This window comes from Drosophila sulfurigaster, chromosome X (assembly GCF_023558435.1).
Source record: "Drosophila sulfurigaster albostrigata strain 15112-1811.04 chromosome X, ASM2355843v2, whole genome shotgun sequence".
Classification (NCBI taxonomy): domain Eukaryota; kingdom Metazoa; phylum Arthropoda; class Insecta; order Diptera; family Drosophilidae; genus Drosophila; species Drosophila sulfurigaster.
Window position 1 is genome coordinate 31,373,881 of NC_084885.1, and position 60,948 is coordinate 31,434,828.

The following is a 60,948-nucleotide window of genomic DNA, read 5'->3' on the forward strand; positions in this document are numbered from 1 at the left end:
CGCAGGAGAGTTGCCCGAGTCGCCGGGACAAAAAACAGGACAACGAGACAACAGGATACACAGAGAGGGAGGTGGGGGGTAAGGTGGGCGATGTAGACGCGCTTGGAGTCAAAGTCAAGTTGTTGGTTTTGTTGCAGCGACCAATTGCAGGACCAACGAGAACGACAAAGAAGCCAACGGCAAATGCTGGCACAACACATGCGACGCGTCGCAGCATCGCCTCCCCCACCTCCTCCTTTGTCCCCCTTCCCCTGTCCCCTGTCCCCTTCCACTCATTATTCCCGACTACAACAGCTGGACACAGCGGTAGCTGTATTTGTGCCCCCAGCACGAGCTCTTCATTTGAACGAAATGAAATCATAATGAGATTTTTGCGTTCGTTTTTTGTCGCACACTCACAGAGAGAGAAAGGAGAGGGGAGAGGGAACAGAAGAGGAGGCGTGGGAGGTCTTTGGCTATTGCCATGGCCTCGGCATAATGACAAAAATTCATAATTGGATAAAGATGCGAACGTGTTTGTTGGGGTTTTCTGTTTGGCGCGGCTTTAAAGCCAGTTGCATACTTTCAGGCGCCACAAATGGAGCAATGAAGCGAAAGACAGACAGAAAGACTGAGAGACAGACAGACAGACAGACAGACAGAAAGACAGACAGACAGACAGAAAGACAAACCCGATATGAAGAGAGACATGTGTGCGTCGGCTCATTTGTCAGTTCGTTCGCTTGGATAATTGTCCTGCGATAAACAAAATTAGCAGCAATTTACGCGCATTCGACAGGGCAAAACACTCCCCTTCATTGTCTCTCCCTTTCTCCCCCTTCCTTCTCAAAGCTAACTGCCATCATTTATAGTGTCAGGATATTCATGCGTCACATGCTGTCGCTTGGTCTCCTTTTGCCTTACATTAGTTATAGTTTTGATGAGTGGCATTAATGAGTCGTCTCTGTGTCTGCAACTGTCTGACGACACAACCAACCAACACACACACACACTCGCACACACACACACACACATTTATGGAATGCCATTTCGCTGTGCGTCGCCTTTTGTCTGTCTGTCGACATTAATGACACCCACACATGGCAGGCAATTTGACAGGCAACATTCGCCAAATTAGTGCAAATCACAACTCGCTCTCACTTTCATCCCCTTCCCCCTTTTCCCATCCCCCATTCCCTTCTCTCTCACTCTCTCTCTTTGCTATTGTCTATTGCCTTTTCCCCATTAAAGTCATGCGGCATTTTTTACTCACTTTTGTGTCGAATGCCAACACAAAACACAAAACTTTCGCTGTGACTTCTGGCAGCTGCTGACCAAGCATTGAGTCAGGGGCATGCCTCTTAGCAGCGGAGGGGGGGGCGAGGGGGAGGGTAACTGGCTTTCGATAACTATCGACAGCAGCCGAAATAGGCAACAAGCCATGAGTTATTTATGGCTTTTAAGCGACAGGCTACAGCTACAGCCAAAATCTTGCAATTCGACTCAAAAAAAAAAAACACCAACCAACGAAAATCACAACTGTTGTCAGTGCTGCGAGAGTTAGCCTTTTTTTAGCTAGTGGTTTAGCAGTGTTAAAATTATATGAAAAGCTTGCGACTTACATTTCAAATTATTTTAATGCCTTCACGATTTAACTTTCCATTTAACAAAGTTTTCAGTTTTAAGAAATTGTACACATATTATAAAAAGCAAAAGTTAAAAAATTATCGAAATATTAAAATGGGCTCTTATCGAGTTTCGAATAATATAAATTAAAAACTATTCATTAAAATTGTACACATTTTATAATAATCATTTAGATCAGTAAAAGTATAGTTTAAGAGCATTAATGAAATGAATAGAAAATCATCGAAATATCAATAAAAAATCGAACCGACTTTTAAATAATAAAAAACTATGTATTCGTTAAATTTGTACACATATTATATTATAATAACTAATTAGAACTGAAAAGAATATTTTGAAAACTTTCGAACAAGTAAATTTAACAATCATCGAAAAATTGGAAATGTTATGAAATCTCATTTCGCAAAGTTAAAATGTAAATGTAAAAAATTTTAGAAGCTTCTCACATTTTTAAGCTGTTTTCCTCTTTTTTTGTTAATTTAACATGTTTGAAATATATCCTAAATTTGAACACATTTAAAAGCTAAGCAACTAACCTGTTTATCTAATCACAATTATTCATTTAACTCTAAAGGTTAATTTCAGCACTATAAAATCACTTTTAAATTTCTCCATATACTTAGCCGTTTTTTAGCTAAGACAGCACCGCTGTCAGCGCCTTGAGTGCAGGTTGGCAGGCCCACAGGGTGTTGCGGCAGCGCTAGAGATTGGGAGACTGGGACTGTCAACTCACATATGGAGATTTATTTGCAATACATATGCGAATGTACGAGAGAATGTTAAGCGCATTTCTAAGCATTTTTAATAGAGTCCGCGCCTCGGTGGGTTAAGTGGATTTCCCAGTGTGTGTGAGAAGAGAGATGGGGAGATGAAGAGAAGGGTGAGGGTAGTTTTGGGTCCAGTCTTGGCATGTCTCAAGCTGCCAATTGCCCTCGTTTGCCCTTCAACAAATTTGGCTTAAGGCAGCGATTGTAACTGACATAATCGAAGTGCCAGAGATCAGCAATCAAATGGCAGTCGAAGAAGGAGATGACGATAGTAAGTGGCAGACGCCAGCCAGCTTAAGTAGAGTGAGTTGCTTGAAATTTCAGAGACCTTCCATATTAACTTCTTGCTGACAAGTTTATTTGCACTTGATTTATTTCGCAAGAAATTGAACATGTCCAACTGATTGTCAGACAAAATAGTTTTGGTCGAGGAAGTCGCCTTTAAATGGAATTTATTTTGAATTTTGTTACCTATTTAAATTTGAGTTGCATATGTGAATATTTTTCGCTGTATATTACGGCAGAATGGCAGCGCTTAATTAACAAGTTGACAGCGCTAAATGGAAAGCAACTAACCATAGAAAAATTTATATTTTTTGCTACATATTATGACAAATTGGCAGCGCTTAATTTACAAGTGGACAGCGCTAAATTTTAAAGCTTATCTAGTAATCTATATCACACTTTAATCAAAACAAAAGATTAAAATTTTTACCTGAATTATAAAAAGAAAAAGTATTCTAAAGTTTGTATTTGAATCTGTTTAATTTCCATTTGATTGTTAACCTAATATTCCGCATTTAAACTTTAGTTATTCACACATTTAAATTTCCAATGTATATTGTAGCAAGAATTATTTCGCTATAATGCTATAAATTTCATGCTAAACTCTGTATCAATTGTCAATTGTTGTCATTTTTTATTTCAATTTGGAAATTGTTTCCTTTCAACTGCCAATTGCCAATTGCAGTTGCACTGCACGTTGCAATAATTTCATTTCCAACTTTAAGCAACTCTTTACTTATGTCACAGTGGAATAAAGAGTGAACAGAACAGACAAAAGGAGGATGAGGTAAAGCTCATTTGCACATACTCGATGGCAGCCCCAAAAACATCTGGCAACTCTCAAGCAGACAACAACACCGCAGAGTGCCAACTACATGCGTGCAATAAAAATGAAGCCAAAAATAAAGAAGAACGACAAGCAGCAGCTAGACAAAGCTGTGTGTGAGAGTCTCTGTCTGTCTGTCTGTCTGTCTGTGTGTATTTTAGCTTAATTTTATTATAAAACACAGCGAGTGCTACCCAAGTGGCAACGCTGCGCTCCCGACGCTGATAAGCCGGCAACGTCTTGTGACTTTGACTTTAATGACTGGATTTATAGGTCCTTGGAGATAATCTTGGCCACACACACACACACACACACTCACAGAGAGTCAACGCTGCCGGCTGCTGTTTTGTTTACCAAAGCGTTGACTGCTTTTTGGGTAGTTTCTTTTTATACCCATTGCTCCCTCTGATAATTAACAAAAATTGAGTATGCTAACGCATCCGTCTGGCTGTCTGTCCGCTTGCATTTGCGGGTGCAACTCGAAAAATATTTAAGCTACAAACTTGAAATTTGCTACGCAGGTTTCTGTGAGTTAGAAGCACAACTTGCAGTGCTTAAAAAATAAATCTAAAGTCGATTAAGAGCAATAAAAAAGTGATAAAATGTTGCGTGAGATAGTTGCAAAAATATGAATTTCACACAATTACAAATTTTAGTTTTAGTTTTTACTTTCTTTACTATTGTGCTCCCTCTGATAATTAACTAAAATTGAGTATGCTAACGCATCCGTCTGGCTGTCTGTCCGCTTGCATTTGTGGCTGCAACTCAGAGAATATTTAAACTAGAAATATAAAATTTGCTACATAGATTTCTGTGAGTTAGAAGCACAACTTGCAGTGCCTAATAAATAAATTTAATGTTGATGAAGCGCCATAATTAAGATTAAGATTTGACTTTTAGTTTTTCTTTTCTTAGGAATGCTTTACTAAAGAGTAAACATTAGAGGATAACTGGAAGTCGAGTTCTTTTCGCCATCATGACACGCAACTTCTTTGACTATCTTTGCCATTGCTTTTCGGTTGTGAGCAGCGTAGCCAGCGGGGGCTGCAGCTTGACGCCAAGTGGGTGGTTGGGTGTTGAATTTTGGTGGCAAGAACAGGAGGAAGGTACAACAACGTCGTTGTTACAGGGTAATTAACATCAAAGCCCGACAAAGCTCATAAAAAGACGCAGCGAGCGCTGGCGAGATAAACACACACACAGAGAGAGAAGAGAGTAGAGCTGAGAGATGGAGATGGAGAAAGTGAGCTGGAGACACACATGGGACATGGTACGTGTTGTAGTTGGACAGCGGCAGTGAAACACAAAGAGGAGGGTCATCAAGTTGTCTGCCAAGTGGCAAGCACAAAACGTGAAATAATGTTGACAGCGCCAAAAAAGGATGCGGCACACACACACACAGAGTGAAAGCTAAGAGTGAGACAGAGAATCCGAGAGTGAAAGAGAGAGAGAGAGAAAAGAGGAGAATCAGACAATGATGTGCAATGTGCACGCACATGTTTGAAGCAATTAAAATCAGATAAGTTATAGAAAATGGGCTGTCGTCGACATTTAGACATGCCGCTGTCAACCGACTCCGACTCCAACTGCCACGCCCCCCTCCCTCGCCTCTAGTTGCTATTCGACTTCATCCTTTTGTCTGTCGGCGCTGTCTGCGTCGTCTTCCGTTACGTTTACGTTTGTCACGGCCTGCCATTGTCTCGCTCATGTCTGCTCCATGTTGCATGTGCCACTTGCCACTTGCCACTGCCTCAGTGCGTTGCTGCTGCTTCCTGGCAGCCGCTTTGCGTAATGAATTTCAACGAGCTACGGACGAGCTTGCGTCGTGACAGGCAAACGAGCAGCAGCAACTGCCACTTGCCACTTGCCACTTTCCACTTGCCACACACTCGCACACTCAAATCGCATACCCGCGCATAGGTGTGAAATATTTTTGGGTTCAAATGACAACAACAATCGCGGCAGTCCGCAAAACAGCCAAAACAGGCATTCAACTGTTTACCTCTCTCTCTCTCACTCCTTCTCCTCCGCCTCCTTTAGCCACGCCCCAGCGCACAGTTAGTAGCATTCTCCCCCCAGCATTCTCAGCATCCATCCCATCCTCATTGCCCATTGGCATCCGCGACATCTTCTGGCTGATGTATTCATGGCCTTGACGTTAACGGAGTGACAAAATTCGCACCCTTCGCTCAAGTGTAAATGGCAAAAACAACGCAGCGAGAAAAAAAAAATTAAAAAAATACAAAAGCTACAAAGGAAGCGTTGCCACAACGCACCTTAAATACACTTTAAAGCAAACTTGTTTCAGAAACGAATTAACAGCCTATTTTAAACCATAAAGTATGCCTGAATTTAATATTAAAACATAATGAATTATAAAAATAGAGTTGAAGGTCACACTATTAGCTATTACGTAATATAATCAGTATTGTTCTCTTCATATTTCATTATGTCTGTAGACAAACTATGAATACCCCTCTATAACAATCAAAAATACCATTTAATTTGATATGTCAGTATTATTAGTAGCAATATTAGTATTTTCAACTTTGCGCAAATTGGTCACACTGAAGGGATGGCTCTCTTTTTCTCTCTCTCTCTCTTTTGCATTTGATAATATCTCCCTTTTCTATAAAGTACTTTTTACATATTCTTCAATATAATCTGTATCGTTCCTTTCGTATTTCATATGATATCTATAAAATAAAAATAAATTGTTTAAATTCACTTATTCAACAATCAAAAATACCATATAATTTGATATATTAGTATTTTTGTCTTTAAGCAAATTGATCACACTGAATTGATGTCTCTTTTTCTCTCTCTTTCTATTGCTTTTCTCTCTTTTCTATAAAGTAATACTATGTAACATATATCAGTATAAAAACCAGGTTCACAAACATATAGTAAACAAAAATAAAAGCAAATCCTCCGCTCTATGTGCCTTTCTCACCGCCAAAGCTGTAATGCCTCTCCAGTTATAGAGTATTTAAAATCACGCAGCGTCACGTTGAAATATTCGCACGCCTCGTCCTTGTTGCCCCGACATTGTTTCAGTATGCGCGTGTCCACGGCAGAGGGGGGGAAAGAGAATGTTGTCGGTTGTACACTCAAGACATTTGGACAACTTCAAGTGAGAATACTTTGAATGCCAGTTCATAAGTCTAAGAGACCTCCCTCAGCAGATGACTAGTTAGGGTTTACTTTGCGGAATAAGTGTGGATAACTAGGCAGCCTTTAAAGGAGGTGTCAACGTATGAAATGTTTCTAATCTTTAATTTATTAATAGGAAAATGAACCACAATACTTCATTAAATTAGTACTCATCGTTTAAAGCATTAAACATTTAAGGTATTTAATATGCCTGCAATTCAACACTAAAATGCCTTTAAATTCCTTTGATTATTTATATTATGACATTATCATTGTACATTGTACATTGTATTCTATTTTCGCATCAAAGGTAGGCCACCATTGGTCGATCAAACACTTTTGAAGCGTCTTTGGCCACCAATGTCGTCTTGATAGTTTGCATTCACTTCAGGCACAACTTGAAGTTGGACTCGCGGTTCTTGCGACTCTTCAATTCTCTTCAGCACATCTATCTTGTTGCCGCTGCTATTGGCAAATCCATGATTATTCAATTGCAAATTCGCTAGATCTTCAGTCAAGTAACACTGCAGGAAATGCAATTAGAATAAACAGCTGGAGGAAGAAACAATTCAAAGCTTTTACCATTGTCAAAACTGGGAGCACTTCAGTGCAATGCAAATTAAAATTTTCTTCCATTGCAAAGCGAAATGAAAACCAATTGACGAATTAAACAAATTGAGAAATGCTCACAAACGAAAGTAACAATTTCTATCTTTAGTATTGATACTTATCGAGTAGCCTACTTGAATTGACTTTTTAGGGACAGAAAACTAACAGGGCTGCAACATTCAACTTATTAGATCAAATGAAATTAAAACCAGTTGACGAATGAAACAAATTGACAAACGAAATGCAGAAGTAACAATTTCTATCGAGTGACAAATCTTTGGCATTATTACTTGATTTTTTCAGGGACGGAAATCTAACAGGGCTGCAACATTCAACTTATTAGATCAAATGAAATTAAAACCAATTGACGAATGAAACAAATTGACAAACGAAATGCAGAAGTAACAATTTCTATCGATTGACAAATCTTTGGCATTATTACTTGACTTTTTCAGGGACGGAAAACTAACAGGGCTGCAACTTCAACTTATTCAACCTATTAGATCAATTGTTCCACATACAGCTGAAAATCTAAAGAAGTTCACTTTTAGTTCCAGATTTCTTCTTCCTCCTTCCTCGATCGTGTTTCCTGCAGCCACCAATTCGACTTGCAACTTGTGGCAGGGGCAGGCCAATTGCGGCACTTGATTGTTAGCGCCTTGTTGGGCAATCAACAGGGCGCGGCCAACCAGCCATATGGCTGTTGGCTGCTGACTGCTCCCTGCTGTTGTTGCTTATTGTTGTAGCAGGCAAATGCCAGGCATTCGAATGCATTGGCCCATGAGCTCAACTGAGCTCTGTGCTCTGAGCTGGGGCTGCACTTGACTTGAAAATGGCAAAAAGAGAGCGCACACAAAAACGAGCCAAAGAAAAGGGCATTCACAATGCACACAACAGCTGCGCCCGCTGCGACGCAACCACTTCACCCAATACTTTCCATGGAAGCCAACTTTAGACTGTTTATACCCGGTATGCTTAGCATTGAAGGCTGTTATAGTCTAGTACGAGTAAGCAACAAAAATTATATATAAAAGAATTACAAAAGCAACTTATTAATGAAACTTAACATAGAAGTCAACTTAGCCTGTCCGTCTGTCTATCTGAAATTATAAGATCACCAAATCTATTGACAATAATCTTAAAAGTTGCTACGCTTTAGAAACTTAATTTTCACTTCTTTTGTAATACTTAAAACAAGATAGTTACAAGCGAAATAAGGAGTCAAAGATTTCTCAAGAAGCAGTAAAACATAAAAGGTACAACTTATTCAAGATACATTTAAATTTAATAGATTGCAAACGATCAAGAATCCATCCGTCTGTCTGTCTGTCCATCGCTTTTATCAACAATATCTCCGCAAATGTAAGATATAGAACCATCAAATCTACTGACAATATTCTTTAGAGATGCTACGAAAGAAAATGAAAACTTTTTGATGAAACATTTTAACATAATAGCTATAAGGTATCAAGAATCCATCCGTCTGTCTGTCCATCACTTTTATCAACTATATCTCTGCAACTGTAAGATATAGAACCATCAAATCTACTAACAATATTCTTTGGAGATGCTACGAAATAAACTTTAAACTTTTTCACAAAACATTTTAACTTAATAGCCAGAAAATATCAAGAATTCATTCGTCTGTCTGTCTGTCGGACACTTTTAGCAGCTATAGCTCTACAACTATAAGATCTAAAATCAAAAAACTTAATTGAAAACCTTTTCCACAAAGATCTGTAATACTTTGATAAAGTTAAAAGTAGCACCCAAAGTCAAAGACTATTTACGAAATATTTGAACATAAAGGTAAACCTTATTCAGCAACCATCAAGAATCCATCCGTCTGTCTGTCTGTCCGTTACTTTTACCAGCTATAGCTTTACAATTATAAAATCTAATTTTAACAAATTTGTTGAAAATTAACTTAAAATTGTTACGAAACTAAAGCTGAATTTAAAATTGTACCAGAAGGCGCTTCATCACTTAAATTTGAAAAAGTTATTTAGCGGGTATGACGCAGTCGAGCAGACTTAATACTAGCTGTTGTATTTGATGGTTTTGGGCCGAAATGCGTTCAAATTGCTGCGACTTTAATGTGCGTAAGCAGTGAAAGAATGAATGGGTCTATGCAAGGACATCGAGAAGGAGATTCTGAGTGTGTGTGTGTGTGCAACGAGTGTGTGTTGATTGTGTGTGTTTATGCATACATCTGCTCATTGGCTGTGCATTCGATTTTATACTAAATCGTGCCGAATAACTAAGTTTGACAGCAGCTCTTAACTAAATAAAAGCACCAAAGGAGTGTGCGTGTGTGTGTGTGTGTGAGGGTGTGTGTGTGTGTGTTAGCAGCTGCCACAACTAATTAGCTATAGCGCACATGCATTGCCGACTTCGACTCCAATGCTATTAATGGTCTGCGTAATGGGTTAATTTCTGCCAGCGCAAATTCGTTGCCTTTTCCTCCGCTCCCTTCCCCCAAATTTATCTCACCCCTGTTCCTTGGCTGTCAGAACGTGTCGCGACGTGCTCGCATCAACGTGATAGACAAACGACAGACAGACAGACAGACGGACGGACAGACAGACAGACGGAAGCAAGGAAGGCTGGCTTGACGACAACTTAATCACATCGTGTCCAATCAGCCGAGCTAATCTTCTTGGATAGATAGATGTTGGAATATTTTTATTATTATTACTACAATATTATGTTATGGGGCCTAAAGTGCAGTGGGCTCTCGGTCTTTGCTCCAGCTGCTGGACTTAAACACGCAACAGCTGCTGCATATCAATTTGTGACATTTCCCGTATCCGTATCCGTAGCCACGTTCAATCCACCACCAAAAGCAAAAGATGGAAGCAAAACCAAAAAAAACACAGCACCCAAGTAAAGCAAACTTTTGGCCAAGGCTTAGAATCTAAGCCAGGCCCGGACATTGGCAATTTACATTTGGCATTCAGCATCCGCAGCAGCAGTAGCAGATACTACTTCCCTCCTCCTCCTTCTTCTTTTCCTCCTCCACAATCTTCGTGTCCCTTCAATATCCTGACATGCTCATCGACATTTTCTAGTGGCCAATTATCGCTTAAGCCGCTGCGGCCTTTTAAAGTTCGACTGCTTTTTGGATTTTAGGCTCGCTTACAAAAATTTCTTTCGTTTAAATTCCATTGACATTGCCATTGCCCGACTCTCCTTCCCCTTCCCCTTCCCGTTCCCCATCCCTTTGCTTTTCCATCTATCCGTATCGCCCACACGCCTCCTCTCTATCAGCCCTTAAAGCGCTAAAGCCAAACAAGTAATAAGCCAATCGATTGCGTAAACCCAACGACAAAATACCCTGTAAATCGCAGTGAAATTCAATAATACAGAAAATATAATTGTTGAAATAAGTTGACAAATAGTAAAATGGGTTAAATAGTTTTGTGAGAAACAAAGCGAGAAGTTGAGTTACAATTTAAATATAGCAAGCAAATGAATCAATAAAATATAGCAAGAAAAACAGTGAAAAGGTGAAAAGCAAGGCTTGAAGTAACGATAATAGAAAATAGTAAGCAAAACAAACAAGAAAGAAGAAAATAGAAGTGCAGTGAGGCTTTTTAATCGACTAAGGCGAGAAAAACAATAAGAAGTTCAAATATTCGAGATGCTAAAGCTTCAGAAAGGAGAAAAAGAAAAGAACATACGGGCGATATTATCGGTTGCTATCGATGATACTATCGACACTATAAATCTCTCAAAATTGACTATCGTTGCATATCGTTATCGCCGCCCACTATCGATAGCTCATCAACTCTATTGAGAAGTACAATGAAAAGTAAAAGCAATTCTGCCAAGGTAAGAGAGAGAAGAAGAAGAGAAGTACAGTGAGGTTTTAAGCTAGAGGCAAATCAAAAATCTTCTATAAGTTCATTTAAGATATAGCAAATCAACTATTTATAAATCAGAGAAATGAACAACGAGAAAAAAAGGACAGTTACTGTTTAAGCTAGTTACAATTCAAAAATATTGATAAATGAGTTCAAAAAAGATATAGCAATTAAACTATCGATAAACCAGAAAAAAGTGTACAACATGAAAAAAATAAATAATAAAAAAGTAAGATTTTAAGCTAGTGAAAATTCAAGCAGCATTGCATGTGGCCACAAATCTAATATAACTATTAATAAATAAGCCAAATCAACAATCGATATACCAGAGAAATGTACAATGAAAAATAAGTACAGTTAGAGTTTAAGCTAGTTACAATTAAAAAATCTTGATTAAGATATAGCAAACAATCGATAAACCATAAAAAAGTGTACAACATGAAAAAAAGAAATAATAATAAAGTGAGATCTAATATAACTATTAATAAGTAAGCCAAAGAAACGTAGAGCATGAAAAAAGATAAGTACATTGAGATAGTGACAATGGAAGCAGCATGCCGTATGGCCAAAAATCTTGTACAGGGTATTGCGCAGAGGCATAAAGTCTGGGAAAATATGCAGTAACCGCGAAATTGAAATTTGGCTTCGGCTGCGGCGGCAGCAAGCGGCTTCTTTGCATTGTTTGCGCCGCTTGTGTTGTGTTGTGTTTTGGTTTATTTTTTTTCTTTTTTGTTGTTGTTGTTGTTGTTGTTGTGACTTTGCAATGGTTGTTGTAAACGGTCGGCTCACCACCTGATCCTAAGTAAATACACCCAGTGAGCCAACAAGCCAAAGGGACAGACAGACGGACAGAGAGAGAGAGGACGGAGACATGCATGTGGATATTTTTTATTATGCGACGCGAGCCGCGTTTTTCTTTTTAATTAAATGAAACCAGTGGAATTGACCCAAAACGCAGAATAAATAAATGCCAAATGGAAGGAGGCGAGTCGAGTCGAGTCGACTGAAATCGAGTCGCAAGTCAAAAAATGCGGGGGAATCCCGCATATTTTCTAAGCAGCTGCTGCCTTTAGCTTCTGCTTTGTTTTTGTTAATAATTATTTCACTTTTTTCCCCCTTTTTGGGTGTTGGGTTCGGTTCGGCAAGAAACAAAAATTCAAAAGATGCCGCGCGGCGTCCTTTTGTTTATTTCCAAAAATACAACAGCGAAAAATAAAATCACAGTAAAACAATACAAAAAATTGCTCAACAGCGAGAATTTGTGTAAAAAACAATAAATATTTCACCTTCAATAAATCATTTTCATTCTCATTTAGCTGATGGGGGGGGGGAAGTTGCTTGTCCAAAGGGTTTGTCAATTGCCAGAGTGGAGAGAGAGAAAAGAGAAGGAGAAGGAGAAGGGCGGGTTTGTTGGTTTGGGTTCGTTTCCCTTTTTTAAAGTGCAAAAGCCTGCATAATCTAAGCAAAATATATGTAAATAAATAAGACAACAGAAATGTATCTTTAAGGCATCCTTTAACTTGACCTTTTCCTTACCAGTTTGCATTTAATTTGAAAAGCAATTGCCCGACTTTATTTCCTTACTTTCAATTCAATTTTTTTTAATGAAATTGTGTAATTTTTCAAATTAATTACTAACAAGTGAGAAACCCGCTGCTAATTTTGAATAAAAGCCAAACACTGCGGTATTATTCATTAAATATACCGAATTATTATACCGCAAAAAAAACTAAAATATACTTTAAGCTGTGTTTTTGGTATATTGATGTAATAACATTCCCATTTTGAATAAATGCAAAGCAGGCCAAGGCTATATTTGGTATATTGATGTTCAAAATATACCATAGAGTGTAAAATATACCATATTGTTGGCCAGAGCAACTAAGACCCGCAGTAAGTAGGCGTTTTTGCTAATACAAAAGAATTTCTGAAATAACTTTTACGATTTTTGTCTGGAATCATAAAGATTATAGTTGTTCTTGGGACTCTAGCCTATTTTACACTTTTTATTTGATTTTTATCTTCATTTTATAAAAAGTACTCATCATGATATTTTTCATGCAATTTTAGCATGTTTCAGCCTTAATTTTGTAAAGATTCAAGATTCAAGTAAAACAGAAAGTTCTCTGGCAATTTCTCAATAACAATCTTTTAATTGTAAACAAAAAATATTGTTCGCTCATTAATCAACAAAATCCCCATCCAATCAGCTCTTCTCCCACACTTTATCCATATCAATACGAATGCCTATAAACTATTAGAAGTTGCTGACTAATAAACTATGCCCATCAATTGCGCTCACTTTCTCAGAGATGACCAATGTCATGTTGTTGCGCATTGTTTCGCCTTTTGACAAATGGCCACTCAAGTGGATTAAAAGTAGCCGTAACTAAATAAATCTGCGGCCTAGACATACACATTTGTCATAAGTCGCCACACAGCAGATGAAACTGGTTTGCGGGGTGAGACAAAAAGTGTTTTTTGTCGCATATTAGTTCAACTTGCCAAAGGTGAATATGCCGGGAAGGTGAGTTACATATATAAGTAAGAAAGCAAAAAAAAAAAAGTCTAAATGAAAGTAATCACTTGCTCATTCTCTCGCAATCTGGCTTTTTCTCTCTCTGAAGTGAAGTCAACTTCAAAGGCCGCAGACGCTGCGCTTATTAGCTCGTCGGCATTTTTTGGCATGCAAAGGCATTTTTTAAGAGCGCTTCAGCCTTTGGATACTGTGTAGCCTTCTACTGCACAAAGGGCATATAAGCTACAAAAGCTATTTGTACAGATTTGAGTCATTTTAGTATTAAAAAATACTACAGCCAATAAAAAATACTATATACCATACTACAGCACAAATGGTATATATAAAACTTCAAATATTAAGAAGTAGGTGACAAAAGGCATTTAAGCAAATGTAATTCATAATTTTAGTATTAAAAAATACTACAACTAATAAAAATTCTAAAATTTTGCAGCAATCAAAAGTAAATATTAACTCAAAATAATTGTAAGTCTATTCGTCATATATGTAGGTTACAATAGCTGTTTGTACAGATTTAAATCGTATTAGTATTTAGTATTTTAGTATTTTCTACTTATATAAAATACTAAATTTTGGCAGCAATTAAAAGTAAATGGAAACTCTAAATGCTAAATTAGAAGTCTGTTCTTACAGGGTATTTATTCAGTCGAGCTTACCTAAGCTGAACAAGCAACTTACAGTTTTTTTTCTGTGCAGTCTCAGTGCATAATTTTGTGTAATATTTTTTTGTACCTCCCAGTTGTGATAACTTTCAAGTTTGGAAGCCAAACAAAGTGAATTTGTTATTTTCATTTAATTTTTTCTCGGTTCTTCGACGCTGCTTCAATAGAATATTTGTTGCATGCAACATTCAAGCGCGCATATTTGGCGTGCTAATGAAATAAATTCATATTAAAAACGATCTGAGTTCAAATGAAATTGAAATGAGACAAATATAATTTGCGAAAAAAAAATAAAAATTAAAACTGGACCAACAGAACCGGCCAAAAATTCAAGCTAAAAAACGAAACTCAAAACTCAAACCAAATCGAACTGAAGTGAAGGCCAAAACAAGCTGACGATGTTGATGATTATGTGTTCAAATGTTTTAACCACTTTGACAGTAAACATGTTAAGTGCAAAACATTCTGGCCAAAACATCTGAAGTGCGTTTGCGTTTTGCGTTTGCTCGCAACCCAGAAAAAAAACGCCACATCAGGCTTCGGGGCATTTAGCGCTAATTAAGCAAAATTCGCGATACATTGATAAAGGCGACTAATCGCCAAAATAATTCGCTAGTCATTCGGCACAGATTCAGCACAACTTGCTGTCAAGACGCACAGTGGAATCAAACAGCATGCTAACACGATAAATAAATATAAAATCGAATTAATCAATAAAAACGCCTCGAAATATAATGACAATTTAAAATATTGGAAATTACATTAAACGCGAGTTGAAATCAAACCTAATACAAAGGAAATAAAAAGAAACAATAATGTTATTTGAAAGAAATAACAAAAATAAAAAGTAAGAAAGTTACAATCGAGTGTGCTCGACCCACTGACTATTTTCCATAAAACCATATTTTTAAAATATACTGAATCTATCTACCGCAAAAATACTGAAATATACCGAAGACTTTATTTAGTATATAGATAAAGTTATACCAATATACCATTTGAATATATTTTGAATATATATGTACCTATATCAATATACCAAATAAGCTCTTCAGTATCTTTCAGTATTTTATAGTCAACCAAAACAGACTCATAGCGTATAAAAACATTACTTAAACAATGCTTTCGAAAACTTCCTTCTAAAATGTGCCAAAATGTATGCAGATTAGATCTGATAGAAAAAATATCCTCATAAAATGTTCTAAAACCTATTCAGATCAGATCTGATCAAAAACGTAAGCGTAATCTATTAAAAGATATCCCCAGAATGGCCCTTGGTTGAAATATAAAAACAAGTTGTTCCCAAACAAAATTTTGCAAACTATAAACTCCCATATCTTAAAAGAAACAATAAAAATCTACAACTCCTTAGAAACAATCGGCCTAAAATCGTCATTTTATGAGCAGAACTTAATTGTTTATACAAATAAAACCTGTTTTTATCGAATCAGCTTGAAAAAATTCAAAATGTACAACGAGTTTCAATAAATTCGAACTCTCAGCTCAAAAATTGCGTTAAAAATACGAGAATTTCGACCTTTCTCCAACTTGAAGTTTCAGTTCACAAATTTGCGCTTACGCATATATTATTAAAATGTACACAAAGCCTTATAATTGCAGCATTTTATCATTTAAATAAATAAGAGCAAACAATCGAAAACTTTTGCTTTTACATATGAATATTACGGAAATTAAAGTAATAAAACCGGATTGCTGCATTAATTTGCCATTATTCAATTCAAGAATCTCAGGAATGAGCTTTCAGCCCGAAATTTCAATTCTTACATTCTTATCTTGAACAAATCCCATAATCATGTTATAGCAAATTGAATTTTATCATCGCATTTTGCATAACAACAATAACGATTCACAAATCGCCGCTAAACATTTCATTTCTTCGTTCTCATCAATTATCGTTAGTTTTTAAGCCATTGTGCCAAATGCGAACGCTACAACAACAACAACAACTAAAAACATACTTAAATAGATACCGATGTTAATGGTGTAGAACCAAAAAGCAAAAAAAAGATACATTATTAAAATGAAAACAAAAACGAATTTTAAATTAATGGACAAGTGATATAAATATCTTTAAGCGGCAATATGTATGTAAACAAGTTCGCTGCTGAGCACAGTGACACAAACTCTGACGAAAACGCTTCAAGCAAAGGATTAAATCAGAATTTAAAAAATCTTTGAATAATTAAATTTCAAATCTCTTCAATGTTTAAATAATGTTAAACCTTTCACCAGATCTTAAATATAACTTCTATGTTAGTAGAATATCATATTAAGATCGTAGCTTACCAATAACTTGAAAATATTTCCATTTTTTGGAATCCTTTTCATCCTTTTTTACAATTTTCACTTAAAAGGGTTGGGACTCCGTAAGTACATTAATGCTTATGCTTTTAGCAAATTCCAAGCACAGATTTTCAGTTGAAATTGTTAAAAGCTCATTAAAGCTTTAAATTTCGCTTTCGGTTTTAAAAGCACATCGAAGTTTACGGCCAAGTCGAATTTAAAAAGCACGTTAAAGCTGTCGATCAAGTCGATTTTAAAAAGCGCATTTAAGCTTTACATCAAGTCGATTTTAAAAGCACATTAAAGCTTTAGATCAAGTCGATTTTAAAAAGCACATTGAAATCTTTGTTTCATTGGGCATTGGCAAGCCGAAATATTTGCTTACAATTGTCAATCATCAATCAAAACCAGTTAACATATGTTAAATGTCGAATTAGTTGCGCAGCTCGTTCTTCGCTCTCCAAAAGAATAAGAATTAACTGCCCGCTTGCGCGAGTCGAAACCAGTGTGCTTGATGACAGTGTTGCAGAGATGTTGTAATCTTAAAACCTGCATCGCGCCGCGTTAGCCAAATCAGTATCATTTCAAGACCTGACACAATATGACAATAATCATTCCGCGCTTGCTGTTGCTCCTCGCGATCTTCGCCAGCCAAACGGAGGCACGCGCCTCACAGGGCCTCCAAGTGCAGCTGCCGCATGGCGGCTGGCTGCTTGGACGCCATCGGACCACGCACAGTGGACGCCACATGCGCGCCTTTATGGGCATTCCGTATGCGCTTCCGCCGCTTGGAGAGTTGCGCTTTCGTCCACCGATTCCACAGCCCGGCTGGGAGGGCGAACGTTTGGCGCTGAAGGATGCGCCGATCTGCATGCAACGCGATCCCTTCAGACGCGACATGCTCATCGAGGGCTCCGAGGATTGCCTCTATCTCAATGTGTATACGCCGGATCCCGTCGAGATCGCTGGAGACAAACTGTTGCCCGTCATGGTTTGGTTCCATGGCGGTGGCTGGCAATGCGGCTCCGGGATTAGCAGCTTCTATGGTCCCGACTTTCTGCTCGATCACAACATTGTGCTTGTCTCGGCCAACTTCCGGCTGGGTCCTTTGGGCTTCCTCAGCACCGAGACGCTCGATTGTCCCGGCAACAATGGGCTCAAGGATCAGCTGCAAGTTCTGCGCTGGATACGCGAGAATGTGGCCGCCTTCGGTGGCGATCCGCAGCAGGTGACGGTGTTTGGTGAAAGCGCCGGCGGTGCCAGTGTCACATATCACATGTTGTCGCCCCAATCGCGTGGTCTCCTACATCGTGGCATTGCCCAATCGGGCACGTACTACAATCCGTGGGCGCAGCCAGCGCACAAGGGCGTGGCAGCTAAACGTGCTGCGAAACTGACGCAGCTGGTGGATTGTGATGCGGCTGGCGAGGATTGGGCAGCCAAATTAAAGTGTTTGCGTGGCAAACCAGCTGAGCAAATTGTGGCCACGCTCTACGACATGTTTGTAAGTGTGTTGAAGGAGCAACAGTTGAATTAATGTGTTTAAATGTGTTGTGTTTGATTTGTAGCTTTGGGACTTTGATCCCATGATCCCGTTTCCGCCTGTCATTGAGCCGCAACACGATGGCGCCTTCTTGACCGAGTTGCCACGTGAGACATCAGCGCCACCGCATGGCCAACAGCTGCCACTGATGCTGGGTGTCACCTCGGAGGAGGGACTCCTCAAGACTGCAGCGTTGCTCAATATGCCGCAGTTGCTGTCGGAGTTTAAGACGCGTTTCGAGCAACTGCTTCCCGTCGTGTTGAACTATGATCATCATGCGAACGAAACTCAACAGCAGATCACTCAGCACATTGAGACATTCTATTTCAAGGCCGGACACAATTACAACAAGTCCAATCATCAGAATTTAACCGATGTAAGTGACACATCGATTGCATTTGCAGAATACAGAATTTGTTTGGTTTGCAGCTCATTTCGGATGGCTGGTTTGTGGCCGGTGTCGATGAGTATCTGCAGATGCGACTCCAGGATAAGCAGCAATCTGTGGCACCCACTTATGTGTATCTCTTCGATCACAAAGGTGCCGCCAGTTTTTCCGAGCTCTTCAAGGGTGGCCACAATGAATTCTATGGCGCCTGTCATGCCGAGGAGCTGCAGTATCTCTTTCCCATTGGCCAAGAGCTTTTTGTTAGCGCTGTGCCAACGCGTCAGGATCTCCAGTTGCGTGAATTGATGTTGCGACTTTGGGTGAATTTTGCCAGCAGCGGGTAAACATTGAAATGTCGCCATAGTAACTGTAAAATAATACATTTTTCACTTTAGCGATCCGAATCCTGTGATAGGCACTAGCAACTTACCCAGCTGGCTGCCTGCCTCCTCATATCCCGTTACCTATGCCCGACTTGGCACCAAACTCGATCTCGATGCAGATAATGATGAATTGGTGCCGCCTTTATTGCGCATGGAGGCGGCGCTGCTGCAGCAGCGAGTGGATTTCTGGCGACAGCTCAAGGCCCATTTACCTGCCCATCGACGATCGTCGCACCAGCACAACGAGCTATAATTGCTGCATACAAATATTCATGTACAAATAATTTTTAAATACACCTTTTTTTTACAAATTACCGAGCTTTAAATTGCGGATAACTTTGTTTTGGTCCCGGCATTATTTCTGCAGCTTTTATGTGCAAATCGCCTTCACATAGGTACAACATTTAACCGTGTTTGTTTTTAACGCATTACACTACACTTCACTACGACGATTTTCAAGCGCGAACCCGAACCGAATTACACTACACTTCACTACGACGTTTTTAAACGCGCGAACACGAACCGAAAGTAAAAAAGTTTGCTTCGGATAGCGGAGCCGCAATTATTTCTGCCGCGTTTGAACTTTTAGCTTTAGATAAAGTTCAATTTATGTGAACCTTAGCATAGGTACAACAAGCCTTTATTACAGCATCTTGACTCTTTTTTTAACGAATTACGAAACACTTCACTACGTTTTTAAATCGCGAACCCGAACCGAGAATTGGCACCGTTATTATTTTTGCAGCGGCGTATGGACTTTCGATGCTAGAAAAAGGTCCACTAATTTGCACATCAGCTTCGCATAGATACAGGAAGCTATAATTACAGGATCTATACCGCAACTTGATTTTTCAGTACATTGAAACATATTTTTTAACGAACTACGAAACACTTCACTACGTTTTAAAAGCGCGTACCCAAACCGAATGTATGAAAAAAGGGAGCTGCGGATAACGGTGAATTGGCGGCGCCATTATTTTTGCACAAGGATTTTTTTGCAGTAAAAAAAGGCACATCAGTTTTGCATAGATGCGATAAGCTCTATTTAATTGAAATTTACTCTTATTTTTTAATTACGAAACACTTCACAACGTTTTGAAAGCGCGAGTCCGAACCGAATATAAACAAAAACTGTAGCTGCGGATAACGGTGAATAGGTGCCGCCATATTTCTGCAGCAGCGTCTGGACTTTTCGGCAAAGAAAAAATGCAATTTAGGCGCAAATGAGCTTCGCATCGACACAAAGTGCTTTAACTACAGCATCTAGACATGTAATTTGATTTTTGACACATTTTTCGTCACATTTAAACTTATTTTTTTAAACAAATTACGAATTTGCACTCCTACGTTTTAAAAGCGCGAACACAAACTGAATGTGCTGCCAGATATCGCAAAACAGTTGATCTGCAGTGTGACCGCACAGGCTGCATGTGCTGAAGCACTTACGATCACGCGTGAATTCCCCACGCATCGAAATCAATAAGAGCAAATTAAAATAAAATAATTTATTTTTCACCAAATATAAAATAAAATAAAGAAATAAATATAAAATATATTTAAATTTTCGCAACAACAAAAAGTTGCCACATCTTGAAAAAAATTTGAACAACCGTGTGTGACCGCAACTTGAACGTATTCAGTATATACTAAACCATAAACGGTCATGCAGCTGGCAGTGCTGCCATATGCGGCGAATACAAAGTTCGCTCAGCTGGTTAGAAAGTGACAACAACAATGCCGGATAGCTAAATGATCTACTACACACCAGCATACATATGCCACATACATATGTGTACATATGTACATACATATATTGTAAACAGCAGGCAGACTGTCTGGCAACTCTAACAACACACACAAATCGTAGTTTCATTTTTTTTTTTCAAGCTGGCATCGACATCGGCATACGCATCAACATATATTTCTGGCAAAATAAAAACACAGCGTAGTAATATCGTATATTAATAGTTGCAACGGCTTTTTCTGTATTTTCGATCCGTATATCCAATATATCCAAAGGCGGCTCTCGCATACGCTCCTTCGCCCCGTAGTACCAACGTGGTGTATTTTTTTTTTGTGTTTGTGTGTGCGTGTGTGTTTTTTTTTGTGTTTTTTGACCTCCCCAGCTGCAATTGTGTTGCGTTGCGCGTCGCTTCGCAAATCCAAAATTTGACTCCCAACAACGACGAGCACAAACAAAAACAACAGAATACAGCAAAGACAGCAACAATAACAATGGCTGGCTCGGCGCTGCGTCGCCTGATGGCGGAATACAAACGTAAGTGCAAAGGGTATGCGCGAGAGCGAGATACCCGCTAAAAAAGTACAAAGGAGTAAACGCAACCGGTGCAGCTGCACTTGGCAAGTTATCGATAGCATGCCGCTTGTGCTTAAGATCGTAATGCAAGTTATCGATATTATGCAAATTGTGTTTATCAAGGATTTTTATTTAATTATTGATTTAAAATGATTTGTTTTGAAATTTTTAAGTATGTTTTATTTGGATAATAGTTGCTCAATTATTCTGCCCAAATTTCGTGGCATTTGCTTTCATGGTCATTGCGTTATAACGCTTTAAACAGACAGTCAACCGCATTTGAGATACTTTCTAAATTATTTACGTTATGCTGTCTCTTTCTGTTTGTTGTACCCTTTGAACAGCGTGTGTTTTTAATAATATATATGTATGTCTAGTACTTGGTATAATGAGGCGTGAGAATGTTGAAATGCACGCCAGGTGATAAAGTCCATAGTATTTGGAATTGTAATATGTAAAAATGATTCATTTATTGATATTTATCGATTTACAGAGCTCACCATGGATCCACCCGAGGGCATTGCAGCTGGACCCATTAGTGAGGACAACTTCTTTGAATGGGAAGCGTTAATTGCGTGAGTTTTGAACCCGATCGAATGCCTAATCATCATTACACTCTAGATTATATATAGAGTGTGATAAGATGATAAAGCAAAAACTTGTTGAAACTTTAAACCTTTTACAAATTTCGATTTCCTTAGTGGACCGGAGGGAACTTGCTTTGAGGGAGGCGTGTTTCCGGCTCGTTTGGTTTTTCCACCCGATTATCCACTGAGTCCACCAAAAATGAAATTCACTTGTGATATGTTTCATCCCAACATCTTTGCCGATGGCCGCGTCTGCATATCAATATTACACGCACCAGGCGATGATCCCATGGGCTACGAACTCTCCGCCGAACGCTGGAGTCCCGTGCAGAGTGTCGAGAAGATCCTATTGAGTGTGGTCAGCATGTTGGCGGGTGAGTCTTGACTCGACTTATGTAAAGTATATCGGCTATATACAGTTTGGATTAATCAGAAATCTGTTATTTACAAATTTGTTAATCCTCAAGAATTCAATTTAACTTTTTGTTAATTCAAATTAATGTTCGAATCTTTAGTTAAATCTATATCTCTTTAGATATATTCGATAAACTTGACATTCATCTTCAAATCTTAATTTAATCCTAAAATGATTGGCAATTTCATATTAAGATTGAATAAGAAATCTATTATTTCAACGTTAGTCAATCTTCAACAATATAATTTCATTTGTTTTAAATTCTAATTAATGTTCGAATCTTAATTAAAATCTAAAATGTTTTAGCTGAAAATCTATTATTTAATTCATTTTTCGGCTTATTATATTCAATAATAAAATCTTAATTTAAATCTTAACTGTATGATTAATGATTTGATTAATCTGGAATCTCTTATTTAAAAATTAGTCAATAATTTAATTTCATTTGTTCCTAATTCTAATTACTGTTCAAATCTTAAATTAAATCTCAAATGTTTGACATTTCTATGTAAAGATTCAATTAACTTGAAATCTATTATTTAAAAATTAGTCAATCCTCAACAATTCATGTTCCAATCTTTATTTTAATCTAAAATGTTTAGCAATTACAAAATAATTGCCTTCAAAAATGACTCAACGAATTCTAAGCAATTTAATTGCACTTTTGCTTAGTTGCTAATTCTATTATTAATCTATATTCAGAACGAAATTGTTCAGCGTTATATGAAGAGCATTTTGTAATGCTTTTGTAATATAATGTAGAATAATTAATAGACAGAAAACAAAACGCTGTTTTCAAAATTACCAAATTTAGCAAAACGTTGCCAAATTTTGTATTTCATTTCCTTAATAGTTAAATTAAAAATAAATTTATTTAAAACAAAGAGAATTATTTAATTATCAGAGCATAAATTTTGATTAAGCAAAATTTTCATATTAAAAATTTTTCATTTTTAGTATTTTAAAGAAGAATTTGAAGTAACTCTTAATAATAAAAAAAATTTATAAAAATAATTAGAGCATAAAATTTGATATTCAAAATTATTTATCGATTTTTAGAATTTTTGCGTGGGATTAAAAGTAGCTTAAAGATTTTAATCATCAAGAGAATTAAGACAATAAGCAGAGCATGAAAATAAGAAAAGTTTTCTTTTTAATGTTTATTGATTTTTAGCAAATTTAATAATCTTTTATATAGTATTCAGAGTATATAACAGTATACTACAAATTTTTTTAAATTTCGCCGATTTTTGGCACTTTCAAAAAGAATTTAAAGAGGCTTAAATCTTTTAATGATCAAGCGAATTAGACAATAACCTGAGCAATAAAATTGAATGTTACTAATTTCATTTTTAATGTTTAGCACATTCAAAAAACTTTCTTGCATCAACTTGTCAAGAGAATTTTAAAGTAGTCACCTTATTATTATGTAATTATCACAGTTTAATCATTTTAAAATACCTTAATGTGTTAAGCGATGAATAACCCTGAAATATATTTCAAATTTGAGAAGTTTTTGTCACCATGACAAATAGAAAACAATCACTTAATTATTGTCGCTAAACAATTTGACAAATCAACTAAAAAAAAAATAATTTTTTGCGTTCTTTTTTAAATCAGCAAATCTTAAAAAACTTAAAATCGATCAAAGATAAAGTTTACTTAAATCTCAATTTTAACAAAGTTTAGATATTTTATAAGTTAATAGTCCATTGCAATTATATTGGAATGCTGTATCGATATTTGAGGCAATCATCGATATATCAATTAAAATCGATCATATTTAAAGTTCACTTAAATAGAACTCAATTTTAACCATGTTGAAATGTTACAATAAATTATAATATTAAAAATGAATAATCCATTGAAATTATATTGGAATGCTATATCGATATTTGAGGCAAGCATTTAGAATCATCGATATATCGATAGGGCTGATGTCTTTCCATCAATCGATCAATTAAAATCGATTAAAGATAAAATTTACTTAAATAGAACTCAATTTTAACAAATTTTAAGTAATACGACAATAAATTATAATATTATAAATTAATGATGCATTGTAATTATTGAGGCAAGCATCTACAATAATCGATATATCGATATGACTGTCCATCGATGACTCACCATCAAACGATCAATTACTATCGATCATAGATAGAGTTGACTTAAATAGAACTCAATTTTAATTAAGTTTCAATAATCAAAGACTTATTTTCGTTAACAAAAAGTGATTTAATTTGTATATAGCCGATATATTTTGTTGATATACATGTAGAACCCAATCTAATATCTGAATTCTTTTAGAGCCGAACGATGAGAGCGGTGCTAATGTCGATGCGGCGATCATGTGGCGGGAGCGAAGGGAAGAGTTCAATCGGATCGCACAGCGTTTGGTGCGCAAAACTCTCGGATTGCCAACATAAACACGACTGAAGCGACCTCCAACCGATGACCCCCTCCCCCTCCACCCCTGCATTCCCGTCCCGTCCCTCCCTCGTAAATACAAAATAGCAAACAACTGACAACAACAAACAAACAAACAAACAAGAAAAATCAGGAAAAACAAAACGATCAGCAGCAGCAGAAGAGAAGATATCAAAATCAAAATGGAAACGGAAACGGATCGGAAATTGGAACGGAAACGGAAGTGGACCGTGTGTGTGCGTGTGCTAGTGTGGATGCGTATGTGTGTGTGTATGTGCATTCAAAATTTAGGAGAATTTCGAAACGATCAAATTTGGATTCCCACAGCTTTCTTTTTGTTGACACATTTCTAATTGTAATTGTTCCATATCCTAGTTTATTGTTCTTTCTTTCGCTTTAATTTGTTGCTTTATTTTTTGTTTTTCATTACCGCAACAAAGATTATGAAATTTCATTTAGTTTATTTTCGTTTCTGGCGTATGTGAATGTCGATCTATTATTTTTAAGCTATACAAAAAAAAACCAACACAAATAAGATGAAAAATGCAAAAATTTATTATGAAAACAAAGTCCCCCGAGTTGCTGCTTGTGCCTAGCAAAACAAAAATAAACTATAAGTTGAAATACAGCTAAGCGCGTCATCAGTGCAATACTCAAATTTGAGAATTTTTAATTGGATCGTTTTAAAAGAGGAAATTTCATTATGTCAGAACGGATTTATAAGCAAAGAATTAGACACAAACCAAAGCATTTACATCAACCAGTGCTTAGCGAAGACACAAACCAGTTCAACTTTTACAATTTCATATTGCTGGATTTCTATATATATGTATATGTTTATAATCTCAAATTCCCCTTCTGACAATGATAAAGTTGCGTGTTCTCTTATTTAAATCTGTTAAGGTCATTTTGAGATTAGCTAATTTACATGTTTGAATAATAGATACACAGATAAAGCGACCTTGAGCCCCCCACAAAGAGGCTTATTATGCTTAATGCCTCAATGTGTTGTGATTGATAATGACCTACATCTACAATTCAAGCGTTGGCGCTAATGCGTAGCGTTGCCAGACTGTCAGCGGGCTAGCTGTACTGCCAGTAACTGGCCCCACCTCAACACAACTATTGCTAATAATAATAATAATAACAGTTAACAATAATAATAATAACTGTTAACAATACTAATAATAACAGTTTAAAAAAATAGCAAGCATAAATAAAAAAAAGCAGCTCAAACAATTTACAAAAAATCCACTGCAATCATATTGGAATGCCGTATCGATATTTGTGGCAACCATCTACAATCGATATATCGATAGAGCTCGCCATCGATGTCTCACCACCTCTATGGGCTATAGCTCAGTCGTTGTTTTTGCTTTTGCTTGAACACGCAGCGTGCTGCGTTTCGATCGTGAATAACATCTAAATTCGGATTGTTGTTGTTTTGTTCATATAAATTTTTTTGTTGTTGTTTTGTATTGTTACATCGTACGCCGAAAAACAAATACGTTTAAGGTATGTTAAATCCAAAGCGTCAAGAACGCCAAAGTTAGTTAAGTGTTAATTCCAATTGTGGGACGACGACATTGAAAGCAAGAAAAAAAAACGCGACTGATAAAATTAAGCGCAAAGTGAAAATGGTACTAAATAAATAGCAAACAGTATTTTACTGGGGAAACATGACGCATGTTGCGCTACCGCATTGACACGCCAGGTGTCGCTGTGTGTGTGTGTGTGTACGTGAGTATGCGGGTGTGAGTGATGTCGGTGTACGTGCGTTTGTGTGTGTGCGAGTGTGCTTATGGGCAAGTAAGTGTTAATGAGAGAGTGCGTGCAATGACATTTAAAGAATTTACCATATGCGACGATTTGATGTCTTCAAAACGAATGTAATTTAAATAAATAAATAACACAACACACGAATTTCATCAGCGGATAAACACACATCGAACATACACACACACACACACACACAGACAGCGGCTAAAGTGGGCATGCCAACGCAGCTCAATGTCCAGTTTAGAGTTGCCAGGCTGCAAAAGTGCATTGCTTGATGAGCTTTTTTTCTCTCTCGCTCTTTTTTAAACATTGTGTAATGTTTGTTTTTGTATTTTTCTCAACTAATTAGTGCAATGATTTCTCATTGTTACTAACTGTACACAAAGCGAGTCGCATGCCAAAAACCAGCTGACCATAAGGCTCACTTTTCGTATTTTTTTTTTGCAAACTCACAAACACACACCCACCTCACACACATACACAAGCAGGCAAACACAGCAAAGCTTCGTTCGGCTTGCATAAAATTTCATAAACAAAACGGAAATCTCTGTAAGCCAATTTACATACTCTCGATATACGAAATACAAACCAGGCTGCATTTAGGACATTTAGAAGATAATTTATGCCATTGTAAATCACATTTGCACTACAATATATTCAGTTATTTAAAAGTTCGTTGGTTACGTTGTGGCCTCTCTTTATCTCTCTTGCCTCCTTTTAGCAGCGTGTCTCCTTCCACTCATTGCGGTGATCGCAGTGTGAAGTTTTGCTTGTTTTTTTTGTTGTTGCGCCCACACTAAATAATAAAAACAACAAAAGCCGCGTGAATTGTTAAAGTGTTGTATGAATTATTAAACATGCCGCACGTGACGTCATTGTGACCATTGAACAGCAACAACAAAAAATTCCCCCGTCTAGAGACAAATAGTACATTTTTTTTTATACATATGTATGTATTTATTTATGCTAAGCTGGGCAATTAGATCGCGCGATCTGGCAACGCCGCTGGCGACAAGTTTAGCCGTGTTTTGTTTTATGCTCTAAGCTCAGATTTGCAAGATCCGGCAATGCGGATAGTCACGAAATTAATTCAAAGCTTATCGTATATCGTTTGCTGTTGTTGTTTCTCTTGCAGATTAAGAGAGAGAAAAACAATGCTTTCGCTGCAGAACCAACGGCAACCCAAGACGACGCCCCTCGTCGATGACTATGAAATATCGGACACCGTGTTGGGACTGGGCATCAATGGCAAAGTGGTGCAGTGCACCAATCGACGCACCAAACAGAATTACGCCCTCAAAGTGCTGCTCGATAACGAGAAGGCGCGACGTGAAGTCGATTTGCATTGGCGGGTCAGCGCCTGTCGGCACATTGTCAACATTATCGATGTCTACGAGAACACCTACAGTGGTCGCAAGTGTCTTCTGGTTGTCATGGAATGGTACGTTAAATATATATCGATAACTTTCAGAAGGTAGCTGACTGAGTTGCGCAATCGAATTCTTATTATTAAAGTTCAACACTTCGATTTGTTGTAATAGTTAGCTTTGCACTAGAAAAACTACCATTGATATTTAATCAAATGGAATGGTACGTTAAATATATATCGATAACTTTCAGAAGGTAGCTGACTGAGTTGCGCAATCGAATTCTTATTATTAAAGTTCAACACTTCGATTTGTTGTAATAGTTGATTAGAAGAGCTTTGCACTAGAAACTACCATTGATATTCAATCAAATGGTACGTTAAATATATATCGATAACTTTTAGAAAGTAGCTGACTGAGTTGCGCAATCGAATTCTTATTATTAAAGTTTAACACTTCAATTTGTTGTAATAGTTGATTAGAAGAGCTTTGCACTAGAAACTACTATTGATATTTAATCAAATGGAATATTTAATCAAATATATCGATAACTTTAGAAGGTAGATGACAGAGTTTTGCAATCGAATTCGCATTAGAATCCATTTGTAATAATTGGCTCGATTAGAAGAAACTAGTATTGATAGTGGAACAAATGAAATAGTACGTTAAATTTATCGATAACTGTAGCACCTATCGAACTGAGTTGCGCAATCGAATTCTTATTATTGAAGTTCACCACTTCGAATAGTTAGCTTGATCAGAAGAGCTTTGCATTAGAAACTACCATTGATATTCAATCAAATGGAATGGTACGTTAAATATATCGATAACTTTAGAAGCTAGCTAACAGAGTTGTAATAATTAGTTTCTCTAGAAGAACTTTGTCCAATCAATTTATTTCAAACTAGTATTGATAGTGGAAAAAATAGAATTGTACGTTAAATTTATCGATAACTTTAGAAGCTAACTGACAGAGTCGCCCAATAAAAGTATTATTAAAATCAAATTTAAATTCAAGTTAAGGTTAAACACATAGATTTGTTGTAAAGTTTAATAAATTTCTTATTATAAACTAGTATTGAATGATCTGTTAAATTTATCGATAACTTTAGAATCTGTTGGACAGAGTAACCCGAAATTCTTATTAGAAGCAAATTTACATTGAAGTTTAAAGTTAAACACTTCGATTTTTTGTAAAAATTAGTTATAATTTCATTAATTAGCTCGATTAGCAGAACTTTAGACTATCTAATCAATATATTATTGATAATGTAACAAATTAAAACACATTCACAGAGCTTGTCGCCTATTCCAACTCCAATTTAAAAGTAGTCTATAAAATAGAACACTTAAACTAATTAAGAAAAGTCAACGATCAATTAATTAACTCAATTAAAATGAAGCTAAAAGCCACTCGGCAAAGTCGTCATTAGAAACTAGTCTTTATAGTAGAACGTTAACATTAAAACTTCCATTTAAAAATAGCCTTTTTAGTAGAACACATAAATCAAAGGTTAATATAAGCATAGACATAGTTATAGTAGATCATTTTCTAATGGAAACTCATCCGAATATGTTGACAATGACTGAATAAGTTATACTCTCTTTATTCTCATTTTAATTAAAAGCAAAAACTTTTGCTAATAATAAATTAATTGAATTTAGTATAGTATCAATAATTCAGCTTTTTCTATTTAGTTTCCCATCTGCAATTAGTCTAAAACAGAAGTTCTCATTGAGAGATCTTTCGGTATTGGAATATCATTAGAATATGTTGCTAATTTTCGATAATTGTTTACTTCGAACTTAGTGTAAACAATCATCTTCAGTACAATTGTATTTGAAGATTTTGTTTTATGTTTTTTAAATCTCAACCGAAAAAGTATAATCAATAATAGAAAATTGTATACACTAAAGATCTTAAGTAGGGGAATCTTCAATTGAATTATATTTACATTTTAACGTCTCAGTATTTGTTACTAATTATAGAAAATGTTAAACAAAAGATATCATTAGGCTTTTTAACATCATTACTGATACGTTTTCAAATGTAAATTCCTATTCGAAATTGTTTTTAAGATTCGAATTTCAAAGATTTACTTTTAAGCTCTGTGGTAACAAAATAGCAATATCTAAACACGCAAATGCTGTCCACTTTACGTTAGAGTGCTGCCAACTTATCGTTCTGTGGCTTTGCTTTCCTTATCTTGCGACTAAAAATACGGGCAACCTTTGAAGTGCATGCAATGCAGAAACTCAAACAATAATTAAAGACTGTAACGATTATAAATTACAAATTAGAAATGAAGGCAAAGATACCGCCGGGTGTGCTCGACTATGAGATACCCGCTATACATTTTCAATAAATTCATATTGTACAAATATAGCAAATTAATATACCGAGAATAATACTACAAATAAAAATGAGTGGTATATTCTAGTATTATTTTTATAATGTGGTGTTAACGAAAACGGGCAGTATTAAATAACACCACATTATAAAAATATACCGAATGAATATACCAAAAATAATACCACAAGTAAAATAATACTACTACCAGCAATTTTCAATAAAACTACAATCGATATATATACTAAACTAATATACCAAACATTCTTAAGAATATACCGAAGGCTATATTTGTTACAACATTAATATACCGAAAAAATATACCGACGGCTACATTTGGTGCCAAATTAATATACCAAAAAATACTAAAACTATATTTGGTAGCAAATTAACATATTAATCAAACACGTACTAAAATGTATCGAATGCTATATTTGGTACATCAAAATATACCATAAAGTAGACACAGACAGATAATTAATGTAGAGATTTTAATATATATTCAGTACCAAATTAGATGGGCCAAACAAATACTTAAAATATACCGAATGCTATAATTGGTTCATCGATAATTAGTAGAAATAAATATAGAGTAAAGAGAGACCAATAGTTAATGTATAGATTATTAACCGAATCGAAATAATACCAAGTGGTTATATTTGGTAGCAAATTATTATACCGACAAACTGGTTAAAAATATACCTGAGGCTATGTTTGGTACCAAATTAGATGGACCAAACAATTACTAAAAATATACCGAATGCTACATACATTCAAAATATACCATAGGGTGCAAATATACAGACAATGTGAATATTATAATGAAATACTAAAATATACCGAATGCTATATTTGTTAAATCGATGTAGTAGCAGAGATATATATATATATTATAGTGACAAACAGACTATTAATGTTTAGATTATTAACCGAATCGGAAAAATATACCAAATGTTATATTTGATATCTAATATATACACCAATAAACTACTTAAAAATATACCTGAGGCTATATTTGGTAGCAAATTATTAACCAAACCCATACTAAAATACATCGATAATAAGGAGAGTTATATATATAGAGTAGAGATAGACCAATAATTAATGTATTGATTATCAACCGAAACGAAAAAATATACCAAGTGTTATATTTGGTAGCAAATTATTATACCGACAAACTACTTGAAAATATACCTGAGGTAGCAAATTATTAACCAAATACATACTAAAATACTAAAATACATCGATAATAAGTAGAGTTATATATAGAGTAGAGATAGACCAATAATTAATGTATAGATTATTAACCGAATCGAAAAATATAAGTGGTTATATTTGGTAGCAAATTATTATACCGACAAACTACTTGAAAATATATCTGAGGTACCAAATTAGATGGACCAAACAAATACTTAAAATATATCGAATTCTCTAATTAGTACATCGATAAAAAGTAGAGTCATATATAGAGTAGAGATAATTAATGTGTAGATTATTAACCGAAAACTTCTTTTCGATCTCCATCCGACAGCATGGAGGGCGGCGAGCTGTTCCAGCGCATACAGGACAAGGCAGACGGAGCATTTACGGAACGGGAGGCGGCACAGATCATGCACGAGATATGCGCGGCCGTACATTATCTGCACACTCGGGATATAGCGCATCGGGATCTGAAGCCAGAGAACTTGCTCTATACGACAAAGCAGCCAAATGCGATACTGAAACTGACCGATTTCGGTTTCGCCAAGGAGACATTCAGCAACGATACGCTACAGACGCCCTGCTATACGCCCTACTATGTCGGTTAGTCACCCAAGCTTTGACTTTTTGTTTTCTCCCCTTTTTTTTCCTATGTGCATGACTAATTAATTCTCGATCGTTCTCGATTCCGTGTTCGTTGTTTTTTGCGGTTTAGCCCCCGAGGTGCTCGGTCCAGTGAAGTATGACAAAAGCTGTGACATTTGGTCACTGGGCGTGGTCATGTACATAATAATGTGCGGCTTTCCGCCGTTCTATAGCAACCACGGTCTGGCCATATCGCCGGGCATGAAGAAACGCATTCGCACCGGACAATACGATTTCCCCGATCCGGAGTGGACGAACGTCAGTCAAGGTGCTAAAGATCTGATCAAGGGCATGCTCAATGTGGATCCCAGCAAGCGGTTGCAAATCGGCGATGTTTTGCGCAACAAATGGATCGCACAGTTCCATGAGGTGCCTCAGACGCCGCTCTGCACCAATCGCATGCTCAAGGAGGGCGAGGAAATCTGGCCCGAAGTCCAGGAGGAGATGACACGCTCCCTGGCCACCATGCGTGTGGACTACGATCAGGTAAGAGATGAGTTCATTAATGCATCTTTAATTCTCTGGCGAAAAAATGGATAGTGAAAAAACCTAAACTGAAACAATTTTAACAAGCTAATGTGATCAACTGTGAGAGGTACGGTATCTCTACTCTATTATTATTACTTTATATTGTAAAAATACTCTATTAATTTGGTATATTTTACACCTTATTTTCACTATAATCATATATTGTGAGAATATGCCAAATTATAGTATATTTTTACATTATACGGCACATTTTTACATTAAACGGTATATTTGTACAATATACGACATAGTTTTAGTATAACCATATATTATGGAAATATACCAAATTAATGATAGGTATTGTAAAAATATACCAAATGAATAGTATTTTTATTTACCCCCTACTCATTTTCAATAAAGGCATATATTGTGAGAATATACCAAATTAATAGCAATATACCAAATATTGTAAAAATATACCAAAAATTAATGATATCATTTTTAATATAACCATGTAGTATAAAAATATTTGAATATAATAGTATATATACAATATATTGTACAGCGCACGCATGTTTAAATATACCAAAGGTTATATTTGGTTTATTAATATACTACTACATTCAAAATATACCGTAAATATTATCAGTCAAAGCCATACAAAAGTGTTTCTTTAATAATTCCAAATTATAATCACAAATAGTGTAAAAATATACCAAATTAATAAACCGCAAACATACTAAGGCTGTATTTGGTATATCTATGGTATATTCCATTCAAAATATACTATAAAGTAGGCGTTCTTTGACATACAAAATTATTTCTTTAAAAACCAAATTACAAAATCTTTCTTAGCTCCAATTAAAGTGCTAATTAAGATTCATCTTTATTAAAAATTAAAATATGTTTTGTGGACATTTTCGAATATTTTCGCCAACGAATTTCCCTCATAAACTATATTATCTGAATTGTGAAATGAAATTTCCTTTTTTCTTTCAGATGCAAATCAAGGCGCTGGACAAGTCAAACAATCCGCTGTTGACGAAGCGCAGGAAAAAGATTGAGGAGCTTGCAGCTTGCTATGCGGCGCAAAATAAGTGAGGAGGAGAGCAAAGCAGCAAAAGGAAAAGCAACGACAAGAATTCAAGGAATTAAAAAGGACAAAACCAACAACGCCAAACCCCTCTTTCTCCCCTCTCTCCCAGCACCTACAACAAAAAAAAAAAGAAAAGAAAAAGAAACCGCAAAATGCGTTGAATTTACTTATATCAAACAAGAAAAAAGATTACGACGCTTTAAATGAGAAAACGATGATAAAATATTGTTCTACAACTTATACCAGACGACTTCCCTTCTACCTTCTGCACCACCGCCTCCCCCTTGATCTATGTTACATAATGTTTTCAATTGTGTTTGTTTTCGTTTCACCATATATATATATTATATTTTTTTTTGTAATGTCTTTCCACATAATTTGAGTTAGAAGGTATTAAGGGTATTTCTTTTAGTCTGATAAAGTGCTCTTTCATAATGAAACTAAACCTACGCAACTATATATATCTAATGTATAATGTATGTGTATATTGTAACGACGATAAACAAAAACAAACGACAACAAATTAACTAGACAAGATCCGGCTAAAGCCAGTCCTCCAAAATAAGCAAAAAAAAAAAAAAACAACTATTCAGAATTTTAATTTGTGTGCAGCATTTTAGCAAAAATTGTTTTTGTGACGTGCATAAAAAATGATATAAGTGTATTTACAATGCTGATAAAAAAAAAACAAAAAACAAAACCAGATTGAGAAATATGTTTATAATTTAAAAAAGAAGATGATGATGATGATGGATGCCAGTTAACATTAAATTTAATCTTTAGCCTTGCTGCAGTTTCACAAAGTGTGTGTGTTGATTACAATTTCTGTTTGCCTTTGCAGACTCTATACGCAAGCTATACAATTTATCATATAAATAAAGTATTTGTAGTTTATAAAATCTATTCAAATCGTGCGTTTTTATCTTAATCGATCAATGAGTTCAATCGATCGCTTTGCAAAGTGTTTTTCTCTCTTTCTCATTCTCGTATCTCACAGTCAAATAATACTTTTCATGATCTCATCGGAATTGTCGTCGACCCAATTTGCAGCGTACTTACTTACTATATCGATTGGCTGTGCCAAGTTTCTATTTAAAAATAGTTTCTCGCTCAATTGAACATATCCATTATCATCATAACGAATACCAAATAGTATCTTTGACCCCTCGCGAAATGCGAAATGCGTTGCATAAGCTGAAAAGGAAATACGATTTGAGTGCAATCAGCTGGCTGTGTGTTGATAAAGAGTTGATAAACCTTTCCCCCGTGGATGGTAAAGATAATGACAGAACCGTTAAACGTCATCAATTTAAACCATTCAAAGCGACTGAAAAGGTAAGCTTGAATGAATATAGAATTCAATCTTTAAATGAATATAGAATTCAAATTCTATTTGATCAACCTCTAAATGAATATGGAATTCGAACTTATTTTGGTCAAATGTAAACAATCTTTAAATTAATATAAAATTCGATCAAATTTCTCTCTTTTTAATAATTATCTTAAAGTGTTAATGATTAGGGCAAACATTGTAGAAGTTATTTATAAAGCAATTTTATAGGGTAAAAAAGCCTGTTGTAGTCGGTTCTGAGGAGATTTAGTTGACAATGTAGTATATTCTGGATTCTATAAATATACCAAATATAGTCGTTGGTATATTTTAGTATAACTTAGTGACCATCTAGTATATTCTTCGTTTTATACTATATTTTAAATGTAATAGTATATCGATATACCAATTGTAGTATTTGGTATTTTTTAGTACAGCTTAGTTGCCTTGGTTGACATTCTGGTATATTCTGCACAAATATACCAAAGAGGCTTGGTTGTCATTCTAGTATATTCTGCAGTCTATAGTATATTGGAAATGTATTTAGTATATCGATATACTAAGTATATGGTATATTTTCCGATTTTGCGGTATATTTCAATATACGAAATTTGTAGAATATGATTTTATTGAAACGACTTAAGAAATTTTAGCGTGGTCTGAAGTCTGAAGATATAAACGAACCGACAGATATCTATGAAAATTTTTAAATAAATTTGATAGAATATAGAAGATTCTATAGAAATTGAATCAATTCTTTGTACAAATATTTATGTAATATCGTTTTAAACTTGAATGTTGGCAAAGTTTCTGTCGCCAAGATAACTTTGACTCTATTAACACCCTTTTAAACAATCTTTAAATATCTAATGAGAATATAACAGAATATCTTTTAAAAGTCACTCAGTTCTTAGTACTACATTTTAGAGTTGGGAAAGTTTCTTTTGATGAGATTCTATTAACACCCTTTTAAACAATCTCAGTCAGTTCTAAGAATAAATAGTAATGAAATATATTTTCAAACTTGGTTGTTGGGAAAGTTTCATTCTCGGAGATAACTGTGAGTCACTCTGGTAATATTTCCCTTAAGTTATTTCCCAATTCCGTTTCAACATTCGCTCGCTATGCAATTAAATTTAATTGGGAAACCCCCCGCACAATAAACAAGTAAAAAAAAAAACGAAGATTGATTTGCAATGCAATTGTTTTTAGCTTTTCGTTCATTTATTGACGCTTTTTGTATGTTTTGTATATAATATATAACAGTGCAATTTCTACACACACAACTCTCACACACACACACACACAATCGATTGTGCATTGCAAATAACAGTTTGCTATTAAGTAGAGGGGAAGTGTGGAGGAGAGGGGGTATACATATATCTACTATAGTTAGGAGGAGGACAGTTGAAAAGTTCTCAGTTCACATTCATACGCAAAAATCAAAAGCAAAAAAATAAGAAACAAAAGCGTTTTCTTTAACAACAACAACAACAATGTGTATATATGTATAAATATATACGTAAATATATATACTATATACTATATATATAGTTTTATGTGGTAGCTATGTGTGTGTTTTTTTTTTCTCTATATAGACGATCCTACGACAATAGTTAACAAGTTTCATTCAAGTTGTGTTGAGTTCTGCTGTTTAGTATATTAATCATCTCAGCTCATACAAAAATATCGATATATACTAAATGTATACAAATATACCATATAGTGTGTGTATATTTTAAGGTAATTGTTGTGTGGGGGGGGGAAGTTTTTTTTTTGCTTAGGTTGTGTCTTGGGTTGTGCTTGTTCTTCTGTTTTCTTCTGCTGGCTAGGAAAGTTGCTCTTATAAACTATGTTTCAGTATTTTTTATGGCAGATATCGAGATTCAACATGCTTGTTGCTCCAACTTCTAAAACTCCTTTTCTCCTCCTCTTCCTCTTCCGTTTCCTCTATTCCTTTGCTTGTAGTTGAACTTTAAAATTCCTGCATTACGTTTTCAATATATATATATATATATAGAGAGAGATATAGCTTTGTCATTATGTTTGCAATCTGTTTCTGGCTTTTTGCTCTCTCTGTGTTTCATCTGCTGTGTTTAGTATATTTTTTGTAAACTGTAGGTACATCATTTAGATTTCGTCGACTGCTATTTCACTGTTTAGATAAAACTATCGCAGCTATTTTCTGTCTCGCTATTGGAACAATCCATCGCTGGCAGTGAACCGCCTCGTCTATAAGCCCATTGACGTGGATATGTTCCATGATGTTGATGATGTTGCAGTTGATGTTGGTGTTGCTGCTGCTGTTGCAGTTGATGTTGCTGCTGCAGCTGTCGTGTGGTTGCATGATCACAACTTCCGCTGGGACTTGAGCTCATGTGGCTGCCACGACGATGATTCGCTGAGGTTGTCGATGCCCCATTTGCACCTCCACTCGATGATGCCATTGACGATGATGACAGCGAGCCAACTGCGCTCAGTCGGGGGAAATATTTGTACATCTCGAGCAGATTGTTCAGCTTGATGTGCGGCTTGTACTCCACATCGTCGAGACACTGCGCTGCGCTGCTGCTGTTCAACGGCGTCCAGAATGTCAGACCCAACTGTGCCAGGTGACCGCCCTGCAAAATGTATGTGGACAAAGTAATCAGTAGGTGAGTAAGATGATTTAGCTATGTATACCAACATTAATGTGGTTCAAAGAGAGTGAACAAAGTAATCAGTTAGTAAGGAAGCAAGAAACAAAAATATGATTTATGATTTAATCTGGTCCAATCTTAATCTTCCATTTCTAAAGTGAACTTCCACTACTTTCGCTTTATTTCAAAATTGATGTGGTTCAAAGAGAGTGAACAAAGTAATCAGTTAGTAAGGAAGCATGAAACAAAAACATGATTTATCTTTCTGTGATAACATTCCGGTAACACAAAATTAAACTTTAACACATGGGCTGAAAAGTCCCGGGCCTGACAAAGAAAACTTGCTTTTTTTGGATCAAAATTGGCGTTACTCATCAACTTAATCTTTATCAAGAGCATCGCAATCATTCCAGAGCCGCTATAACATTTCAATATAAATTTTTTAGAACGATTTATTTTTTGCCTCAAAATAGGCTTCAATTTCAGTGATAATCTCTTCAATCGTGCGAAATTTTTTATCGGCGAGCATTTTTCCAGGACTGCTGACCTCTAGAAGTCGCTGGGAGCCTAATCTGGCAAATTAGTGGATGTGGGAGCAATTCGAAGTTAAATTCAAGTAGTTTTGTCACTGTCATTGAATCATGAACACATTCTTGTTGTTGGTCAAAAGTGAGCAAACGCGGCAGCCATTTTGAAGAGATTTTCTTATAGTCAAATGCTCATGCAATATTAAGCCAATATGTTTTTTTGATATCTTTACGATGTTAGCTAACTGACTCAAATTTAATTTTCGATCATTCAAAACGATTTTGTGGATTTTTTTTATATTTTCTGGTGTGACCTCCCCATTTGGACGTCCACTGGGTTCTGCATCATCGGTGTCTCTACGACCACGTTTAAAGTCAGCAAACCAACGTTTAATTGTTGTTTCTGATAGAGAGGAGTCCCCATAACACTTTTCAAGCCAAAGCTTTGCTTGAACGGTATTTTTTCCCATCAAGAAGCATTGTAAGATTAGAAGACGAAATTGCATTTAATCCATTGTTGCGAAAATAGAAAAAGTAGTGTCACTAGAAAAAGTAGTGTCAGTAGTGTCAATGAATAGAATATCATGAAATTTTAGCAGCTGTCTTCTGAAGGATTGTATTAACTGAAAAAAAGGTGACTGCAATAAAACTAGCATAATCTATGTGTAAGGCCCGGGACTTTTCAGCCCACGTGTTAACTACTTGCCCTTGATTTTAGCCTTTATTTCAAATTTCTTTAGATTTAGACAAATTTAGACAAAGTAATCAATTAGTAAGCAAGTTAGTTAAGCAATTGTTAATACGAAATCTATTCACTGTATGAAGCTCTTTTCTTTACCTATTATTATGAGCATCAACATTTTGAGCTTACAATTTGTTTAATTTTCCATTTTTAAAGTAAACTTTAACTACTAGTCTTTATTTCAAATAGATGTGTTTCAAAAATGAATGAGTTCGTAACCAAGTGAATTGAGCAATTAACAATACAAAAAGAAAGAATCTCTCTTGTATATCGATCACCAAAATTTCGGACTTTTAATTTATTAACTTGTTGACGAAGAGTGCAAAGTAACCAGTTGGTAATAAGGTGACATAAGCAGTTAACAATAAAATGAGCATTTACTGAAAGAAGCTCATTTATTTTCTTTTGCGCTTAACATTAGCCTTTATTTAAAATTGAGTTGGTTCAAAAAGAGTGTACAAAGTAATCAGTTAGTAAGTAGTCAGTTTTGAGATACGCAAAAGCTATTTTCTGTATCTCTTATTTTTTTCGTTTCGAAATTCTACATGCAGACTTTTAATTAATTGATTTCCCTGTTCGCAGCAGTCGTGGCATAATTCTAAATTAAATTTCAAATACGTTTTAACTACATTCGTAGCCTGGGCAAAATTTGTACCCTTAACTAGCCTAGTCTGTGAAATAGAGTGCTTAAAACAGACGGACAGACAGATAGACGGATTGTTACTTCAAACTTCTAAATTAAATTTAAAATGTGTTTTAACTGCGCTCGTAGCCTGGCGAACATTTGTATCTCTAACTAGCATAATCTCTGAAATATCGTTGATCCAATAGACGGGCGGACAGACAGACGGATTTTTAATTCGACTAAACTCATAGCCAGGCCAAAGTTTGTATCCTTAACTAGCCTAGTCTCTGAAATAGAGTGACTAAAACAGACGGACAGACAGATAGACGGATTGTTACTTTAAACTTAACAACATTTGTATCTCTAACTAGCATAGTCTCTGAAATAACGTTGATCCAATAGACGGACGGACAGACAGACGGATTTTTACTTCGACTGCAGTCGTAGCCAGGCCAAAGTTTGTATCCTTAAGAGTGCTTAAAACAGACGGACAGACAGATAGACGGATTGTTACTTCAAACTTCTAAATTAAATTTAAAATGCGTTTTAACTGCGCTCGTAGCCTGGCCAACATTTGTATCTCTAACTAGCATAGTCTCTGATATAACATTGATCCAATAGATGGACGGACAGACAGACGGATTTTTAATTCGACTGCAGTCGTAGCCAGGCCAAAGTTTGTACCCTTAAGAGTGTTTAAAACAGACGGACATACAGATGGACGGATTGTTACTTCAAAATTGAACACGCCACACAATTAAGAGCGAGACAGAGCAACAGAGAGTGAGAGAGAGCGATACGCACCTTGATATCCGTCTCAAGTTTGTCGCCAATCATGGCGCATTCGTGCGGTTTCACATTGAGGAAATTGCAGGCGGCATAGAATATCTCCGGATGCGGTTTCTCCCACGGCAGATCCGAGGAGACGAGCACACAATCGAAATAACCCCGCACATGCAACTTGGCGACCTTCTCCCACTGGGCATTCGATGGTCCATTTGTGATGAGTGCCAAGGCGTAGCCGGCTCGTCGCATGCGCTGCAAGAGTTGGACATAATCGGGGGGAACAGCTAAATAGCGATAGCGTAGCTTTAGCCACTGCGGATAGATGTCATCGGCAAGATGTTTGTGCTTCTGTTGCAACGATTCGCGCCACAAATGCGTGCGCCACGAGTCCAGCGAGGTCTGCGAGTTGTCCGGACAGCGACGGAAGGACTTTAGGAAGTTCTGTGTGGCCAAGTTGGCATCATCTTTGGTAAAGCTATACTGCGTTTCCAGCACGTCGGCAAGCTGCCAACAAAAAAACAGAAAGCGAAATATTAATGATAAGCCAACATTACATAATACATTCAATCGGATATTTTGGCAGTTAAGCGGTCATGACACTCGACATCGCTGCCAATTCAACTTGGCACGCACAGTCGGATGTCTGCTGAGCTCAGAATTTCATATTTCCCCCCAGCACATAAATTAAGTGTAACGTGTCAAATGCCAATAAAAAAAAAAACAAGTAGGAAAGCTACAGTCGAGTGTGCTCGACTGTGAGATACCCGCTACTCATTTTGAATAAGAGCAGAACAGTTCTTTAAATACAGCAAATTAATATACCATAAAAATACTGAAAATGTACAATTTTGAATAAAATCAAAACAATGTGGTATTTATTTTAGAATAAAAGTATAATATACAATAAAATACTAAAAATATTTTGAATAATATATAATTTTTAATGAAAACAAAACAGTGCGGTCTAATTTAAAAATATACCAACTGAATATACCGCAAAAAAATAGCAAATAATGTAAAATTTTGAATAAAAGCAAAAGAGTGCAGTATTAATTTTAAAATATACCGAATGATTATACCGCAAAAATATTAAAATATATAGTATATACCGAATATAAACAAAATTAAGGGAAAACAGCACGGTATTATTTTAAAAGTATACCAAATAATATACCACAAAAATACTAAAAAAATATAGCTATTTGAATAAAAGCAGAGCACTGTAAACAGCCAAAATACTGAAGATATATTAAAATATACAATCGAGTGAACAATATACCAGATTGTCAGCCAAAGCAAAAGGCTTTCTTAAATAACTTAAAATTTTTGTCTGATCGCAACCAAATTTTCAATAATCGCAAATCTAGCTTTTAAATTACGCCTGTTATTCGATTAATGTCAATTTGCGGGGCGAAAGTTAGCGTGTCTAAAATTACATACATTTCATGGAAGCACAAAGTTAATATACCCTTCTACCCTATGGGTAGAGGGTATAAAAAAGACCCCAAGTTGGGATAGGTTCCAATTAGCATAACACTCGAAGGACCTCGGAAATGCTTGAATACAACATTAATTTGTGTTTATTTGATACGCCAAAAGAAATGTGTATTTATCACGTTGGAATGCAAGTAGTTGAAAAGGAATATATCCAGAGAAATGTTGAATTTAAAAGTTATCCGGAAGATTTGAATAACTTAATATAATTCTCTAGAGAAATTATCAGAAAGATTCGAATATCTGAATATAATCAGGTTGTAGAAAGTTATGCTAATCCGTTAAATGCTTTATTGAGTTTGTTTTAATTTGAAATTTTAAAAACAAAAAACTTTTTTATGTATAAAGACTTTAATATGTACAAAGATATAACATTTGTTTTCATTTTAAATTATAAACAAAACAAAATTATTTATCTTTATTTTTTCCTTCCTAGAAAGATTTTTAAAAGAATTGCTTCTTAACAGCGATTTTTATTACCATACTATAAAATTTATAAATCGCATATAAATCAAATTCATTTGGCAATCTGTTAAATTTGCATAGTTAATAAATGCAAATCAAAAAAGCAAGACATTATAAATTTTAGTAATTCCACAAAGTGCCAACAACTGATTATTGTAAAAACATAAATTATTAAACTAGTCTGTTATTAGCGGGTTTTTTGTGTTGAGCTTTAACAGGTTTTTCTCATTTTCGCCAAGTTAATAAACAGTTGTTTCGCATTTGTGAAAAAAAACAAATAAATAAATAAAAGTAAGGCAATCCAATCAAACTAGTTTGACTGATAAAAAAAAATGCTTACATGCTTTATATATAGTATTTATAACACGTTCGCAAGTGATGTTTTTACGTCTTAACTTCCGCATTTAACAAAGTGCGTCAACAATACGAAGAAAGAAATGGCGATATTTTGTTTTTGTGTATTTTTTGGAAATTTATTTATATATTTTTCAGTTCATTTACCTAAACTGTTATCGCGATCTTGAAATGCTTTTTATAGCGAGAGTCAAAACAAAGCAAACAAGTGTCATTAGAGCAAAAACGCAAAACGAACAAGTGTCATTAGAGAGCGCATTAGAAAGAGAGGGATGTACATGCGTTTATTTTCATTTTGCGTTCCGTTATGACTTTGACCTCTAGCGATAGGCAGACGACGTTAGACGAAAGACGACGTGCATTGATCAAACTTGCATGCGCTCAACACACACACACACATACACTATGAAGAATGCGCGCGTGCCGACTACTGATAAACACACTACACACTACGTATGTACGTGCTACGTAACAAGCGTCGAAATGCAGTGGAAAATTTTACAAAAATGTGTGCGCGCGTGTGAGTGTATGTGTGCGTGTGTGTGAAGCACCGTGACACACAGCGCGTACTTTCACCCAATCAAAACAATTCTATAAAGTATATTAGTTATGTATGTATTTTTTATTTTTTGTTTATGACGTACCTTACGTATTGCTTTTGAGTCACCGGCCCGCGTGGGGATTAGTGTATTATCCAAGTCGAAGTAAAACGCTGAGATTTTTGCACAAATGCCATCGAATGGTGTTTGATGCTTCAACGTTGCTGCTACTGCTGCTGTTGTTGTTGTTGTTGCTGACAATTTGCTAGCGGCCATGAGTTATTTGCCACGCACTGTAGAAGCACTCTACACTACTGTTCGGGATGCGATTCTCAAGGGGGTTCTATGGGAAATTGGGGCGGCAGCACAACTATCATAAGAGTAGCGCGTATTTCTCGCCAATATTTATTTTTTATTTGTTTATTTCGAATTTGGCGCCACACTTGCACACACACACACACTTGCACGGAAAAAATAGAAATATTAATGATTTTGTTTGACCCTCTGCACCGCGGTAAGTTGCACGCGTTTCGTTTGTTCAACAGCAACTAAATGCAAACAACAAAAAAATGTGCTACTAAAGTTAAATATACATACATATATGTATGTGTATAAGGGAACAGGTAAATTTAACCAAAGTAAGAGCGAAGCAATGACTGAAAGAAAGTCTACGGACGCACACGATTTCACATTGAGTAGCATAAGTTCTCGGCCACAACTCGCAAAATTGCTGCCATTTACTTGAGTGTGCTCTCACACATTTTCACGTTTATTTGTGAGCGCTGTTTTGCAGCACTCACTGTAGGTTGAGAGCATAAAGAGAGGTCTGGGCGCGCTCTGTGCATGTGTCAGAGCGAGCACGCAATACTGCGACGAGAGAGCGCACAAGAACAAATATGGTTTGCATAACGAGACGCATATTAACGTAATATCTATATTATTCAAATTGAATAATAATTCAAACAGAAATAAACGCTGTATTAGACGATAATATTAATAAAACGAGCCCTGAATTCAACAAATTTAAATTTTCAGCACTTCGTAATGCCATTGTTCAACACTGCAGCAGTGCTTCTGCGTTCTTATCGATAGTTGTTAATACAATTATTAATTTTAAATATCATAGTATAGTGATAGCATAATTAATGTTAGCTATAAAATATTTGAGCAATAACTAATGAATTTTTTACATTATTATTTGGCTACAAAAAACATCGATGTTTCTCAATGAAATGAAATCGATGTGTTAAAACATTGTTGCATCGATGCTGCTATCGATATTTCTCCACCTTTAGGTCACGCTTAATTTGATATCGCGTACAAATCGTTGTTTACAATCAACTCATTCATGTAATTGAACGGCGCCAAAATATACAATATTTATTTTTAATTGAGACAGAGGCTTAAGCAATGAGTAATTCAGAAGCAGAACTGGAAATGTCGTCGGCAGGTGCGTTTGTCTGTGTGCAATTATTGTGCATTTAAATATGAAAACAATCTACACATGCACAGAGACCACTCCGAAGATGAAGAAGAAGACTGAGGAAGGCAGCAACAACAACAATAATAACAACGCGGGTGATGCTGCTGCAAGTGAAACCAAAAATTTGACCGCCAAAGAGGAAGATGACTTGACATCGACGGAAACGCTGCGCGAATCGCCAGTGCAATGGCCCGAAAGATGTAAGTGAGAGAAGATTATTGAAAGCAGACGGAAATTTACTTTGCTCTACTTTCACACATAGTTCCGGGCATGGAAGAGTTTCTAAGCCTGAGCGAGACACCAATACACACACCAAGCATTGATCCGGCACAATTGCTGACCAGCACCAACAAGACGGCTCTCAATAGTAAGTGTTGCACAACATTAAGCTTAAATTCAGTGCTGTTAAATTTCGCATTTTGCTTTGCAGAATTCGCACGCATGCCGCCAGATCAATTAATTGATAAGATTAAAGCGATGCACGATGAAATCTATAAATTAGGCATACTGGAGTCCAAGGAGATGACACGCGGCAAGCTGTTGGGCATCTTTGATCGCGATCGTCTGACCAAAACGAAAGGCAATTGAGGATAAGCAGCAAATAAAATATTTATCTCGTGAGATCTTCTGACTTCTTTAACAATTTGTCTAAGTTTAAATAATGCGTAACTTGTATCTCCCCCGTATATTTACGTTTTTTTACACCCCTCCTGATTTTGATTATAATGCGTGTCTATAATTTTTTACGCTAGTCAACAATAAATAACATTTATTTCCATTAAGCAATTTCTTCTAATACATTTTACATATTGTAGATAGTTGCCAGATGGCCGCTGATTGGAGTTTGGAGCGCGTTGGCAGTGCTGCCAGACAGCTGGAGTTGGAGCGAGTGAGTGAGTGATGGTAGTGCGAGGGGTGGGGGAGGTGCAAATGCTGAGCTTTCACGTTAATTGTTTTTGAAAAGTCGTAACTAGCTGCTTTTCAAATTAAATTACACTCTTTGTTAACTACATATATATTTAGCTATTTTTCACATAATTCATCTACGTCTTTTTGGTCTTACATTTGGTTTTGTGTAGCTCGCATTTAACTAAACAGTTATTAATACATTTTATGGCTGAATTGTAGAGAGTAGATATTTTTGCACATTTTCGGGAGTTACATTAATTTTTTGCCAGCATTTAACTTTTACATTTAACTATCAATCATGTTGCAGATCATGTTGAATCTAGCTGTTTTTCTGATTCAGCTGTTTTCGGCTGTTTGCCCACCAAGTTGGCAGCACTAATGAGAGTTTGTTATGACGTTTATGGTTGCTAGAAGTGTTGCAACTAGCTATTTTTTCGATTTCTTTCTAAACGTTTTCCATTCAGCTTTTTTTTTTTGGCGGTTTGGCTGTTAAGTTGGCAGCACTAAGTGTCGAAACTAGCTTTTTTCAGAATCAGCTATTTTTAGCCGTTTGTCTACCAAGTTAGCAGCACTAATGAGAGTTTGTTTTGAAAATCATGGTTGACAAGTGTCAAAGCTAGCTATTTTTCGTTTTACATTCAGCTCTTTTTTTGGCCATTTGTCTACCGAGCTGGCAGCACTAATGAGAGTTTGTTGTTAGAATGGAGTGTGTGAGTGTGAGGGAGAAGGCACATGCTTAGAACAACATTGAACTCAGTGAGTGTGGTGAATACGGTGTGTGAGGTGAATACGGTGTGGAGGTGAATACTGTAAGTGTGGTGATTACTGAATGTGGTGAATACTGTGTATGTAGTGAATACTGTGCGTGGGGTGAATACTGTAAGTGTGGGGAATATTTTAAGTGGTGAATACTGTGAGTGTGGTAAATACTGTGTGTGAGGTGAATACTGTGTGGTGAATAGTGAGTGTTGTAAGTGGTGAATACTGTGTGTGAGGTGAATACTGTGCGCGGGGTGAATACTGTAAGTGTGGGGAATATTTTAAGTGGTGAATACTGTGAGTGTGGTAAATACTGTGTGTGAGGTGAATACTGTGTGGTGAATAGTGAGTGTTGTAAGTGGTGAATACTGTGTGTGAGGTGAATACTGTGCGCGGGGTGAATACTGTAAGTGTGGGGAATATTTGTGTGTGAGGTGAATACTAGGAGTGTTGTAAGTGGTGAATACTAAGAGTGTGGTGAATACTGTGTGTGAGGTGAATACTGTACGTGGTGAATACTGTGTGAGGTGAATACTGTGAGTGGGGTGAATACTGTGAGTGTGGGGAATATTTTAAGTGGTGAATACTGTGAGTGTGGTAAATACTGTGTGTGAGGTGAATACTGTGTGGTGAATAGTGAGTGTTGTAAGTGGTGAATACTGTGTGCGAGGTGAATACTGTCAGTGGTGAATACTTGGTAAGTGGTGAATACTGTGTGTGGTGAGTTAGAATACGTATACGCAATATTGTAAGCAGACTACTTGGGGTCAAGGTCACGCTATCAATTCTCTTAAATTAATCACTGCTCTTCATGTTCCTCTTCTTCTTGTTCACTCCTCACTTCTATTCCAGCCACTGCATGCTGAATCGCTGCTCGAACGTGATGCGATTATAGACACCGACATCGGCCAATTGCAGCGGATCGGTGTAGTAAGCATAGCGTCTGATATCCAGCATGGCGACATCGAACATCTGCTTCCAGCTGGTCAAATCCGTAACGCTCATGTGGATGGGCATCTGGGGATCGGGAATATCGATGGCTGCCTGCAGGCGATCAAAGGCCTCCGCAATGGGACCCACGGATAGATTCACCCAATACTCCGCCGGAAAGCGTTTGTTCTCACAAAATGGCGCTCCTTTGCGCATGATGAAGACGAGCATCAGAATCTCGTAGCGTTCGGAGCTTTCGTAGAAGCGTTTAGTGCGCGTCTTCTCCACGAAATCGATGAGCAGAATGAGAGGCGTGTAATTCTGGAGATGCATCAAAAGCTCGCGGTCTGTCCAAAGATAACGCGAGGCGCCTCCGCCAACAGCGTTCGATTTAACGGTTAACATGCTCATTGCGTTGGCTAATTGATGATGTTGTTGTTGTTGTTGTGGATGCTGTTGTGGATGTTGTTGTGGATGTTGTTGTTGTGGATGCTGCTGAGGATGTCCCTGTGGATGCTGCTGAAGATGTTGCTGCTGCTGTTGTTGTGAATGCTGCTGTGGTTGCTGCTGTGAATGTTGCTGCTGCGAATGTTGTTGTTGCTGCGAATGTTGTTGCTGAGCTGTTGTGGCAGCAATGGGCGCTGCACTCGTCACACTTGGACTGGGCATGGCCAGGAGAATGCCGATGCCGCCAGTTTGTCTCAGGCAGCCAATCTCCTCGACCATCAGCTGCTGCTTCTCCTTCTCTTTCTCCTTCTTCTTCTTCTTAGTCGCTGTTGCTGGGCGGCCAACAACTGGGCCAAGGTCAACTTGCCAAACTTGGGTGGTTTTTGGGTTGAGTTCCCTTGACACACACAGATGCACGCACACACACACAAACACACTCACAAGCTCTCTCTTACACCTCTCTCTCTCTCTTTCACACTCACGTGTTGACCACTGCAATTTTCCCTTTCAACCTTTTATAACAATTACAGTTTATAATTTGATTGCTATTTTAAGAATGTTTCCACCAGCTGCGAACGTTGCTTGCAACTGCTGACTGCACCGATTGTTGTCACGCGAGTGGCAAGTGTCAAGTGCGTGCAACAGACGACGCGTTGCAACGTGACGTCGACGTCGACTTACACTCGGCTTCAAAACTATGCCTATTCTCTTACTATTGGCATAAACAAACTGCGCGCTCTTAAGCTCAGCGACAAGTGCATTGCATAGGCCCTTATGCTTTGTGCTCGCTCTCTCTTAAAGTCAAAGCCAGTGCAGTCGCCCTTAAGCGCCAGCAATGTAAAGCTCTCTCTTAAGCCGACAGTTACATAGGCTCGCAAGTTATGCTCTGTGCGCTTACACCTGGCATAAAGCTCTCTCTTAAAGTCAAAGCCAGTGCAATCGCAACAACAGATGTAAAGTGAGCCGACTTCGGTTCGCTCTCTTAAGCGTCAAGTGCAATGCGTAGACACAGCTGATGGCGACTTCGCTTCGGCAGAGACTGAATGTTCGCTTCTCTTTCTAACACTTACATATTGCATAAATGTCGCTCTTAAAGTCAAAGCCAGTGCAACCACAACAAGCAAATGTAAAGCTAGCGATGACAAGCAGCACATGTTTTCTGCTCTTGCACTATGCTTAGGCTTCGTTCTCTTAAACCAAGTCCAATGTCTCGGCTGGGTTTAAGAGCACACTTTTGACATGTCGCTCTCTTAAGCGCCAAGTGCAATGCGTGGACACAGCTGTTGGCGTCTACGCTTCGGCAGTAAATTTACGTTTGCTACTCCTTCACACATTTACACATCGCTTAAAGCTCGCTCTTAAACTAGCAAATGCAATGCGTGAATGACAACATCAGCTGAGCCTAAAGCACACACAATTTACATATGTCTAATTATGGCATGTTTTGTTCAGAGCTTTCTCTGTTAATTTAAATAGCTTTACATCAGATTCAAAGGCAAACACAATTTACGTTTTTTGGCTTTAAGAAATTTACTTCTAGTTAAGAGTTCTTTCTCTCTCTCTCTCGCTATCTTAAACGTATTGCGTTTACATCTAATTAAAACTAATTTTAAGCTAGATTTGTAAGCGCTTTATAACGGCTCCTGCAGGCGATAGCAATCAGAGGCAATTTTCCATTTATCATTCTCGGCCGTTATCACAAACGATTGCTGAAAATTGCGTACAGCCTGATCCGAATATTTCACTGACCCGCTGGCCAGGATAATGTATGTGGTCTGATTGCCCACGGCAGCATCCAAAATCGGTTGCGCATCCAGCGTGGTCAGTTGATGGCGCGATGAGGGCAACTCTTCGAAGTAGCGTTCAATTGTTTCGCGTCCCGTGGCGCCATTGCCATTCCAACTGAAAGTCGCGCTATCGATGTACAGTCGTCCCATTTGCTAAAATTGTGTTTAAAATTGCATTTGTTATTTATTTCATCATTGCCGGCAACTTTGTTGTTGTCCGCTTACATGGCGCCGATTGTCGAGGGAGGCATAGTACAGACGTGTGAAGTCTTCGGCTGTGCGACAAGCCGCTTCCACTTTGGTACGCAGTTCCTTAAAGATGCACACATAGTTTCTGTTATTTTAATGCTTCAATATTATAAATAATTATTTACTCACGCTGTTCATATTTCTGTTGTTGTAAATGCCGCAGTGAAGTGTGACCACTATTTCAATTTCAAATTATGCCAACATCGAGGTGACAATGTGCTGCTGGTCACACTACAAGTATTGCTTTTTATGTTTATCGATAGGTTTGGCAGTGAATACTACGAAACCGAAAATTGTTAATACTCGTTTGCAATGCTTAATTTTCATTATTAATTTTTTTTAAAATTATGTTTATGTAATTACATTAAATTTTGTAATTGATTTTTTTAAACTTGCTAGTCGTCCAATAGTGTGGTTATCGTACTTCATTAATATCGACAGCAATCGATTTATTTATTGCCACCTATAAAAATGGCGCCGGTCATCATAAATTATGTGCAATCTACGCAGATTTATAAATCTCTTCCCTCCAACAAGCGATAATAAATAAAAAAAACAGCGGAAATGGCTTAACAAACACAATACCATATATTTCATACTAAAGGAATGAACATAAAGCAACATACATATGCTAGTCATCATATAAATTATGAAAATCAGACGCGCGCCGCCGACGTCGTCGTCAAGAGCTTTCGAGTTGCTGCAGCTGTCGATGCAGATAGGTTTCCCGCCAACCAGGTCGCTGGAAGCGCAACAGCAACTCCTGCAAACCCTGTGCAAGCTCCTCATGCTGTTGCTGTGGCGTTTCAAGTGCTAAGCAATCGTTCAATATGTTTTCAATTTCGGTGCATAGAGCACGCTCCAACAACAACGGTTCGTCGTGCTCAATGTGATGCTGCACGCAGCTCACGAGTTCCGTGAGATGTGCATCGATAACATCGGGAAAGAGTTCACGCATGGCAATCGATAGATTGAACAAATACTCGCGATTTGGCCCGCTGGGACCAGCTGATGTAAATATTTGCTTCGCAATGCAAGGCACTTGCCACACATCGCCTGCATAGGAATCGTTGGCCTGTGTTGCCATATACATTATGACTTCTATTGCCGTGCCTTCGGTGTCAACTGGATACTCATGGAAGTGCAAATTGAAGCGTTCGTAGCCATTCTTTTCGCGATAATCCAAGTGATCCAGCACCTGTGACTTTTGCGAGAATGCAATACGATAGGCAACGCCGTAAACTCGATCCGCATCTATATCGCCGGGCAGTAAAGTAACTACTCTGCCAGGCTTCTCCGGTATGCCGCGATGATCGATGCTGTGCTGATAGAAACGTCGCTTATAGCCACACACAAAGCCACGCCTGCGATCGATATAGGGAAAATCGGCCTTCCACACCAGCGACCCATAGCCAAATATCCACACATCGTCCGCTGTGGGCGCTATGCATTCCGTTTGATTGCTGCGCTCGCTGTCAAAGCTCTGCAGCAATTGGCCATTTCGTTGCTGGTCCTGCGTTCGAAGTTGGGGGAAACAGTGGCGGTAAATGTCAGCGACCAGCGCTGATTGATTGTTGTTGCTCAGCCGCAATCCTTGCACAAAACGCAACATTTGGCGCCGCTTCTCAAACGCAAATGCAACAATTAAATTCGCTACTACAATTAAACTAGCTTCAACTGCGACGACTTATCGATACATTTGACAGCATAGTTCATCGAAGACCGATTACACATCTGGCAACACTACGTAAACAGCTGTTCGCACATTCGCACTCACGATTGCTGCCACAGCAACAGCAGAGCGAAAAACGTAAACAAATCGGTTTTTGAATTTATAATTGCACCCGAGGACCAAAATGAGTGGCAAGGACGATCGATCGAAGGAGTAAGTACGACGTAATCACCTGAGCTGCAAATAACTCACTGATTAATCAACAGCAATCGCCGCAATATGAAGCAGCATAAATACTACCACAAGCAGCAACAACAGCAACAGCGTGGTGGCAACAACACCTCATCGAGTTCGCCTCAAACGAACGCTGTGCGCAGCCTGGTGGATGTGGCCGACTCCAGTGATGAGCCACGGTTTGCCCGCAAGAACTGGTCGAGTGGCACTCGCTCTTTAGCCCCGCAACAGAGTCGCGAGATGCCGCCACCCGATGGCGAAGATGACGACGATATGGAGCAAGCTGGCGGTGCTCCACTGGATGAGAATGCACGCGCTCAGCTGCGTGCTGGCGACTACAAGCAGATGGCCCAGTTTCCCAGCATGGGTGGCGGTCATTTTAGCTTCGGTGCCGAAAAGGAATGGAACAACATTGCCGAGGGACAAACACAGCTGCACACAAAGGCCGCAAGCAGCTATTTCACACTGAATCTGGGACTACTCAATGCGGGACTGCTGACTATACCGTTCTACAAGCGCATGGACTACTCAAGCAGCATGTTTACACGCCAGCAAATTGTCACCCAAACCGAGGCAGCCGAGCGCGCTGAGCGCACGTATCAGGATCGCGTGCTGCGCGAGCTAAATGGCAATGACAATCAACGCACTGCGAGCGCCAAGTCGCGGGTTCCTTCCGCCGCCAAGTCGGTGGTCAAAGAGCCAACGCCAGTGGCTGTGGAGCCGCCAGATGAACTGGATGAGTTGCTGGCCATGACAAACACTCAACTGGCGGTGACAACGCCAACAACAGTTCCTGCCACGCCGTTGCCCCAAGCAACGAATCCGACTGCGGCTGCAAGTGCCAGCAAAAACGATGTGGAGCAGTGGCTGGACAGCGTGCTGGACGAGTAAATCTTGCGAGACAACTTCCAAACTATTCCCACACATCTTAAGTAGTTGCTTAACCACAAGCTAGAAAGTGCCTTGCTTTATGGTATCTTTGAATTTGAATATTATCGAGAGCGTAAAAAGTTAAACGTGACGTTTACCAACACTGCTGCAGTGCAGATTGAACTGTTAGTAAAGAAATTCTTTTTCTTAGTGATCTATTCTTTTTTTTGGTAATCCAAGTTAAAAGTGATTGGAAGCTTAAAATCTTTAAATCTACAAACAAATTAATAAGGAATGCAAATTTCAACTAAATCCAACTTAAACGAGACGTTAACCAACACTGCTGCAGTGCAGATTGAACCGTTAGTAAAGAAATTCTTTTTAGTGATCTTCTGCAGTGCTCATAACTTATTCGGCTCAAACTGTGTATTGAACCGTTAGTAAGAGATGTATTTTTTTAGTGATCTATTAATTTTTTTTTGTTAAGTGATTTGAAATTTAAAAGTCTTCAAATTTACAACAAATTAATAAGAAATACAATTTGAAACTATATTTTAAAAATTTAGAAAGAATTTAATAAGAAATACAAATTTAAACTTAATCCAAAACATTCAGTTGAATTTCAAATATCACAATACATATAAGGTAGAGTAATTTGCCTCAATGGATTCCAGATTGTGATGGTTATAAGATTATTTGAATTCTAAACACTGCTGCACATAAATGTTCGCTCATAACAATCATAAAACCAATCTATTATAAAAATTGCTTGCAAAAATAAAATAATATTCAAAATTATACAAATCAAGTGGAATACTTAAAACACCATTCGTTTTTATTATTGTATTTCACTTTTAAATTTTCGCGTGTTTCATTTTTAAAGTGAGAGATAGCAAATATACTGATATATGGCTTCATCAAGTATCAAATCACATAATCATTTTTTTCAATGCTTCATGGCGAAACGTTAAATCTAAAGGATTGAAAATAAAATAAAAAAGTTAAACTGATTAAAAAAAACTGTAATTTCAATTAAAAGTACATATAAGGAAGAGCCCGAAGCAATGGATCGGAGGTTATAATGTGAAATTAAACTAAGGTAAGAAATTATTTTATTTATTAATTTGAATTGTATTTAATTTTGTATGGGTAAAAACGTCTACTTAATGTGGGTCTTAGTCTTTTTTATTTCGAAACTTGCTTAACTTTAGGTTTCTCCTCTTTTTAACGTTCTGCATCAGCTGCGTAGTCAACTGCTGACTTCTTTGCTTCCCAGCTGCTGAATAAGTCAGCGATTGTGTTGGTAGCCTTTAAAAGTTGTGAAAGCACTGCAACTTGTTGTGACTTGCAATTTAAAGTTGAATTATTTTTATAATTATTTTTTATAATGCTTTTTTTTTTAATATTCTATTATTGTTTTAAGAAAAATTTTCTTTTGTGGTTAAGAATTCAAGGCTAAACTATTTTTTATGGGAGTTAGGTAATCTTTGAATTTTTGAGAGATAGAGCAAAAAGGAAATATCGTTAGTATTGCAAATTTTAGAGATCAACCATTAAAATTTGGGATAAGATACTTTTTTAAAATACCATTCGTTTTTATCAGTCTAAAACACTTTTAAATATTCGCGTGGTCAATGTTTAAAGTTAGAGCTAGTTAATATACTAATTTATGATACCTTTGAGTAATATTATAATTTTTTTACAAATTGTTGACGCAACTTTAAATGAAAAAAGTTTAAAAGGTATCATATTTTATTGGATGAATTAATTATTTTTAGTTTTACAATAGAGTCGCAGACTCCAGCAGTACTCTCTTTTCTCTTTTATTAAGTGTACTATTAAATAATAGATTTAATATAATAAAAGTAAGTTTTACAACAAACACTCGAAATCTTCGCCATGCTCATCACACGGTTGATCCGAAACGAAGCCATCGTCATTGTCAAAGTCCGTGCAGCTGTAGAGTTGTTGATAAAACTCGGTGAGATTGGCGTGCACCAATTTCATGAGCTCACACGTTGTCTCCAGCACAACCATGCGCTCCTGGACACGAGTATCGCGCACTTGGAGCTCGCTGCGCAGCTCCTTCACAATGGTGTTGAGCCAGCGAAAGAGTACGGCAGCATCATCGGACGGCAGCACCAGCATATCGAGTGGCAGCCCCACTTCATTGCGCAGCTTCTCAATGGAGCCATACGGCCCAGCCATCAAAAGTGCGGCAATGACTCGCACAATCAGATTGAGTGAGTGCAAATAGTTTTGCAGATAGTCCAAAGGATTCACCATGGCAATGGCCATCATCATTTCGGGATAAGCACGCAAACGATATGAATCGAAACCCAAATCCGTGAGTTTATCGAGCATGGCCCACAGCAGGCAATTGCAGACAATTTGAGCCATCGTATTCAAGGGGCTGGCACTGCGACAGCAAATGATCAGATTCAGCATAATGTCCGAGTCATTGATGTCCAGCATGCAAAGGATTTGCCCACACAACTCATGCACCTGCTCAAAGGACACGAATCAAATCATCATAATTTCATCAATAAGTGTGTTTCACATGCTTTACATGCGTCTCCTCGGTGCAAGCCATGTAATCGAAGCAACGCTGCATGAACATCGTGCGTTGCACTTGGGTGCTGGCCAAATCATCGTGATGCATCATGTACACCATCATGCCGGTCACGTGCAACGCTGCCAACGGTTCGGCTCCGAATTCGATCTCCTCGCGTGACATCAGCTGAATAATGCCATCGATTAGCTCGAGCACATTGTCCGTGATGTGCACAAAGAGCGTTTTGTCCTTCAGACTCGAGTGGTCAAGTATTTGACGCAATTGCTCAATGGCAAAGCCTTGCGGGCGAATGGCAACTGTGCTGTAAAGAGAAGTGTGCGAGAATGAGAAGAGTTATATGTGGCACATGTGTGTGAATGAGACGTCAATATGTTTATCGGATGTCAGCCATGTTTGTTTTCGCAGGCGCGAGCAGCTTTGTTAACTGGCATAAAGCTGATTGCTATGACAAGTTTAATCGTGGCCTGCTTAACTGGCATGAAGCTGATTGCTATGACGAATTAATCGTAGCCTACTTAACTGGCATCAAGCTGATTGCTACGCCAATTTAATTGTGACTTTTGACTAGTTGCTTGCTATGACGAAAACTTGCAATTAATTTAGCATATTGATAATGACAGATATTTAGTGTGCAAATTGCAATTTATCGTGTTGAGAAATTAATTATATTGTGCTGCTGGGCTGGCTCAGACAACTTAACACTATTTTAATGAGCTGCAAAGCACTCGAAAGTGCGCCATTTTGTTTTGCTCTCTTTGTGCACAAGCTGTGGAATGTGTGCTACGGCCCAACAACAACAACAGCAGCAGCGTCTTCGCTGTGTATATGTATGTATGTGTGTGTCCTTGTCGATGCTGGGCAAAATGCAAGTGCACGCGCGACTCGCGCATTTTAGCATAAAAGTTGCCGCTCCACGCCCATCTACGGCTGCCCCCCTCCCGTCTCCCCCACCCACCCATGCAGTTGGCTGCTTGAAGTTTCTTTGCACACTTGGAAATATCTGCTCATTATGCATTCATATTTTGCAATTACTTTGCTAGCGCACAAGAACAACAACAACAACAACGACGACGACGACAAAGTCGCGACAGCTAAAAGCGCAAATGTGCGACTGCCAGAAAGAGACAACAACACAGTTGCGAGGCCAAAGCATGCTGCCTAACTGTTAACGAGCACGCGGCGACTGTTAAGTTGTTGTTGCTAGCTTACGTATATATATGTATGTGTGTGTGTGTGTTTCGTCTTCTTCCTTTCTCTCGCCATGTGTTCGTGTGTTCATTTTGCATTTTTGTTATTTGCCATTTGGCCCATTTGTGTATAGAATTTGCATATTCAGATTTTAATTATGCAGCCGCATGAAAAGATTAACAACTTTTGCACAAGACGATGCGCGGCATTGTGCATTTTGATATGTATTTTAATTATGCATATTTTGCACAAAAGCTCAGCTCAGCTCAGCTCAGGAGACAGTCATCACCTTAGTGTGATGTCATTACAACCAACACACACATACATACATATGTACACACTTAAGTGCTGTGCATTCAACTTAACCTCACTTTATGCTCTCCTTCAACAAGCAAACCAAATTAAAATTCGCGTTTTTAGATAGTATCTGACAAAGTAGTAAATTGTTCAGCGCAAGGTGCATTGGCATTGTGCCAGATTTATCAGCCAATTATGCAAATCAGCTTATGGCAGTATCTTTCTTTATATCGCTGCTAATCTATCTATTATTGTCCTGTCCACAAAAAGTCGCAATCAATGTTCTCACTGTAAGCTTCAACTTCAATTACGAGCGCATAAAAGCAACAAATTAGCTGGGCAGGGTTGTTCCCACCCCTCTTTTTGTACCCCTTCCTCTTCCCCTTCCCACTCCTCATTCTCATGTAGTGCAATTGAAAAGTGTCACAAGTGTGGCCAAAAAAAAAAAAAAAAAATGAAGAAACGTGTAGAGTGGATAAAGAGTGGCATAACAATCATAACGATAACGATAATCATCATCAGAATGACGATTAATAGCAACTACCCTCTTATTAGCATTCATATTGAGTGGCTATTTATACCCTGTATGCCAGCTGAAGAAGGTATTTACGACTTGATGGATGGATATTCTTCATTTTCGATTCAAAAGTGTAACTTCTTCTACTTTATAGGGTATTTAACAGTCGTTTTCACATTAGAGGGTATCTATGAGTTGATCGATTTACTACACAGCATCAGATCGATAAGTTTTGCATAATAAAACACTTTTATTATGTAATTAATCAGTGCCATAGACCATTTGAAGTGTTTACAGGGTATCTGCTAGTCAGGCTTACGATTTTATAAAATATTAAAGCTATATATTTAAGTTTGCCGGTGAATTACAGTACTTTACCTTCCACTCTAGCGGCTGTATGTCACTTTTAACTAATTTACAGAGTATCTGCTAGTCAGTCAATCTACAACAGTAACAGCAAATTGTAGTACAGCACTTTTAATCATCTTATTTAGCTGCAAAAATAAACTTGATCGATTTTAATGAAGTAATTTGCAGTGCAACCTTAGTTTACAGGGTATCTTTTAGTCGTGCTTTCGCTTGAATACAATATTATAGCTTTATATTTTAGTTTTCCTGTGAATTGCAGTGCTTTACCTTCAACTTTAGCGACTATAGGTGACTTTTAACTGAATTACAGAGTATCTGCTAGTCAGTCAATTTACAATAGTAACAGAAAATTTTAATTCAGCACATTTAAACATTTTATTCAGTTGCGAAAATAAGCTTTAAAGAGTTAAATGAAATAATTTGCAATGTAATCTTAATTTACAGGGTATCTACTACTCGTCTATGCTGCGTTTTGTAGTGTTCGGTTTTTTAGGGGTGAGTTCGTTGTTTATTTTTCGAAGCGGGCAATCTGTAAATTTTACGCCTAATTTAAGACAAATTGTTGACATACAGTTGGCACTTTTTTTTTTTTGGCCACTGTTCGGAAGGCGGCAAGGGGCGTGGTAAAGTGAGGGGGAGGGGTGGGGAGCAAGGGGTAGGCGTGCCACAAAAGCCAACAGATTTTCATGTCATTATGAGCTGATTTGTTGTTGCCAGCGATAGAAGCCTGAAGGCGTTCCTTTTTTTTTGTTATTTTCTATTTTCTAGTTGTTAACGAAGATGAGGGGAAAGGGGTGGGTAAGGGGAAGGGGAAGGGAAGGGGGGTCTGTGGGAAGACAGTTGGAAGCCGCTTCAAAGCAAATGTGTTCAATTTCAATATTATTTCAACTCACTAAATTGACAATTATTTTGGCGAGCTCAATCTCTGTTTCTTTTTCTTCTTCTCTCCTTCTCTTCTTCTCTTTTTCTCTCCCTATCTCCACTCTTCCCTTCTTCAGGATAGACCACATTACTTTCTGGTCTCATATTTCCCCATAAACAAAGACAGCTTTCTTCAAACATTTTTGTTTTGTTTACATCGAATGTCTGCCTAAGTTTGATTCTGACTTCCTCATATAAACAAATCTCATATTTATAATATGACAAATTTCCATGGCTTCCGCTTATGATATCATTATAATATGATTCTATGAAATTTGGGATATAACAATTATGATATAATATAAAATGATTCTGAGGAATCTGGGAAATATCAATTTTATAGCAAAACAAAAAAGGAACTTAAATTGAAAAGTTCAAAGTTAAGAATTGAAAATTATGTTTAAGAAAATATATGTATTCCTTCATCGATATACCAAACACAGTCTTTGGTATATTTTTGAATTTTTTCAGTATTTTATTTTGGTATATTTTAAGAATAATACCGCATAAGAATAATCAAGCACTCTCTATTATAGATTTATTTTTTGTTATAGCTAATATCGCCTTCAAAACGATTTGTCTTAAAAAATATCATACTAAAAAAAATTTAAATTAATCAAGTTTCGAGATTGATTGAAATTGAGCTTAAATAAGTATTATACATAACTTGTCTTGACATCATTATTTTAAAATTATTATGATAATGTTTATTTCTATACATTTATATTATAATAATCTTACTAAGAATTTGAGTTAAGGTAGATATTATCAAAAATTAAGTTTAAGTTAAGTAAGCAGCATAAAGATTCATTAAATGTTTAAGGTAATTGAACTTTAGAAATAATATAATGTATATCAATTAGTTATTTTTACATATCAAAAGCGAAGTAAAAGTTAAATAAACAGCAAAATGATTAATTTAATTTTTATGGTTATTGAAGTATATTTTGAACTTTAGAAATAATATGTAAGTTAGTTATTTTTGTGATGAGATCTTAACTTAAACTTAACTTTTGATAATATCTTCCTTAACTCAAGTACTTAGAATTATTAAACTAAATAATTTTCTCAGCTGTTTACAAAAGATTAAGTCAAACTTGAGCTAGATTTCTATAAATTATTTTGCACATCTTTCAATGTTAGAAAATTTGTTGAAATATCAAAGATAACCTTCAGCGTTGTCCAGATGCAACTGGATTGGATCAACAGTAAAACAGAAATACTCGCAGTTGAATTTTTCGAAAGTAGTAAGTAGAAGTTTCTCTTAAGGAATCATTTAAAGCAAAACTTTAACTAAAATACTTCTTAGGTGACTTTTTGCGACTGATTGAAATTATGAGAGCAAACAAACAATCGCATTTGAGCTGCTCATCGAAAGTCCTGTCTCAAGGATCTTATGAATGTAAGTTAAGTGGAGTAAAGCGTTTGTAGACAATTTAAGAAATTCAATTCTATTTATTTATTTAGATCAATGTAAGTATCTAAACTCAAAGCATATAATAGAAAGTAAATTAACGACTTCAATTCAATTCAGGTGAAGTTTGCATCAGATCAATGCTTATGCGGATTATGCATTTATATAACTCATAAAGATAACGATACTTGATCTGCCCATGAATGTTTGCATGCTCTGGACATGGAGATCATGCATCTCATCCAAGTGATCGATGCTTTGGAATCGGTGACCAACTTTAGTGCCTTGGATCGCACATTGAAATAGCAGTGTATTCTGGCTTAAACCTGATTATGATGCACAACAAACGAGAAGCTTAAGCTATTTGATTATGGAAAGAGAATATCGATTCCATATTCAGAGACTGCACCCAGATGTTAATACTACTTAAAGAACCCAACTATATATCAGATTATTTACTTTTTGTTTACCAGATTGTCTGTCATCTCGATGCTGGGAATTGTCACTTGAACTTTGTTAAACTGTCAATGATTGAAGCCAAGTCGAAGGAGCAGGAACAACACTCTTTTAATTTCTACAAGTTTAGTTCAAATCGAACCGAGAAAGGAGTCTTCAACCTCTTCCTAAAGAAATATGTCTGCACTTCACTTACGGCTCCATTTCCTGCTCACGTTTCTTACTTAATTTTTTGTTGCTTGCCATGCAACTCTCGAGAATCAACTGCGCTTCAATCGGATGATCGATTCTTTGGCATGACAAACAAGTTGCCTCTCATTCGATCGAATTCCCCAAGTTCGAACTGATTTTGTGACTCTAATTTCTATGCGGGGTTTGAAGAGCTTCAATCAAACGCTGAGTAAGTTCTCTCTTTACGAGGGTTTTCCATACAATTATTGATAACTTATTAATGCTAAATTGGAGTGAACTTTCTTTTTTTTAATATTTTCAATTTAAATATCTTTTATGGAAAAATGCGATTTATATTTATATTCTAAACTATCGATAGTAAGATATAGCTGAGTGATTAATGAAAGTATGTATAAAAATAACCATTTTTCTTCATATATGATATTTATATATGATAAAGAGAAGCTGTTATTTGTAAAGAGTTAGTTCTATATATATCATCGATAGTAAACAGATTAATTGTGTACTATCGATAGAAAGATTAGAAGAACTAATCCAAGTACCATCGGTTGCTTGAAAAAAGTTCTTAATGAAAGT

General features: G+C 36.9%; 10 protein-coding genes across 11 annotated transcripts; 5 read left to right on the forward strand and 5 right to left on the reverse strand.

The window, feature by feature from the left end:
- The first annotated feature begins 17,150 nt into the window (after positions 1-17,150).
- LOC133848728 (venom carboxylesterase-6) lies at positions 17,151-19,264 on the forward strand. The gene is made up of 4 exons (XM_062284389.1): positions 17,151-18,141; positions 18,206-18,556; positions 18,610-18,908; positions 18,964-19,264. The coding sequence occupies exons 1-4, from the start codon at positions 17,239-17,241 to the stop codon at positions 19,202-19,204; spliced, it is 1,794 nt and encodes a 597-aa protein (XP_062140373.1). The 5' UTR covers positions 17,151-17,238; the 3' UTR covers positions 19,205-19,264.
- Positions 19,265-20,821: 1,557 nt separating this feature from the next.
- LOC133848228 (ubiquitin-conjugating enzyme E2 G2) lies at positions 20,822-25,355 on the forward strand. The gene is made up of 4 exons (XM_062283709.1): positions 20,822-21,229; positions 21,762-21,843; positions 21,970-22,229; positions 24,578-25,355. Exons 1-4 carry the CDS (start codon positions 21,187-21,189, stop codon positions 24,694-24,696), a joined length of 504 nt encoding a protein of 167 aa, XP_062139693.1. The 5' UTR covers positions 20,822-21,186; the 3' UTR covers positions 24,697-25,355.
- A 699-nt stretch (positions 25,356-26,054) lies between these two features.
- On the forward strand, positions 26,055-34,187 carry LOC133848007 (MAP kinase-activated protein kinase 2). Its single transcript, XM_062283370.1, has 5 exons — positions 26,055-26,212; positions 27,612-27,917; positions 31,725-31,996; positions 32,109-32,524; positions 33,506-34,187. Exons 2-5 carry the CDS (start codon positions 27,631-27,633, stop codon positions 33,605-33,607), a joined length of 1,077 nt encoding a protein of 358 aa, XP_062139354.1. The 5' UTR covers positions 26,055-26,212; positions 27,612-27,630; the 3' UTR covers positions 33,608-34,187.
- A 2,228-nt stretch (positions 34,188-36,415) lies between these two features.
- On the reverse strand, positions 36,416-43,736 carry LOC133848021 (N-acylneuraminate-9-phosphatase). Its single transcript, XM_062283386.1, has 3 exons — positions 43,209-43,736; positions 40,270-40,755; positions 36,416-37,553 (listed from the first exon to the last, which is right to left on the reverse strand). The coding sequence occupies exons 1-3, from the start codon at positions 43,377-43,379 to the stop codon at positions 37,092-37,094; spliced, it is 1,119 nt and encodes a 372-aa protein (XP_062139370.1). The 5' UTR covers positions 43,380-43,736; the 3' UTR covers positions 36,416-37,091.
- A 658-nt stretch (positions 43,737-44,394) lies between these two features.
- On the forward strand, positions 44,395-45,368 carry LOC133848892 (protein lin-52 homolog). 2 transcript variants are annotated; one of them, XM_062284625.1, is made up of 4 exons: positions 44,395-44,561; positions 44,630-44,786; positions 44,849-44,953; positions 45,017-45,368. In XM_062284625.1, the coding sequence occupies exons 1-4, from the start codon at positions 44,514-44,516 to the stop codon at positions 45,172-45,174; spliced, it is 468 nt and encodes a 155-aa protein (XP_062140609.1). In that variant the 5' UTR covers positions 44,395-44,513; the 3' UTR covers positions 45,175-45,368. The 2 variants fall into 2 exon arrangements, with proteins under 2 accessions (XP_062140609.1, XP_062140608.1); XM_062284624.1 differs by having other exon boundaries at positions 44,397-44,553; positions 44,616-44,786.
- Positions 45,369-46,922: 1,554 nt separating this feature from the next.
- LOC133849092 (high mobility group protein DSP1) lies at positions 46,923-48,329 on the reverse strand. The gene has a single exon (XM_062284966.1). The coding sequence runs from the start codon at positions 47,908-47,910 to the stop codon at positions 47,098-47,100; it is 813 nt and encodes a 270-aa protein (XP_062140950.1). The 5' UTR covers positions 47,911-48,329; the 3' UTR covers positions 46,923-47,097.
- An 842-nt stretch (positions 48,330-49,171) lies between these two features.
- Positions 49,172-49,943, reverse strand: LOC133847917 (NTF2-related export protein-like). Its single transcript, XM_062283216.1, has 3 exons — positions 49,797-49,943; positions 49,644-49,730; positions 49,172-49,571 (listed from the first exon to the last, which is right to left on the reverse strand). The coding sequence occupies exons 1-3, from the start codon at positions 49,803-49,805 to the stop codon at positions 49,263-49,265; spliced, it is 405 nt and encodes a 134-aa protein (XP_062139200.1). The 5' UTR covers positions 49,806-49,943; the 3' UTR covers positions 49,172-49,262.
- A 289-nt stretch (positions 49,944-50,232) lies between these two features.
- Positions 50,233-51,374, reverse strand: LOC133848011 (putative glutathione-specific gamma-glutamylcyclotransferase 2). Its single transcript, XM_062283375.1, has one exon. The coding sequence runs from the start codon at positions 51,277-51,279 to the stop codon at positions 50,350-50,352; it is 930 nt and encodes a 309-aa protein (XP_062139359.1). The 5' UTR covers positions 51,280-51,374; the 3' UTR covers positions 50,233-50,349.
- A 22-nt stretch (positions 51,375-51,396) lies between these two features.
- LOC133848012 (uncharacterized) lies at positions 51,397-53,403 on the forward strand. Its single transcript, XM_062283377.1, has 2 exons — positions 51,397-51,552; positions 51,606-53,403. Exons 1-2 carry the CDS (start codon positions 51,524-51,526, stop codon positions 52,462-52,464), a joined length of 888 nt encoding a protein of 295 aa, XP_062139361.1. The 5' UTR covers positions 51,397-51,523; the 3' UTR covers positions 52,465-53,403.
- An 858-nt stretch (positions 53,404-54,261) lies between these two features.
- On the reverse strand, positions 54,262-60,433 carry LOC133849054 (uncharacterized). Its single transcript, XM_062284900.1, has 3 exons — positions 60,377-60,433; positions 55,013-55,319; positions 54,262-54,948 (listed from the first exon to the last, which is right to left on the reverse strand). Exons 1-3 carry the CDS (start codon positions 60,424-60,426, stop codon positions 54,316-54,318), a joined length of 990 nt encoding a protein of 329 aa, XP_062140884.1. The 5' UTR covers positions 60,427-60,433; the 3' UTR covers positions 54,262-54,315.
- Between the last annotated feature and the right edge of the window lie 515 nt (positions 60,434-60,948).

What these genes read in the sequence shown, in the direction of transcription:
- LOC133848012 (XM_062283377.1), top strand. Translation starts at nt 51,524, where the DNA reads ATGAGTGGCAAGGACGATCGATCGAAGGA. An exon ending in AAGGACGATCGATCGAAGGA is followed by an intron (nt 51,553 to 51,605) that starts GTAAGTACGACG and finishes ATTAATCAACAG; the next exon opens with CAATCGCCGCAATATGAAGC.
- LOC133849054 (XM_062284900.1), bottom strand. Translation starts at nt 60,426, where the DNA reads ATGGCAAGCAACAAAAAATTAAGTAAGAAACGTGAGCAGGAAATGGAG. An exon ending in CGTGAGCAGGAAATGGAGCC is followed by an intron (nt 55,320 to 60,376) that starts GTAAGTGAAGTG and finishes TTCTCTTTACAG; the next exon opens with CACAGTTGCCATTCGCCCGC. An exon ending in CTTGCACCGAGGAGACGCAT is followed by an intron (nt 54,949 to 55,012) that starts GTAAAGCATGTG and finishes TCCTTTGAGCAG; the next exon opens with GTGCATGAGTTGTGTGGGCA.
- LOC133848228 (XM_062283709.1), top strand. Translation starts at nt 21,187, where the DNA reads ATGGCTGGCTCGGCGCTGCGTCGCCTGATGGCGGAATACAAAC. An exon ending in CCTGATGGCGGAATACAAAC is followed by an intron (nt 21,230 to 21,761) that starts GTAAGTGCAAAG and finishes ATCGATTTACAG; the next exon opens with AGCTCACCATGGATCCACCC. An exon ending in GAATGGGAAGCGTTAATTGC is followed by an intron (nt 21,844 to 21,969) that starts GTGAGTTTTGAA and finishes CGATTTCCTTAG; the next exon opens with TGGACCGGAGGGAACTTGCT.
- LOC133847917 (XM_062283216.1), bottom strand. An exon ending in CCCTCGACAATCGGCGCCAT is followed by an intron (nt 49,572 to 49,643) that starts GTAAGCGGACAA and finishes ACACAATTTTAG; the next exon opens with CAAATGGGACGACTGTACAT.
- LOC133848728 (XM_062284389.1), top strand. Translation starts at nt 17,239, where the DNA reads ATGACAATAATCATTCCGCGCTTGCTGTTGCTCCTCGCGATCTTCGCC. An exon ending in CCACGCTCTACGACATGTTT is followed by an intron (nt 18,142 to 18,205) that starts GTAAGTGTGTTG and finishes TTTGATTTGTAG; the next exon opens with CTTTGGGACTTTGATCCCAT. An exon ending in ATCATCAGAATTTAACCGAT is followed by an intron (nt 18,557 to 18,609) that starts GTAAGTGACACA and finishes TTTGGTTTGCAG; the next exon opens with CTCATTTCGGATGGCTGGTT.
- LOC133848007 (XM_062283370.1), top strand. Translation starts at nt 27,631, where the DNA reads ATGCTTTCGCTGCAGAACCAACGGCAACCCAAGACGACGCCCCTCGTC. An exon ending in CTTCTGGTTGTCATGGAATG is followed by an intron (nt 27,918 to 31,724) that starts GTACGTTAAATA and finishes TCCATCCGACAG; the next exon opens with CATGGAGGGCGGCGAGCTGT. An exon ending in TGCGTGTGGACTACGATCAG is followed by an intron (nt 32,525 to 33,505) that starts GTAAGAGATGAG and finishes TTTTTCTTTCAG; the next exon opens with ATGCAAATCAAGGCGCTGGA.
- LOC133848011 (XM_062283375.1), bottom strand. Translation starts at nt 51,279, where the DNA reads ATGTTGCGTTTTGTGCAAGGATTGCGGCTGAGCAACAACAATCAATCA.
- LOC133848021 (XM_062283386.1), bottom strand. Translation starts at nt 43,379, where the DNA reads ATGGCCGCTAGCAAATTGTCAGCAACAACAACAACAACAGCAGCAGTA. An exon ending in ACTCAAAAGCAATACGTAAG is followed by an intron (nt 40,756 to 43,208) that starts GTACGTCATAAA and finishes TTTTGTTGGCAG; the next exon opens with CTTGCCGACGTGCTGGAAAC. An exon ending in AACTTGAGACGGATATCAAG is followed by an intron (nt 37,554 to 40,269) that starts GTGCGTATCGCT and finishes TACATTTTGCAG; the next exon opens with GGCGGTCACCTGGCACAGTT.
- LOC133849092 (XM_062284966.1), bottom strand. Translation starts at nt 47,910, where the DNA reads ATGGTCGAGGAGATTGGCTGCCTGAGACAAACTGGCGGCATCGGCATT.
- LOC133848892 (XM_062284624.1), top strand. Translation starts at nt 44,514, where the DNA reads ATGAGTAATTCAGAAGCAGAACTGGAAATGTCGTCGGCAG. An exon ending in ACTGGAAATGTCGTCGGCAG is followed by an intron (nt 44,554 to 44,615) that starts GTGCGTTTGTCT and finishes ACACATGCACAG; the next exon opens with AGACCACTCCGAAGATGAAG. An exon ending in AGTGCAATGGCCCGAAAGAT is followed by an intron (nt 44,787 to 44,848) that starts GTAAGTGAGAGA and finishes TTTCACACATAG; the next exon opens with TTCCGGGCATGGAAGAGTTT.